Below are 72,089 nucleotides of genomic sequence, written 5' to 3' on the forward strand. Positions count from 1 at the left end.
TCGATAATACCTTGAAAGTTTTGGGAAGGGTGATTTTTAAAAGGATTAAAACTTGGGCGGAGGAGAGTAAGATTCTACATCCCAGCCAGCTTGGTTTTGGTAGTAATGTTGGCACGGTGGAACAATGTTTGAACTAGAGTTTGATTATGGCAAAATATAATACTGCTAAAAAATCTCCTTTATATTTTGGCTTTATGGACTTAAGTTCTGCTTTTGATTTTGTTAATCGTTCCCGTCTATGGTCCACCCTTCTTAATTATGGTTTGGATGATTATTTGGTGAACTTTTTAGCTTTTTTACATAGTGATCTAAGAGCTCGTGTGCGTATTAACCAATCTGGCGAAGTCTCTGACGACATCAGCATTGGTAGGGGGGTCAGACAGGGATGTGTGCTGGCCCCCCTCCTTTTTATTCTCTACATCAATAATTTGAGCTCCTCGTTGAGTACTTTAACAACAGATGTACCCTACGTGAATGGAGTCCCTATACCTACCCTCCTTTACGCTGATGATGCGGTCCTAATGGGCCGCACACCAAAGGCACTCCGTATTTTAATCTCAGGCTTTGTCCATTTTATGGCAGACCTAGGCTTGACCACTAATTTTAAAAAATCGTTAATTATGAGCTGTGGCCCTAAAAAACATAAAATTGCTGAGATTAAATCAGGGTCAAATGTTTTGAAAAGCACTTGCACTTTTCCCTATCTGGGGTTGCTATTTTCTAGCTCTGGTTCGTGGCAACCACATGTTTCTTATGCCAGGAACAAGTTGGGTAAAGCTATAAATTGTGTCACTTCTTTGCGACAACCTTCCCACGCTGATGTGATTACACCACTAGTAAAAATTTATCAAACCCAATGCATCCCAACTGGTACTTATGGCGCCGAGGTTTGGGGCTACAGAAATTGTATTCATCTCCAAACTGAAGAAAACAGGTTTTGTCGGAAGGTGCTGGGTGGGGTCATTTGTTCCCCTCATTATATATGTCATAATGAATTAAACATCTCATATATAGAAGACTTTGTAAGATCAAGACCAGCACTCTTCTGGCTAAAATTATGGATTAACCCGGCTGCCACTTTGACCCGTGATATAATCTTGGACTGCCTAAAATGTGACAGGGCACACTATATACCTTGGTTAAAAGCTGTAAAAGATTGTCTCGACAGCGTAGGTCATGGTCATTTGTTTACTTCACCCACTTTAATAAATCGTTCCCACAAGACTACTATTCATAGGGCACTGTATCATTTGTATAGAGAAGAGCGGGAAAGGAAAAATCTGTCAAAGTGTACTGTCATAAAATACATGGGCTATTCTGATTCGCAAATTAAACATCCAGGCCCTCCTCACAGATATCTATGTTTACACCTTGGCAGATGGAACAGAAGCTTGCTGTTTCGCTTTCGTGATGGGAGCATAGTAAATCTGTTAAATTTCCCTTTGGGTTACAATAAACATCTAGAAACCTTGTATTGTCCTTGTAACCCAAATATGAAACAGAGCCTTTTGCACTTTTTGTTTTTCTGCGGTTTTTATAACATTTATTCCGCTCATTATTTAATGTCTTACTGCAGAAAACAAAAGTTGACTTGCTTTAGAAAAGCACTAAGAACCTTTTTATTATTGGAATCTGATGAAGTAATATTCAGAGTGAGCTGTTTTCTCAAAGCCGCCGTTCGATCACGAGCCACTTTAGATATTGATGTATAACACCCGCACACTGTATTTTTCTATGCACTTTATAAATGCTCTCTTTGCACATTGGGTTTTATTCGCTTCCTTGCACATTACTGATGAGGACTAATTAAATGTTGTTGCTATTTCTTCATCCATCTTTTTATCTCTGTTTGTTAGAAAACAGTTTTAATTGTGTAAATTTTGTTTTTAAGAACAGGAGGGACACTGTGTGTGCTCATGTGAAATAGATTGATTGGTTTATGCCTTTTCTTTCCAGCTGTCATATCATTATTGTACTGCATTGTTTTAAAATCACATTTGTATGCACTTTTATGGATGTTTTTATTCCGAATAAAGATCCTTTGACTTGACTTGAGTCTTGATCACATGCATAAAATACAATGGCTTAGTTATGTCAAAAAGCAGCTTAAACTGGGGGAGTCGACTGTTTCCATAATCTGCTACTTAATGCAACTCTTTCAAAATCTTAGTTAAAGCATGATCTACTAACTGTGTTAAGGGAGCACAGAGAAAGTATGGAGTTGGGCAAGAAGTGAGTGGTTGAATATTTGCCTCTGGTTTTCACTGAATACTTGGAGACATACCTTTTGTTTCCTTTTTGTCATTACATAAGGTAGTATTTTATTAGATTTAGGTTCAGCATTGCTCATATTTTGCTCTCCTACCACAGTAAAGTATATTGTGACTCCTCCTTGATCCTTGTCCATGTGACTCTACTTCACACCAAAATATATGCATTTTCATTTTTTCTGTCAGTTATACTTTCAACCACAGAAGTAATTAATTATTCCAATATTAAGGGTTTTGAATATTAGAAAATGAAGGTCTTATCTGTATTACCTCCAGATTCTTAAAACAGAATATTTATTTTTAATGATATATATTTATTACTGATTACTCATAATATAGTGCACAACATTTTATGATAATAACTATTGAAAGCTTTTTAACATTGGACAAATGTAAGATGTATAGTATTTGGAAACATCCAATTCCAATTCCAATTCCAAAAATTCTTTATTTCGGCCACATGGGCCATAAAAGATGCAGTAAAAATACATATAGATAAAACACAATATATACAATAAAAACCAACTGGACCTGCAATGTTAGAAAATACAAGGTAATATGAATTAACCAGACATTTTCTTCCTTATTATCCATGCTGCCATTAAAAATTTGGAAACCGCAAACACAATGTGGCCCAGGGTATTAGTTTTCATAACCCTGTAGGCCTGTAAATAGTTCCTGAAGCCCAGGTTCCGACATAGAGGAGCTAACCAGCGCCTCCTCGGGCTCCGATAGGCATGGCAACAGAACAATATGTGCAAATCGTCTTCATCATTAGCTTTACAGCAAGAGCAGAGCTTGTCACCCCCTAACGACCATTTATAGGTAAAAACTTTAGTAGGGAGCGTGCCAAACCTCCATTGCAGGAACAATTTCCTCGCCAAAAGAGGATAGATAAAATCCATAAAAGGTTCAAAGACATAAGAATTTTTGGATACTATAAAACGTCCCGTCAAGGTGCCACTATCATAAGCATTGTCCATATCAGCAAGACTTTTGTTCTTGTAGAGCTGTGCGAGGGTTTTACGCGAAATCTTTCTACAGCCCTGAGCTGGATCATCCCATAGATCTGGCAATTTCAGGCTAGACAGTTCCGACTTGATAAATGCCAGCCAAGGGATCTTGCCATTAACATCCAGCCTCATGACGTGTATAAGGTCCTGCCTGTAGTGATACAGTTCCTCGGTGGTCCATATCCGGTGCCAGAACTTCACAGGTTTCGACCGTAGGTCCTCTGCAATTGACGGAAGGCCCAGGTCGAGTCTTAGAGGGAGGAGTGGTGTGCCTTGCGGGAGAGCAAGTAAGCGTCTGAGGAAACAATTTTCCACCCCTGCCATGACCTTCCCAGCTTTATGTCCCCACAGCTCACTGCCGTAGGAGGCAGCTGCCTTCGCCTGGGTCCTGTACGTTTCCAGGGCCGGACTAACAGGCTTGAAGGTGGACTTGTTGGACACCCTCAAGAGTGCGCCCGATAGCTGGGAAAGTTTCAACCTAGATCTTACTACCTGGGAGTCCCATGTCAGATTTTCTTGGAGTGATACCCCCAGATATATAAAGGTCGAGACCCTTTCAAGGCTAGTTTCCCCCAGTTTTGGATTGGGTCTGGTTTTGGTGGGGGGGTTGAAGATCATGAACTTGGTTTTTTCCGTGTTCACCTCCAGCCCATGTTGTTGACAGAAATGGCCAAAACCGTCCACAATCCTCTGGATCCCCATAGGGGATTTGGAAAGAAGGAGGGTATCATCGGCAAACATTATTGCCGGAACCCTCCTTCCTGCCAAAACCGGGGCGTCATTGTCCCCAACAGCGTCAAGATGTTGAATGACGCTGTTAATGTACAGACAGAACAGTGTCGGAGCCAAAACACAGCCCTGCCTGACCCCTCGGCGGACCGGGAATTTGCCCGAGGGCTTACCATCCCTCCCACACCTCACTTGCGCAAAGTTGTTCTCATGCAGCCTAATGATGTTTCTGAGGAGGTGGGGGGGAATTCCTAGCTTCTGCAGAACCTCCCATAACTTCCCCCTCGGGACCAGGTCAAAGGCTGACCTCAGGTCCACGAAGACCATGTACAATCGACCTCCCTCTAGCGTGACCGTCTTCCAATACAGGAGAAGGAGGCGAAAAATTTGGTCCATGGTCGACGTGTTCTTCCTGAAGCCAGCCTGGAGGGGGCTCATGATGTCATTGTCCTCGACCCAGTCTAGGAGGTGGTCCAAGATGAGGCGCGCAAAGAGCTTTTGGGGCACATCTATAAGGCTTATAGGCCTGTAATTGGAGGGGAGCAGAGTAGAACCCTTCTTATGGATGGGTACCATCTCTGCCCCCAACCACGACCCAGGGATCGCCATACCTCCAAGAATGGCATTGAAGAGAATGAGAAGGTATGGACCCCAGATGTCCGGGTGGTGCCTAAATAGATCCCCGGGTAACCTATCCAGGCCTGGTGCCTTCCCCACTGCTAAGCGTTCTAGGGCAAGTTCCACTTCCCCCAGGGATAGTTCCATTCCATACTCCTGAGTACCCAAGGGCAGTTGCAGCTCTGCGTCCGGGCAGGAACTAGAATCTTGGTAAAGAGCCCCAAAGTGGGCCTCCCAGACCGCGGGGGCTATATTGGGCTCGATCGCTTTACTGAATTCCCCTGTCCCATTGTTTACTAGGGCCCAGAATTTCCGGGAGTCCCTGACTTTTAGGGCATCATGAAGATCCTGCCAGTGATTCCAGTCCCACTCGGTCCTTGCAGTCGCCAGCACTGATTTATAGTGCTTCCTAAGGTCACGTACATTGGCCTTATCTGACCCCTCTTTTATTGCTGCAATGAGCTCAGATTTTGCTGCCCTGCAGTCTGAGGTGTACCAGGAGGGAACAAGGGTCCTTTTCTTTCGGATTGGGACCTCCGGATGGAATACCTCGGCCAAATCCCTCACTAAATCCTGGTGAATGTTTCCCAGTTTCTCATAGTAATCTGGGGTTCTTAGTTCATTCAGGAGAGCATCCACCTCCATGAAGCTGGGGAGTGCCAGCTCATATAATTTCTTGATGGACTCTTCCGAGCTCACCAACTTTCCCCACTTGACCCGGCGCCTGTTTGTGGTGAGGGACAAAACCCCCAGATCTTCCCCATGGCCAACTGGAGGTGGGTCCGTCATGGGCAGGGGGCACAGGATATTTAGGCAAAGGGCATTATGATCGCTGTCTGACCTCTTAATTACCCTGAAGTCAAGCACTTTAGGCCAGAGTGTAATGTCCACCATGATGTAATCTAGCCTCGACTCATGGCCCCTCCTGTTGAAAGTACACACTGCGGGGGTATCGGAAGGGGTACGACCATTACACGCCCTCAGTGCGCAGTTCAGGGTAAGGGACATGAGTTGTAACGCTAGAGGGGACCAGGCTTTAGGGTGAGGAGAAGATGAGGGTGGAACCCCCCAGTGGTCATCCTCGGCCGTAAGGACACCATCCAATAGACCTTCCAGAGGTTCAAAGTGGCAATTGAAGTCTCCTCCAAGCACCACCTTGAGGTCACCCGGAAGTTGGCCCAAGAAGGAGGCCAAATCATTTAGGGTTGGTGATTCGTTTGGCGAGGCCACTGGACGCGAGTAGACGTTAACAATGGCCCACGGAGTTTTACCAGGCCATGTGAGCCGCACACACTGGATGTCCTGCGAACACGTGTAAACCTGCTCCGCCTGGCACCCAGTGTGACTCGCAATCCAGATTGCCAAGCCACCTGATGGCCTCCCCCTCCCAGCCCATTTGGCAGGGATTTCGAATACTTCAAACCCTCTCCTGGACTGAGTGGCCCTCGCCCAAGTCTCCTGAAAGAGGAGTATATCACATCCACCTACCAGGCAATCCCATTCAGGAGAGCCTTCCTTGTTCGCGATTCCTGCCACATTCCAGGAGAGGATTCTCAAACCTGGATCAGGTGGCAGGGAGCCCTGGGCTCCAGTAGGAGGTTGCGGAGTGACCATGGGTGAACCAGCATCTAGGGAACCATTTCCGCTGACCGCGATGGCGGCAGGCCCGGCCCGCTCCGCTGCCCCTGTTTGCAGAATATGGGCAGACCCGATGTTAGGTGAGGGTCCCAGTTGGCACAGATTGTCGTCCGTGTCAGCCCCTCGCTCATTAGCGGTGTGCAGCCGGGTTAGTTCCAACATAGGGACTATACCCGGTCCCACACATCTTTGCACGTCAACCACCATCTTCCCAGGACCAGACAGGGTTGCCCTGGTTTGTGGTCAATCGACCTGATCCAAACAGGAAAACCTGTTGTGATGGATGAAGTTTGGCTGGGCAGTTAGTAGGGAGTGCCTTGGTCTGTAGCGGGAGCCATCTACAGCAAAGCCCACCCTAGTCCACCCCTTCTCACTCCCTCCCACCGTGTTACTACCACTAGGATAGAAATATGAGAGGGGTACAAGTTCTATTTTGGACTTATCAGGCCTTACAAGCCAGTTGCAGATATAGTTTGCAACGTGTGGGCTCTTGAAACTTAGGACGATACAATCCCCTGACCTGTTCTTTATAGTAGGGCCAATCCATGGAATCCTCCTTACCATCAGAACCTCACCCTTCAGGTTTGGAGGCAGCGGTCTATTAATGCTGAGCCAGCTTATAACCTTATTGCGTAGGGAGTCCTGAGACTCCCTAACACCACCAGTTAGCTCAGGAACTCCCACCATAATTGCCGTATATGGAACAGCTTCTGGGGGCAGGTTGACCACCCTGCGCCTATCAGGGGGGGGGGCAAGACCATCGCTCGGGGCATTTGTAGGACCCACTGTCGCCCTTGACTGCGGCGCGGATTGCGGCGCAGGGGGTAACTTGGATCTCCTGGGGGCCGGAACAGGGGGCATAGGTGCTAGAGGTGACAAAGTGCGCGTCTGAGAAGCAGACGCACCATTTGCACTCAGCAATACCCTACTGGAGACCTGGGGCAATGTGGAAGGAAGTGAACTATTCCCAGGTGGTTCCCCGGTAGCTATAGGAGCGTTCATAGCTATGCCAGGGCTTTTCCTAGTATGGTTATTTTCCCGGGACTGGAGTAGATTCTCTATAGCCTCTAGTCTAGCTGAGATGGGGGTTAACAGATTCTTAATTATAGCTGTAAGCGAATTAATTACTATATCTGTGCTATTGGAAGATACCCCACCAAAGATAAATGGACCCGCCGCCGCTGGTGATAACACAGGAGCTGACGAGGCCACAAGATCCGACCCAGACCCAGAAAGAATAAGCTCTGGGGAGACCGAAATATCTGTACTTTCATCGAGGGAAGATTCAGTTACATCAATTTTTGCCCTTTTTGCCCTCTTTATTTCCCCAGGCCTTTTCCTTGTTAAAGGCTGTACCACCCCACTATCTACAGGGTCTGTTAACAGCACCGCTTGACCCGCTTCAGGCGTATTTGATCCCATGTTGTCCAGAACAGCAGAATGGTCAAAAGTCCCCAATGGCCGTGAGGAATCTTGATCCCTCTGCGTTACAGGAGTTCTTAGCTGCCGAAGGACCGACTCAATAGTCTGGTCAATGCTATCCAGTAATGACATATGGGTAGCGTCCATAGTGATGGGTGTACTAACATCATTAGAGGCAGATTCCCCAAGGTCCAAGAACACACTTTCAGGACCCATCTCAAGGTGAGAGTCCATGGATGAATGACACTTACTAATTTGGGAGCTCGCCTTGGGGAAACATTTTTCCAAAGTACTTGCGCCTTGTTGTACAGACTTACTCCTTAAGGCTCTGGACGTCATGCTGGGGTGAAATAATGGGGCAGTTTAGCGGGAGCGTTAGAGAGGGGGCCCGGTCCGGTCTCTACCGGCCTGTAACAGCCCGCTCTTTGCCCGGTCTTCGCCCCGGTGACCGCACCGCGCGCGTCCCGCTGCGCGCGTGAGGAGGTTCTCCTAAGTATGACAATGGGGCGTGTCACTGGGAGGGGGCGCGAGGCGCGGCGGGAAGAGGAACCAGCTGGCGATGACAAATGGACTGCTGGTCCTCGCAGTCCCGCTCGCCTGCGCCTCTCACCTCCGCTGCGGCCGGTCTAGGAATTAATAATCCCCCAGCTGGGCGTAGGCTCCCAACCACTTCTGTGGCGAGCAAAGCAGGCAAACAGTACAAACTCCTCACTCGAGCGGCTCCCGCGGAGCGGGGGCCGCGAGGAGTAAAGAGCACTTCCAGGCAGGGGGGCGTGGCACTGGGAGGGGGCGCGAGGCGCGGCGGGAAGAGGAACCAGCTGGCGATGACAAATGGACTGCTGGTCCTCGCAGTCCCGCTCGCCTGCGCCTCTCACCTCCGCTGCGGCCGGTCTAGGAATTAATAATCCCCCAGCTGGGCGTAGGCTCCCAACCACTCCTGTGGCGAGCAAAGCAGGCAAACAGTACAAACTCCTCACTCGAGCGGCACCCGCGGAGCGGGGGCCGCGAGGAGTAAAGAGCACTTCCAGGCAGGGGGGCGTGGCACTGGGAGGGGGCGCGAGGCGCGGCGGGAAGAGGAACCAGCTGGCGATGACAAATGGACTGCTGGTCCTCGCAGTCCCGCTCGCCTGCGCCTCTCACCTCCGCTGCGGCCGGTCTAGGAATTAATAATCCCCCAGCTGGGCGTAGGCTCCCAACCACTCCTGTGGCGAGCAAAGCAGGCAAACAGTACAAACTCCTCACTCGAGCGGCTCCCGCGGAGCGGGGGCCGCGAGGAGTAAAGAGCACTTCCAGGCAGGGGGGCGTGGCACTGGGAGGGGGCGCGAGGCGCGGCGGGAAGAGGAACCAGCTGGCGATGACAAATGGACTGCTGGTCCTCGCAGTCCCGCTCGCCTGCGCCTCTCACCTCCGCTGCGGCCGGTCTAGGAATTAATAATCCCCCAGCTGGGCGTAGGCTCCCAACCACTCCTGTGGCGAGCAAAGCAGGCAAACAGTACAAACTCCTCACTCGAGCGGCTCCCGCGGAGCGGGGGCCGCGAGGAGTAAAGAGCACTTCCAGGCAGGGGGGCGTGGCACTGGGAGGGGGCGCGAGGCGCGGCGGGAAGAGGAACCAGCTGGCGATGACAAATGGACTGCTGGTCCTCGCAGTCCCGCTCGCCTGCGCCTCTCACCTCCGCTGCGGCCGGTCTAGGAATTAATAATCCCCCAGCTGGGCGTAGGCTCCCAACCACTCCTGTGGCGAGCAAAGCAGGCAAACAGTACAAACTCCTCACTCGAGCGGCACCCCAACATCCAATTGTGTGAGGTTTTTACTAAGATTGCACTTTCAGGTTGCACATTAGCACTTTAATTTTAACTTCTAATAATTTTAATGTTATTTGCTCTACATATATGGGCTACCTTAGTCAGCTCTTACTGGTTATTTTATGTAGTTTTAATGTAATTTACAACTTGTATAAATTGATTGAGACGTATAACCTGATGCTGTTATGACCATCTTGTCCATCTTGACTGCCTAAAATTATTTTTCAGATTGTTTTATATGGCCAGTATATAGCTAGTGCTAAACACGCAATGACCTTTTATACCTGTTTGATTTTATTTCATGTGTCTGTATATAACTTTTCTGGTTGCATAAACCGAACAAAGAATATTTGACTTTGACTGACTATGAATGATCAGAGACGTTGTGGGTTGAAACTGGGTATTGCCTTTCTGTTAATGGCTTCTACGGTCTTGACATGTTGTACATATGTACTGTTTCCAGCTGCCCAGCACAGTTAGGGAAGCCACACTTTGGCCCACGATGAAACTTTCAAATTTGCACTCAAAGCCATTTCGTTCTTTAAAGAAGTTGTGTTAATATCTGCAAGGGAGACATTTAATCTTCAAGTTGCAAGGTCTTCTTCTGAGATACAGTCGCTACTCCATATTAATTTCCCACACCATATTCGGGAGCTGCTGCATCAAATGTTTAATATGTCTAGAACTGTGGGAGTAGTGCACTTCTTAAAGGCAATTAGCTTCGGGTTGGTTACCACCTTCTAGACATTCTTTGGAGTTATTCCATCATTCTTACACTTGTTCATGGGTGTCATGACCATGGATTTATTGTTTCTGCTCTGCAATGGGTGTCCCATCACAAGGCCAAATGGGAATGGCACTACCACACATGCTGTTGTGTTGGGAACAAATGACAGTCCTTTGGCTCACCCTTATGTATGGAACTGAATGACCATTGGTTCTTGTCCTTTTGCCCTGTCTGGTTACACCCTGTGTACCCTGTTGTATGCTGTATGTTGAGCACTTTCAAGTGTGCCCATGGCATATGCATAGGAACCCAACTGGTTCAATCTCTGGACATTGAACTGCTGGTGGGTCCACTAAAGGCTCACTTGTACCTTACAGCCTGATTCATCAACGGGACATTTTGCGTGGCCCTAATAGCGATTAATAGCGACTCGCTATCAAGGACACGCAAAACGATATTCATGATTAATTTAGAGAAAGAAAAGCGAATCGCACGCGGCCGCTAATACCGGTTGCGATTATCGAAAATCGCATAAAATACGCAATTACCGGCTACATCCGTGTCGGAATTGCGAATTCTCTAATAGCGAGTTCGTCAATAGCGGGACAGCAAATAGCGCGAGATCGGGAAAACGGGAAGTCGCATGTCGAGCACAGTCGCATGTCGAGCACAGCATCACAACCAGGAAGCAGCCAGGGCCCACCCCCATTCACCACAGTGAGGCAGACCTCGAGTCAGCAACTGGGAGAGCTCCTGCAATTCTGTTTGGATACAACTCAAAAAGTACAGTGCAGCAATGTCTGAGGATGCAGTTCCTGGGCCCAGCAACACCACAGGGCGGAAGAGAAAGTTAAAATTCTCCGAGCAGGAGCTGGAGCATTTAATAGAAGGGGTGGTGGCCAACCACTCAAAACTGTTTGGGAAGGACTCTAGGAGGGTGGCGGAACAGGAAAAACGCAGGATCTGGCAGGGTATAGCGTCCACGGTGAACTCCGTGGGTGTGGCTGATAGGTCGCTGGACGAACTCAAAAAACGCTGGTACGACCTCCGAGGTCGTGCCAAAGAGAGGGTGGCTGAGCGCCTTGGAGAGTCATCGGGCACTGGAGGGGGAGGACCTACAGTCCCTCCAAACACCCCCATGGAGGACCAAGTAGAGAACACCCTGGAGACAGAGGCGGTCATCGGAGTGACTCATCTGGACTCATCCCGCCCCACCCAAGACAACCAAGGTAAGTGGCATGCGACTGCGACCCTGTCCCCTATGAATGTCCATGACCAATTAGCCTTCCATATTGTTCCATAGTCATGCCATCGTTCCACATCAGGTAATGCCCTGAAGCATTGTGGGACATGTAGTGTGGGCACAATGTAGATGTACCACAATGCAGCCAGACAGGTTCCAAAGTACGCAAAGCCATAGCCAGTCAGGGAATGTCACCCAGCATGCATGTAGCAACTGCACGTGTGACAGATACATGCAACTAATGAACGTCCACTTCCCCTCACAGGTGGTGCAGACAGCAGCGACAGCGAGAGGCTGCAAATAGATGAGGAGGCACAGGATGAGGAGGAGGTGCCGCCACATACACAGCCACCAGCCCCTGCCCCAGCAACTACTCCCGCAGCCAAGTCCACCACCAGTGTGCCTCCTGCGTCTGGCGCAGCAACTACTCCCGCAGCCAGGTCCACCACCAGTGTGCCTCCTGCGTCTGGCACAGCAACTACTCCCGCAGCCAGGTCCACCACCAGTGTGCCTCCTGCGTCTGGCGCAGCAACTACTCCCGCAGCCAGGTCCACTACCAGGGTGCCTCCAGCCCCTGCCGCACCAACAACGCCTGCCGTGACACCACCAGCAGCTGGTGCTTCAACATCAGGGCCTGCGACAGCGGCAACACAGCGGCCACCCACTGTGTCAGGCCAGCAGAGCATGCATGGCAGGCCTCGCCTGCAGACCAATGCACCTATCAGCAGGAGGGGGAATGGACAGGAGCTTGTGAGAGTGAGCGTGGAAAGACGCATGCTCCGTATACATCAGCTGCAAGCACGCCAGCAAGGTGCCATACAGCTACAGCTGTACAACATTGGGCGCAATGTTGCCGGGGTGGGGGACCGGATGGACTGCATGACGGCAGCCATGGAAGGTGTGGGGGAGGGAATGGCCAGCATGACTGCAGCCATGGCAGGTGTGGGGGAGGGTATGGCCCGCATGACTGCAGCCATGGAGGCCAGCACTGCTGCAAATACATCGCAGCGCAACGCAGCACGCCGCCGCCACCGTCAGCTATTGACCCGGCTGACCGCCTACACCAGGTCCAATTATATCATAGGCAATGCCACATCACAGTTGTCGCGGCGGTCCCTTGCGCAGCAGCAGCAGCTCATCCAGTGCTGCGAGGATGTGGCCAGGGTCCTTGAGCACCTGACCAGTGCCGTGATAGCACTACACCCTCCTGCTCTACCTGCCACTGTTGGGGGTGATGATGCCAGTGAGGGGACATCGAGTGTGAGCAGCCAGGCGCATCACCAGGCCCACAGCAGCTGCACGTGCCTTGGATGAGGATGAGCCACAGAGGCGCTTGGGTGGTACTCGCAGGAGGCGCACATGACTTCATATGACTCTTACAGGCACAGGCTGAGTATAAGCCTGCCCTGTCCTGTCACACAGCAGTATGCTGAAATACTGTTAGCAATGACAACATTTAAAGTGGTACCATTATTGTGAATGAAACAATAATATTTGTTTTAGCAGCACACATTGGCGTTGTGTCATTATTACTTTTTGCATGCATTTGTGATTTGTGGGGTGAGGGAAGAGGGTGCATTAGAAACTGTTCAGTGTGATGTGGTTGCGACGTCTGTGGCCTTCAGCTGGATTCTCCCCGCGTGCATGGCGCGCATGTGCAGGTGGCCGGTCGTCCCCTTCAGATTCACTGCCAGAGATGTCGACAGGTATCCGGCGCTTGGTTGCAATGGTATGTAGTATTGCGCAGACAGCCACAATGCGGCAGCACACTGCAGGACTGTAATACATGGCCCTACCGGTCTTGTGCAGTATGCGGAACCTGCTCTTGAGCAGCCCAAATGTCCTTTCTATGCAATTCCTTGTCCGAATGTGTGCAACATTGTAGCGCCGTTGCTGGGGTGTAGCAGGGTTGAGGTATAGGGTGAGGAGGTAATCACGGAGTGCGTAGCCACTGTCACCTGAATGAGAGGAGCAGAGGGTGAGTGCCTGTGCTGCGCTGCTACTTCATAGCAATGTGACATTGTCGACAAAGTGTACTTACCAAGTAGGTGTCCTTCCCCAAAGTCTCCCCTGGCCAGTCGTGTGTGGAGGCCGCTGTGCCGGAATATGTAGGAGTCATGGATACTCCCTGGGTACTGGGCCACAATGTCAGTGATGTATGTCTTGGCATTGCAGACCATCTGTATGTTGAGGGAGTGGTAGGACTTGCGATTGCGGAACATATACTCCGTGGCAGCTGGTGGGCAGATGGCGATGTGGGTACAGTCTATGCATCCAAGTACATGTGGAAAATGGGCTACATTGTAGAATTGTAGCTTGGTCAAGTCCAAATCCTGTTGGCTGGTGGGAAAATTGATGTGTCGGTGTAGCTGGGTAAGCATAGCGTCAACAAAAGTCTTGAGGCAGCGTGACATGGTGGGCTGGGATATCCCCCCAGCAACCGCTACTATCCCCTGGAAGCTCCCGGAGGCAAGGAGGTGCAGGCTACACAATACCTGCACATGTGTAGGCACCGCATTGGTACGCCTTGTTGGGTGCTGCATCAGGGGGTCAAGGTCATGTATCAGCTGGATTATTTCCCCATTCAGCCTGTATTTAGCATATATCTGCTCTCTGGTTTGGCCCAGCAAGGTGACCCGCTGGCGGAATATCCTGTCCTGGATCTGGCCTCTCCTCCGTGCTGCTCGCTGTAGCCTTCGCCGCCTGACCACCATGTACATTCCTGGCATTGTGGAACTCCTAATGCTGCTGCTGATTGTCCTTATGTGTGATTGGTCAGGCCTGAACCTGTTACTGATTGGCCAACAGTTTTTTGAAAAATATTTTTGAATGGCTTTTATGGTTACCACCTGCTTTGAGTTGTCCTTAATTTGCGCCGCGCAAACTGCGATTTTTGGGTTTTTCGCTATTTGAGATTTTTGATGAATACCGATTGCGATTGTATAGCGAATTCGCAATTTATTTAGCAGGATCCGTGGTTTTTCGCTTTTTCCGATTCGCTAATGCTCTCCTACTGGGATTCTGCAAATATTATTGCGAATTCGCTATTATGTGTTTGCGACTTCATGTTGAATGCCGATTACGGACATTGCGGCCGCAATTGCATTTTCGCAGCGATTGCGGGCGCTATTTTGCTTCATGAATCAGGCTGTTAGTCCTTTGCGTTTGCCATAGCTTCTAAACACTTTTATTGAGCCTTCCTGGGATACTTTGGCCCCTGGTGATCTGGAACTTAGCTCTTCCTCTGTGGATTCTGCACCAGCTGTCCCTCCCTTGGGGGATGTTGAAAAGGATGGACTAGTACATATTTGCTCTATGGATCTGATGCATTGGGTGCCTCTGGGAACATTGTCTGCGGCTGCTGAGAACAACAATGTTTTGTCTACTGCTCGGAATACATAAGCAATTCAGCAGTTTTCGAGTTCTGAGATTTTTAATTCTGCCATGTTTTTATCATTCTATATTGTTACTAAATTGTAGCATTTTTATATGCTTTTAAATTGATTTTAATGTGATCTGGCTTTCCACTTGCTTTTAGTCTCAAGGAGCTAAGTGCTTTTTTTGCTTTTAGACCTATATACCTTCTCCAGCAGTGTTTTAGGAAGCTTTCTTAGTTAACCCATTTACAAGGAGTGGGAATCATGTTCTAACATCAGGCCCACATGGGAACACTACCATTTTACATGCTCACATATTAAGTTGCCTTCTTTTCTTAAACATGTGACATTTGACACACATTTCACTGTGTCCCTGTGCAGGATGATATTATCTGAAACAGCATTGCTTACATTTCCACTTCATAGGCATATTACCACAATATCTTGAACATTCTGTACAAGGGCTAAGTTCACTATACAAAATATTTTTGTTATTATTGTCTGTTTGGTGACAGAGCTAGCACATTAGATTCAACAATATCGGCCTACTTAGAACTTTGGCATGTTGACATGGGTGATGTTTATTATTATATGAACAGCATCACTTCCTTGTTTAATTGGAGGAGCATTTAAATGGCACAAAGAGGTTGCTACATGCTGGAATTCCAGCCCAGCTGATTCCAGTCTACCTCATTCGAGGGATGCTGCCCAGCTCTCCACCAGGATGGGTATCCTCATGACACTTGCATACGGGTAATAGGGAGGTTGATTTCCCTACAAGGATCTTGTCACATTTACCCACTCTAGTCATACCAGGGTAGGTCATGCTAGGTAGGAGCACAATATATTACAATATAGTACAATATGCTGTTACAGCAAGATGGTTGAACTGTTTATCTTTTATACCATTCTCATAATGCTGATTGTGTTATTCTGTTTCCTTATACTGATCATTGTAGCACACATATTTTACTTAAGAATCACAGTGCTTCAGTAAATATTGAAACTGCAGACTGTGTATTTCTTGTGTATCTCTTTTGGTATGCATTAGTAGCTAAACAGAAATGTTCTAAATCTGTTACAATAATTTGTTTGTGGAGTCAGCATTGTCATGTTCTAAGGCTGCACATTCCATTTGTTATCTTGTCAGGTTAGGAGTAAAGATGGTGCACTGTGAGCTAGTAGGACATAGGCCAATGTATCCTGAGGGTGTGCTCAAAGCAGAATCCTGACCTTTATGTTGTCCAATAAACACAAAGATTTACTTGAGAAAGTATAGGCCATACCACACCATGGTGCCAGACAGACTTAAAAAAAAAAAAAACAGACAGACGAGATTTAGAAACATCAGGTAAACCTTACCCTATCGCAACTTAATGAATTTACTGTGAGTACATGCAAACACAGGGATTGATCAACTTTGTAGCCAGTATGAATGCCCACCTGAACGCTAAATAAATATTTTTTCCCGGACCAATAGTTCCATCATTCAATATAACATTTTCCTAAAGATTTGTGATTTGTGATCAGATAAATAGGATGATGATTACTGGCACCTTCATTGATTCACCTAAGAGTCCTTTTAAAAAATGCTGTTATGGAGCCTCACTGAGATAGTGCATTTGCAAAACCATAATATTAGGGTCCCCAAACTCTGTCACAGTATAAAATATATATCTGAGAGACATATCCAATGATGTTGCCCCTTGTTAGAAAAAGAACAGCATTGTCTGTTCATATGATCTTAAGTGGGCAAACAGTAGTAGTGAGCTCATTCACGCAGGATTGTGTATACATATCAGTACTCTGCTCTTGAGAAAGATAGTCACTAGAATGGATAAACCAAATTTTGTTCAAGGTATGGACTCAGTAGTGTTTACATTAAAGCTATTTAAATTTATGACTAGCATTTGGAATGATCAAGTGCATTCAAGGCAGCAGCAGACTGAAATTAGTGCCAAATATGCTACTCAAATGCATCATTCACATACCTATAAATACAGTGCAATACACAAATTGTATATTTATCATTGCCAAAAGGCATTCAAAAGAAATGTGAATGTATAGCATCAAGTCTGCCTGTTAAGGAGCTTAATTTGCCTAACCACACACTTAGAAACTTGAGCCATAATCTTGACAGTTAATTCTTAATGAGTGGCAATCAAAGTGTTTTGGTCACCCCCTGCATCAAAGGGACTGTTCATTAAATTACCCATGTGAACAACAAACACGTCTATCTAGTATACTCCCCAATATCTGGCCTGCCACAATTTTCCCCCACAGTAGAGATGCCGTTCCTACACCCTGATCCCGTCATAAGGACCAAATCACAGCCAGAAGAAGGAATGCTATTGCAATCAAATCCTTGCACTTTAGGTCATGTTATTCCCGCCTAAGCCCAAAAAAGAAGTGCAAGCTGCCATCAGGACGACTAGGAATGGAAGGCAGCCCTAGCAAAAATGTTCAAACAACCCTTCTCCTTTCCTCCTTCCTCTCTTCTTTATCAATTTTCTCTCTCCTTCGCTCTCCTCCTCTGTGGCTGCTATATTACTTAAAGAAGTTGGAAAAAGAGCCAGAGGTGACAGTAGTGGTGTCTGCCCTAACAATGTCCTCCAAAGGCTGTAACCCACAGGGGAAATATCTGGGGTACAAACAGGCAGTCCAGTTCTGCTGACATCCCCTTGTGTCCATGTCATAAAGCATGTGAAGGGTGGCACTAATGAACTCATTAGACATAATATTGATGGCACCCTTTACATCAGTGAAGCTATTCATTCCACCTCGACCCCAATGAGACAAAATGCACTTCTTAATTTGTCCCCTCTCGGCTCCAATCCCCATCCAGTAGACCTAAAAAAACACTGGAACCACAAAAGATTCTGGGAATCCAAATAATAAACAGCCACAGCATAGGCATCAAATTATGGCAATCAACATACCTAATGGTCTCCTGGTCATTCAACTCACCAAATACTGTATCCCAACTTCTGGTCAGTGTGGTTGGGTTAGAGTGTTTGAGTACAAAGACCCATGTGCTCTGACGTTCTGTCTACTAGCTCCTCCTAATAGCCCACTCAGAATTGTGTACTGCAGCCCCAGAACTGCTGAACCACCACTCAAGGCCATTACAGATCACCCACACCTTCAAAAAGACCCTGCACAACTGAAACCATCTGATCTACAGAACTGAACAAAGCTAACTCGTAAGGTAGGTAGACTGCAAATATGCCAAAAGAGGTTTAACCAGGAGCAATATCTTCATTATTTCCTCTTTCTATGTATGCTGCATTACCAGCACACATAGAAAGAGAAACATTTCTTTAAGAATTGTTTGGTTCAGTAAGGTGTTCCTTCTTGCACAAAAAACAATCCTGTCTATCATGGAGGCACCCTTGAGCCAACGTAGTGTGCCAGTGCAAGGAGAGAGTAGAAGAAATGCATCATATCTTAGTCAATATGGTGCATTCACACTTCTTCCCTGTCATGAAGCCCAGAGCAGCAAGTTGTCTTGCAGCGTTTTCTGACATTATGATGAATCTGCCCTGTGGTTTTCTACGGCAGGAACAATCCCATGTTTGAGTGTGTGTGAAATGCATGGCCATCCTGCCCAGCAGTAGGTGGAAATAATGCAAGAAAATAGAAACAAGATAATTTTCCTAAATGTACTCTAAATTAGCGGTGGGTGGAATTTGTGCAATTCACTTTCGCAAACTATTGCGAAAATGTCTAAAATCTCTGCGAACACGCGGAAATATCGCGAAGACGTGGACTTTTTTTTCCCGCCTGTTCGCGATATTTTCTGCGTGATCGAGTTGAAAATGTCTTGCCAACTTGCCCATGCAGTCGCCTAAGGGCGCGGCCATCTTGTTTTCACTTGTCCAGCCCGCTTGCAATGCTTGTTTCCTGTTCCTGGTCACGCAATGCATGCTCGAGCCCATTCGCCATACGTATTTCCTGTTTGGGAATGTTTTTACGTGTTCGCGACGCTTTTTGTGTGCTTGGGAAGAGAATATTGCGCGAACTTGCCCAGGCGTTCGCAATGGGTGCGGCCATCTTGTTTTTCACTCTATTGCATGGTTCTGGGGCCTGCTTTTGAATCCTCCCTCTATCTTTTCAATCCTTTGTTTTTAGACACTTTTTTTGATCTATTTTATTAATTATCTCTCCGACTATTTTCCTGCTTCTATATTTTTGGTTTTTGTCTAATTTTTGAATGTTTTTAACTACTTTTGTACTCTTTTTCTATTACCTGCTCTTTCGGTTTCTTTTACTTACTTTTTTAATTTTTACCTTTTCTATTCCGCCCCCCATCTAACCCAGAACCATAGCAAAGGGCCACAGGGTTCATCGCAGCCAGAGCCACGACTGCCTTCCTTGCGGAAGGCGGCACCCACAAGGGGTGCAGGCACGGTCCTTATTTGGGAGGTGGAGTTGGCTGCACTTGTTTTCTTTGTGCAGCGCCACCTCCCCTTAACCCTGGCAGCAGGTGGCAGGCCTGGGTCCGGCTACGGGCTCCGGGAGCGTCCGCAGCGGTGGGGGAAGGTGTGCCGGGCAGTGTTTCGCTGCTCTGGGGACCGGCGCACCCAGAACCAACTGACACACCGGTGGTCCGATATCCTGGACCGGGGACAGGACCTGCTGAACATGCACAGAGTGGAGGTCCCAGGTCTTCGTGAGTAACTAATTATTACTACTTTGTGTCTGTTCTTCTTCTCTGTGTTATATATTGCAAATATCTTTTTTTTCCCAACCAGCTAGAATGCTGCTGCTTACATTACAGGTAAATTACGTTTAAATGTCTTCTGTGATTGTTATGATGACACAGGTGCTTTTCTGCGCAACTAATCTTACTTGTTTGCAACTTTGCGTTTGCGCTCGCTTAGCGTGATTATGTAAGAGTTTATTTTAGAGAAATTAAGTTACGTAATGCTATAGTGACTCTAATCCTTACTTTGTCCTGTCACAAAGAGATAGGGGCAGATTGATACTTAGGATTAGTTACTTTGTAAGAGTTTGTAATTTTTTAGTGGTATGTGTGATGCCCCCTCTATTATGTCACGTGCTGCTAGTACCCCAGTCTTTAGTAGAACCTTTTCTAGTTTGTGCAATGAGTGGTAATAGGCTTAGCACTAGCAGAACATTATTGAGCATCAATTAATCAACCAATATTTGGTGTATGCAAACATGTAGTCGTGTGTTCTCCAATTGACCATATGCATTGTTGAGGAGTAAAATAAGTGGAAATGAATACTTAATGTACAATTGGCACACATGGAAGAGGTGGGCTAGGTCAGGTGGTACGTCGAACTTATGCTTAGCTAGTATTCTGGAATCAGAATGGAAGATTGGATTAGTGTTGATAAATAGTAAGTAGTTGATCCGTGAATCCCCCGATACTACTTGTTGACCAGATGAGATCGGTCAATTTAGTTAGTGCAATTGTTGTTTACATAATTGTTTTTTTGACTGTTCTTTGAAAATATTTTATTTGGTTCACACCAATCATCCATGTTTGTCTCTTTCTTATATCTTACCTGTTCAGCACCCAGGGGCAGGCAGACAGGGTCGCAGTCGACGGGAGGAGCACAACACCAGCAACAGGAGGACACCAACGAGGGTTCTTCTGCTGGCCCTAGTAAGTCTTCTTGTTTTTAATATTAATAATTCTTATTCCATAACTTTTACAGCACCATATTTTTTCCGAACTATTATTTCCGTTTCCTAATGCTATTTTTTACCAACAATTATCCTTCGATCTGTACTATCTGTTTCGAAATTCTTGTTATCCCCACCTCTGCTATATGACTCTCTGTACTGCTACTATTAGTCTGTCTGTAGTAGCTAAGCTTGCCCAGTTGCCCACTCTTTATGTAAAATGTTTTAAATAAAACTCAGATTCACCAGTAGCTCTAGCCATTGAGCCCAGTCCTTTGGGTTGTCCTCTTGTACTACTTCAAGTCCTATTGATCTTGAGTCTTTGTTAATCTTGAGGCTTTTCGATAAATTCCCACCAACAAATGCCCAACCACATTTATTACTATTTTGATAGGATAGGACATACTACTACTGTGTAAGGATTTTGCACATACAGAACTTTGCACAGGAAAATAGGATGTTACTATTGGGAGGTTGGACCTTTCTCACACCTCAATTACAAGTTCAGAACCCACCACAATCCCCTGCCCGACTAGTTATAGTCGTGTCTCGTCATACCTATTAGCTCCCTGAACCCTCCCCAAGATAACCAACAAGTAGACAACCCAGAACATAATACACCCGACCTCTCAGTCGTGGAAGCAATGCATATGCACACCCTACCTTTCACTCGCTCACTCGTGTAAGTTCACACCACATACCACAGAGTCTATATAAGTTCAAAAGTTTTATTTTGAATTGACAAGCTATCTACGTTGTTCTATAATGCAGCACCAACATGAAAATGCATAACATTAAAACAATAAACATTGTTACACTTACAGTTCAACAACTAGACGTCCTTAGGGAAAAAAGGGAAATCATGATAACTGAACAGTGGTGGAAGCACCACCACCCCCTTGTTAGGAATATATCTTATATAACATTTTAAATGAAGATCTCTGAGCAAATTCTGGGGACCCCTCACCTTCGAAGAACCTAGTACTGGTAGTTGTTACATCATAAGCTCTGCAAAGCTTTGGTTCGTAGAAGGGAATCTCCTGTCTGTAATGAGAAAAATGGTGTGTGTTAGTATAGTACAAGTATTTCTCTGCCGTGCCAAAAAGTGTAGCATTTTTATGGATAAGCAACATGGACTAGCACCACAACTTTATAACAAAAAAAGGGCTTGTTAATGTTTTGGTTGACCTTGCACCCAGCGCTTAGACAGTAGCAGTATGAGGTCATGTGGGCTCAAAGGTGTCTTATACAACAAGCTGCGAAGTAATGCCACGAGAGCAAAAATAAAAGACACAAAGGTAAAATGGTTGCATGGCTCGGGCTAACTAAGCAAAGACTAGAATGACCCTAGGGACCATATAAATACTAGTGTCTTCTCTAGTACTACCTGATATGTACTAGTGATGTATTGTATACTATTAACTCATTTTCAATCTTGCTACTGACCAATGGGAGGAGGTGTATATGACACCTAAAAAATGTGTAATGTTTTTTCTAGGTGCACTTCCCTCCACCATTGCCGGGGCCATAGCGGGATAGCTGGTGAGGACGCGGCAGGTACGGATGGAGCTTCAGGGGGCAAGCCAGCACCAGTGGTGGGCGGTGGTAAGTTAGAGTCATAATCCTTAACTATTGACATTACACTCACTGCAGGGGTGTACTGTATGTATACTGTACTGCTGAGACTTAGGGCCCCATTAGGATGGCGGGGGTATTGCCCCCGCGGGGCCGGCGGTAGTCTCCACCGGCCCCGCAGCAGCACACCGCCCGCCATCCCTGTAGAAAAGACCCCCTGCCATATTACAAGGGCTGGAGGGGTCCACGGCGAATGGAAAGACCATCCACCTCTTTTCCGCATGGTTGACAGGTCGACTGGGCGGAAAAGGGTTCAATATGGTGGCGGTGTCTGAAAGCCACCGCCAGCCATATTAGAATGTGCATTTTGGGATGCCTTTCCGTGGCGGCATTGCTGCCACGGAAAGGCATGCGGAGTATGCTTGGGGGGCCCATTGTAGGCCCCCATGGACTCCGGGGGGTAGGGGTTCACATGGGGTTGCCTATGGTACCCCCCTACCTATCAAAGCACAGCGTGGTAGGCACAGCGCAGTGCCTGTCACGTTGTGCTTTGAAAAGCACATGTATTTTTAGCATTGTGACGGGCGGTGCTTTCAGCACCTCCCGCCGCAATGTTAAAAATATGGGATGCACCGGCCACTGTGGTGGGCGCATCCTAATTGCCCCCATGGGACCCCTGCCCTTATGGCAGGCGGTCCCTTTTAGCATCCCTTTTGTCCGCCCGCCATCCTAATGGTGCCCTAAGAAAGTAAAAGTTGTTGTGAATGTTTGAAGAGTCAAGACACCCTTTCATTGGCATTAGTAAAGGCATTAGGGGCAGGAGTATTGAGTAACCAATGGCCTCTTCTATCTGATTTCAACTCAGCTTTGAAAATTTTATGGAGAAGACTAAAAGTCAGATCAGATCACCTGGTGTTGAACTAAAAGGGAAAGACGGGTGGAAGGAAGAAGGACGGGCAAGATTTAATATTTATGACTGACAGAGACAAAGATACGTGTGATGCAAGCATGCAAATTGCAAAGGTGGCTGATAGGAATCTGATGCATGGTTGGTTGAATGCCTCAAAAAATCCCGCAAATGTTAAAGACCAAGCAAGTGGGAGGATAAATGCATACCACAAATGTTATGTACTGTGCTTTATAGTGCTACCATGCCATTATGTATATAATTACCTTGTCTTACTGTTTTTCTAAGAGTATATTTTACAATAGTCTTGTTTTTTCTTTTTGATATACAGCTACTCCTTCCAAACCAGATCGGAAGGAGTTGGCCGCCAAGGCACGGCACCGGAATCTGGAGGCGATACAAGTGGAATATCAACGGCTGGTGGTACTGGAAGAGGAGGGGGCAGCAGCAGCTGAACACTCCTCCAATGCCCCGGGAACAACTGTCTGGCGGGCACCCGCCGCCGCCGCCCTTCTATCACTGGTGCCCGCCACTGTGGCTGCAACTGCTGTGCTCTAAATCGCCGTGTCGCCCTACTTGAGGAGGCAGCGCCTCTCCAAAGATAATCCCGTCGAACCTAGGAGACCTTGTTTATTGCCCCTTTTTTATTCATTGTTTTGCTGGGTGGGAATGGGCGTTGGGGTTTTGGACATTTGGTTGGACTTCTTTATGGACATTGGTTGGGGTTGGGGAGAGGGGTGGGTCAGGTTTTGTGGGTTTTTTCATCGTTTATTTATGTTAGGGTTATTATTAAATCAATATTTCTAATTTACATACAATGTTGCTAATGTTTTGTGGATGGGGTTACTGTTTTATATCACACTGTTTCCTTGCTGGTGCAGGGCCGCCTATAGCCAGTGTTTGATTTAAATAATTGGCTGACTTTGTAAGACACAAAAAGATAGATGCGGCACCCCTCATTGACTGAGTTGTCCTACTAGTACTGCCAGTCTCTCTCTTCTAGTCTATGCATTTTTTAACTGGACTCAAAGGGGTGTGTGAATTGATTGAAAACATGTCCATTATTAATTATGCCTCCCCAAACTTCTCTTACCTTTGCTTGATGTTTAACTTAGGCACAGATATGGCTGCATGGTGATGATGATTTCCTTTCCTAACATGCCATGGTTGTGGTGGTGGTAGTAGTAGTAGACACTGGCAGGGCAGCAGCATTTGCAAAAAAAGTCACCTGAGAGAGACTGTTCGAGGAGTAGTAGAATGAAGTACAGTACAGAACTTACCGCGAAACAATAATATGCAAAAATATTTTACAACAAAACATAACGGTGGTGGGGATAGCCTACTAAACACAGTTACAAACTATAGTTGTGTTGAGTAGAAAACAATATCCTATGCACACACAAGATTAATTAAAAAACAGGGTAATGTTGGTCTTAATGCATTGGAAAGGTGAGTAAGTGATAAGATCACGACGACATCTGACACGTATGAGTTAAAGTTATGCAAATCACGTTTTAATCCTGCATGTAATAGATTTCAAACACTGAATCGCTTAGAATCAAACATGCCCGAGTTTACAGTATTCTGGCGTGCAGAAATATTGTGCTCCACAGGTGAAAAAACTGACATAGGTGTGAAACTTTTAACCGTTCGCGATAGAGAAAAAAGAAAAGACCCTGTACCTTAATTTTGATTGTCCGATACTGGGAGATGTCTTGCCAAAAGCACATAAAGACATACCTGTCTTCTGTTAGTGGCGTGTGTTGTAATTCCTATTTGAAAATTGATATGTATGAGTAACATCTCTAATATGTATCTCGTTGTGTCTAACTTCTATAAATGGTGATTACCAACTCCTTAATGGAACTTACCGCTTGACCGGTGATAATTCCAACCCGATAAGGGTATCTCTTATAGTTTCCATATATGTAGGTCTTCACTTTTGTCTTCAGCGGTGTCGCATATGACCCGAAGCGGTATATAAAATAAAAGTGAAATAGGGCCCAGTAAGTACATATTATTTCCCAAGTTTATGTTGCAAGTACTCTAAAAACTGTAAGCCTTAGAACCCTAAATTTCTCGACAAGCATTTGTACCGCAGAATTGCGACCGATGTCTACCCACTATTTAAACAATAAGATCTCAAGTTACTGTTAGACTTAACCTGAATCATCACTAAAAAACCACACACCGGTGGCTTTTTTTCCCCTCTCTACTCATTATTCATCTAGTGACTCTATACTCACTCTGGTATAGTTCCGATTCACTCGTAAATACAAAGTCTGCTGCCCAATTGCATGCCAGAATCCATTCTACCCATGTCCTAATCAGTCGCTGTGTCAGAGATACTGTAACGTTTTAAGCAATCGATTATGTTATACTTCCCACTTTAAAAATTGCACCATTATCTTACTCGCTATCTGATTAACTGTTAGTTAGAGGTTCTCACCTGTAATAGATAAATGTTAAGTTCAATGCGCCGTAATAGTGCGCTACACTCGGACCACCAAACCTCCTTGCGTTTCGCTTGATCTGTTCCTAAAGAAACGTTTGACATTATTTTGTGCTTAGAAGTAAGTCTAACAGTCATTAATATTGCGGAAAAATGCCCCTCGGGGCTGCTATGCTTACAAATATGCTTGCTCCAGTCTCCGCCTGAAAAGTTTCACGATACGTTAGATTTACGTAGTTATTAGGTCACACATCCGACTTTGTATGGACCTAAAATTGCCCAAAATACAAGATAGGAACCTCAATCTACTCACTAAGTTTCCAAATCTTTTCATGTGATCAAAAACCCTAATTATAAATACCTCTTGTTCCGAGCGGCCGGGAATCCGGCGTCTCTCACGATGTTGTTTCTCGAATGCGGAAGGGAGTGCATCGCGTGAATATTAAAGGGGCACTCCCCCTAGTAGGTTTCAAAGACTAGAACGTAGCAGGTCACTTCCATTTAGATGTAAACCTCACCACGGCAGTGTACCTGAGGAGAATCCTCGGTGCCATCTTATGTGCATGAAACGCCGCGATCTAAGCAGAAAAAACTGTGTGTCTAGTATTGATACCATTAGAAAGGTGGAAATGCAAGGTATACACTCCGGAAAAACCAGTAAGAAGCTGTACAGCATAACATTTGGTTTCTAAGAAGACCGGATTCTGATGTAAAACGTTTTATATATGTGGGGATAAGCTGATGTGAAAAATAGAATTAAACTGAGTACACTACGCTGAAACATGAATAAAAAAGAAGAACTTGTTATATTTAATTCAAAACCCCGCTCCAAATAAATAAAAATTTTTTAGGGGATATCATCTTCTATGGATGATTTTTGCCCTTGTTTTTGTCTCCTCAAATGTTCCTATCACCCAGTTGTGTGTTCTCAGTGACAGCTTGAGTGACATGTATTGCATGTTCATACATTTTTTATATATATGCGCATTTATATATCACTTAAGTGTCATCATAGTTGTCATGTGATGCATATTTCGGTCAAAATTACACACTACGATTGCATAGACCAGTACATTATCCATCATAGCCATGTAATCATCCCAAGAAAAATTGCATTTCAGAATCACAATTAAGGCCTCGTTTCACTGATTCCAAACGCATTATCCATAGTGCCTCCGCTCTGCGAAGTCTAAGTTCCCTGTTGCCACCTCTCGGGTTTTGTTGTACTACTTCAATCCCAAAGAATGATATCTCTTTATGGGTGTTTTGGGCAGGGCACAGTGAAGCATGGATCGCTGCGGAATATCTAGCATCCCCATTTTTTAAAGCTCTTAAGTGTTCTGTGATTCGTTCTTTTAAGGGTCTGATAGTGCTCCCTACATATTGTTTGTTGCATTTACATACCAGTATGTAAACCACATATCTAGTAGTACAGTTGATATTTTGTCTGATTTTATAGCATTGGTTGTTGGGACCTTTGAAAGTTTTAACTTTGTGTTGGGCCTATTTACATACACTGCAAAACCCACATTTGTAGAAACCTTCCGTGTGTGATGTTAGCCATATGTTACTCTGTGGTGTTCTTGGCAGTGACGGACTGACCCTGGTGCGTAACGTCCTCCCTTTCCTGAATGTAATCAAAGGTCGAGATGGTATTTCGTGTGACAAAATATTATCCCGTTTTAGGATCCCCCAATGTTTGTTGAGAGTTTTTCTTAGTGTTTGGTTCATACCATTGTACTCCGTAATCAAGCGTACTCTGTTGTTTTCTGGTTTGTTTGTTGTACTACTTCTTAGTGTTTCAGTTCTTGTGACTTGTGTTATTTTCTTGGCTGCTCTTGACAATGTGGTGTTGTCATACCCTCGGTTCCTGAATCTTTGTTCCATATCTTTGAAACAATTTTTGTAGTCTTGGTCATCACTACAAGTGCGTCTGGCTCTTAGGTATTCCCCATACAGTATTGATCTTATTTGGTGTCTAGGATGGCTACTGGATGCGTGCAGTATGGAATTACACGAAGTGTCTTTTCTGTAGAGTCTACTGTTCAGTTTGTTGTTTTCCACATATAGTTCTATATCTAGGAAATGTATTCTCTCAGCACTTTGTTCCATTGTAAACTGCATACCATACTTATTCTTGTTCAGATATTCCTTAAACTCGTTTAATTCATTGGTCGAGCCCGACCAAATGAGTAAACAATCATCAATGTAACGCCCCCAGTAGACAATTTGATCAATCCATCTAGCACCTTCGTTACCCCATATGTATTCAGTCTCGAGGCAGCCCATGTAGGTTGGCAAATGAGGGTGAACATTTTGATCCCATTGCCACCCCTTTGTTTTGTTTGTACCATTTATTGTCAAACAAGAAGAAATTATTCTTCAGGATTAGTTCCATCATTTCAATAAGCATTTCATTATGCAACCACTGTGTCGCCGGTCTGTTGCTAAGAAGGCGAGTGATTGCTGCCAAGCCCTTGTCTATCTCTATACTAGTGTACAGAGACACTACATCTAAAGTTGCCAGAATTAAATTGGATTGCCATTGTAAATCCTCCAATAAGCTCAATATATGTTTTGAATCTTGGATGAAGCTTGCCAAGGTGCGTACAATTGGGCCCAAAAATAGGTCTACATATTCTGAAAGCCTTTCAGTTGGCCCATCTATTCCCGCAACTATAGGTCTGCCTGGTGGAAAAGGCTTTTGTTTGTGGATTTTAGGGAGTGTGTAGAGGATAGGGTATGTGGGTCGTGTGGTTTTAAGATATGATAGCTCGTCCTCATCTAGAATCCCTTGCACGTGCCATTTGGCCAATTCCTTATTGATTTTTATGCAGAGTTGTCCCATTGGGTTGTGTCCTATTTCTTGGTAACACGTACTGTCGTTAAGTTGGGACAGAATCTCTGTATTGTAATCAATTAAATCCATCACCACTACATTCCCTCCCTTGTCCGCCTCTCTGATAATGATCGTGTGGTCATTGGTTAGCTCTGTGAGGGCTCTTCTTTCCCCTGCACTCAAATTAAAATGTGTGTATCTATTGTTGCTTGATCTATTCTGTGTGATGTGTTCCAGGTCTTCTAATACTCTTTTGTGGAAATCATCTATAGCATTGCCCCCAGGTAATGTTGGCGTCCACTTCGATTTATTTCTGAAACCACTTGATGGTGTTAGATCAATGTCAATATCCAGCTCCCCTAATAACTGGGACATAGTATGAGGTGATTCTTCTCTTTCTGTGATGGACAGTAGTAGCCTAGTGGCTTGCACATCTTGGATAGATGGTACATCACACACAGCACCCAGATTCTTGTTGCACACTTTTTTATTTTTCATTGGATTGCATGGGAAATGCTTTTTTAGCTTTAAAGTACGGATAAATTTATATAAGTCAATTTTCATATTGAACAAGTCACCCTCCTCAGTTGGATTGAAACTCAACCCCTGCTCAGAAGACTAATCATGTCTCCAGTTAACATCTTAGATGACAAGTTTACTACTTGTACCTCATCTACTCTGATTACTGCTTCATCATCCCTTTGCCCGATCTCATTCTCTCTCTGTAATTTTCGTTTACCGCTCCTGTTGCTCCTCCTTGTTTTGTACCTCCTGAAGGGTTTGTGCCCATACGCCGGTTCCCTCTCCTGGCCGTCTTGACCTCCTGAAAAAAACTCGATCTTTCTAGGTTGGTGCCCACTGAGCCTTCATTCTCACTTTCACTTAAGGTAGGTGCATTCAGAGACGAGGTGCTAGATGAAATAGAAGCGGACTCGCTTCTTGCAGTTTCTTTGGTTTTGGGGTTGACTACTCTCACTGCATCATATTTTCTAGCATATGTGAACACTCTGCCTGTGTTATAGTCTACCTCATCCCTCTTTAGTTGTCTGAGTTTTCTCTCTTTTATTTATTTTTGGTGGGCGGTAAGAATATCTTTTAGGATAACATAGTTCTTGTCTGTGGCCTCTTTCAAGTTTAGATCTTTAATTTCAGTTTCAACAATATCTATTTCAGATTGTAGCTTGATGACCTTTCTCTCAGAGGATTCTATTAAGATGTCCATCAATGTGAACGAGTTTATGTATAAAGAGTCCTCCCATTTAGTTAGTAAATCATCGTCCAGCTCATCGTATGTTGGTAGAATCTGAGCTCTTAAGCCTCTGGGAAATCTTTTAAGTCTCAGATATTGTTTGAGTGTGGTGGCATCCCACCATCGGGCATTCTCTGTCTTTTTTAATCTCTCTAATTTTAGAAATGTATCCCTCAAACTTTCCTTATTGTTCTTTTTGCCACTTGTAGACGTTTGGTTCGTGCTCGACCCAGTGGTGATGTTGCCAAATAACTAATCCGCTTCCTTGTCTCTATCCATATTTGTTGTGCACTAAGGTAAAGATTTGTCACAACTCGCTCCACTTATTTACTATTTGTGTTGAGTCACTTGACTAGGCCTACAGTACACTCGACACAAGCATAACAGTTACTGCTGTGTATGAGGATGACAACAAATCCTATCAATGCCGGCAGTTAATGTGGATGTATAGGTTCCTTTGGTAAATAAAAATCACCTCTAACAAATACTGCTCATGGGTGGCCAAGCAGAAGAAGATCCTCGATCTGCCTTGAAATTGAAGTACTGTTGCTGTCACCACATCCGCCCCAGAAAGCGTGTGATAAATTATTGGTGTACATTTAGTTTAGTCACACCTCAATAAGTCACAAAGCCCGGGGGAAGAGGGTTAGGGTTTGATGAATGGATGGGAAGGGGGGTTTGGGGAAAGGTTTGAAAATGAAAAACAGTATGTATGGACAAACAACAAAACACAATCTCTGTAGACTACCATGTCCATATCAATATTTTAAGGGAGAAAAAGGAAATGCATGCAAGATGATGATTGATAAGGAGACCCGGTTTGTATACAGTTCTTGTTCAGTTGTTCCGGGCTTACTTTTACAGATAGCAAATAAACATTTTAAATATTGGTAGGGATACATCATAAACAGAGAGCAAACCTAATGATAATAATAACAACAAGAAGAACACACTGTTGTAAAGATCGTAGACAAAAAAATTATTCAAATTATTTAAAAGATGTGTTATCCTGGTGAAAAATGTGGATTTGCATCTCGGCTTTCCTCTTGGTCCTCCCGTCCATCAATCTTGGGTGTCGCCAGTCGCCACTGCCTGCCTGGCAAATGTAGATTTATTGGTAAGGTGCATTGTAATGTTTTCCCAAGTATAGCGCAATGCCTGACCTGTAATTGTAGATGGAAAAACAAAAGGGATATTGAGAAACAAAGTTGAAAAAAATGCACAAGTTATGGTGTGGTGCAACAAGAACACTTTCCGGCATGTATGCATCATCTCTACTCTAGTCTGTTTCCAGCATTGACCTTCAACAACAGGACAGAGCAGGCCCACAGTGATGGCATGTCGCTTAGCACATCCTCCGTTTAGAATACATTTTTTAAAAGAGTTGGACAAAGCACATATCCAGCAACATAGCATTTTACAATTTAAGTGACTAAATCAATGCACCGCATTCATCCCCCTGCTACACTCGACACAACTTCTATACAGACATTTAGGTCTGCTGTGGTTATTGTTGACTTGTTTACCTTTTATGCCACTCATGAAACGTCCTCCTGACTTGTTATTATTCCATCAATCATCTCTAATACTTGTACTGACTAACTGTGAAGATCGGCCTGCAGTAGAAGTACAATTTTGTTACTACACAACAAGAATAGAAATATTATTGACCTGAGTCACTCTTCAGTGTGTACAGTAAGACTACTAGTAAATTTTGACTTCACTTCATGCACAACAAACAACAAAAACACAAACACCAATCACTCAGAGTCAGCAGTCCAATGCCTGCCATTCATTTTCATTAACATTTACCTGTTCCTTCTCATCTTAAGTTAATGGGCCGTCCTTTTCGCCATCATCATCATGGACGGTGCTGTCATACTCAGTGTGCAGTGCACAGATTGAGTCCCCTTCGTGTATTCAATACAAAGCAATGTATCAAGCTGCAGTAGAAGTACAAATTTCTTATTAAAAATAGTTGCAAGAAGGGGAAAATTGCCTGGAGTTACGTTTAGTGTGTGGAATGATGATTAGTGCACAATGAAATAACTTCATGCACAACAAACAATAAAAAAATCATTCAGTCTGCGTCCAATGCATGGCATCATTCATTACCTGTTCCATCTCATTTTCACTTTTCAGGTTATAGGCAGTCTCTCTCGGCTCAGAAAGGAGGATAGCTATAGTAGTCATCATGTTCCACTTCTTTGGCGGGACTAGGAAAGATTTTATTTTTTCTTCTAGTTAGCATCATCCAATCATCAACTGTCTTGAGGGCAATGGATTTAGGGAGATTCAGGAGGATGGAGCGGAGGAGCTGGATTCGGAGGACTGTACTGTCTGTGAAACACAGACAGCTGAAACTGGTACATTGAAATAAGAAGAGTAGAAGACGGTGGTGATGGACTTGTTATGATTCAACGTTTGTAACCCGAAAGACAGATACACAAATAAAGGAAAATAAGGGAGGAAGACAGTAAGTGCAAGCCTAATTGTCAGGGAAGTATAGCTCATCCTCAAACTCTGGGGGTTCAGCCAGTAGTAGGTAATCATGTAACACACTACTTCTGTCACCTGAGCCACTGTCCTCATCTTCTTCCCTTGATTCATGTATTGTGTAATTCGGTGGTATGAAGTGCTGATTAATTTTGATCATTGTTAACCTCTCCACATTTTGGGTGGGCAAGCTTTGCACTCTGCTGCAAAGCTTGTCCAACCAATTCCAGCACTTCATGTTGTAGTGCCGGAACAGCAATTCTTGCGAAATGGGACCGGATGGGAACCTTCCATTTAGGGCAGATGGCTGACACAAATTCAAGGAAACCCACCGCTTCCACAAATGAAAAAGGGAGAAGGTCCAATGCTAACATTTTAGCCAGCTTCGCATTGTACAACCATGCCGTTGGGTGGTTGCATTGGAACTGCCCCTCCAACCTAAGCATGCTCTCAATGGTAGGCTGGATTACTTTCCTTTGTGGTGCTGTTGTTTTCATTAACCCACTTAGGCACAATGACGCAGTTTGTCTCATTGCAGGTCTCAGTCACCTGAGTCTGAGTATAGCTCTTACTCCCGTGCCACTTAGATGTTGCTGAGGAGGATGTGGGCGGTACCACTACACTACTGGGGACAGGGCTAGAAATGCCTCCCGCTTCTTGACCTTGTACCGCAATATTATCGTCCCCTGAGTCTTCATGCCCAACTTCAATGGGTTGAGTTTTTTTACTTTGTTTTAAGTGAAGTAGGTGATTCTCCCTCACAATAGTGTGGTGTATTCTGAGATGACTTGCTTTGCCTCCGGTACCATAGTTTGTACCAAGCTTACCCCGTCGAACACCTTGTCGACAAATTGAGCATATAGCAACGGTCTCCTCCTTGGTGCTAACAGAAAAGAAGTCCCAAACTGGGGAGGAAAACTTTCTAGCACTGCTGGATGTGCCACTTTCAATACCAGATGAACTGGAGGGTGTTCTTGGAATGTGACTTTGTGCAGCTACACTGTGACTTTTACTACCACTACCTACTGAGATGGTTAAGCTGGATGTAGGTCCCTGCCGGGCCTTTGAAAATAAGGCAGCTGGCGGTAATGGTGGTGTAACCTGTGTTGGTGGTATCCGTGCTACCTCCTGCTCAGTAGCAGCCTTTCTGGATAGGGTGAGAATGTTGGTCTCCATCCCCTGTGGGGCGGGAGTGATGTGCGTGATGACTGGCTCATCTTCATCAACATCATCCCCCTCTTGTACATCTACCTCCATAACGCTAAGTTTTTCTGGAACCTTCCTTTTCAGAAGCATTGTCTTGTGGCGTGGGTCACTCTCAGACTGAGCTGGTGGCTGCCAAGTGGCATCACGATCATCAGAAGCGGGGCTTGAAGAAGAAGATGATGGACTAAGCCTCCTTTTACTTGCCAGTGGTCTGGAAGACAATAGACCTTCCGAAACAGTGGTTTTCTCCACTTTGTCTGCAGGAAGCTCGATTTCCTGAAAAGCCCCTCCTTCAGGAGCAATAACTACTATTGTGGGCTGTTCTTGCGGCTGCTGCTGTTCTTGCAGCTGCTGCTGTTCTTGCGGCTGATGCTGTTCTTGCGGCTGATGCTGTTGCGGCTGCTGCTGCTGTTCTTGCGGCTGCTGCTGCACACTTATCTGCTGAGTTTCCACATGCGTTTATTGTGTACTACTTTGCGATAATGACATTTCAACATCGCTGCTCGTTAGTAGACTGGCTACCTCTGCGACACTCAAGGGCTTGGGCCTAGGATGGGGGAGTTTGGACCGCTGGTGCGGAGGTGCTGCATCCAGCTTGGTTCCCGGACAACGCTGCTGCAGGCGTAATTTTTTTAGTCCCAAAAAACATATTGGCCGGCACATCAGTCGTGGTTAGTGGCACTTCCTTTTTCTGTTTCTTCTTATCACCGGCAACTTTCTTGGTACTGGACCTGGTACCTTTCTTTAGGGCCATCTTCAGATGTCAGGCAGGACGCAGGTGCACAAGTTGTGGTCACATGTGGACGTGATGCGCAGCAGGACTTCTGTCTGGCTGGCAGTACAACGGGTGATGATGATGACACCTCCTCCTCTGGTTTTTTGTGCACCTAAAAACAAATAAGCCAGGAGAAGAACATCAGTGAAATGTTGCATTTGTTGTTGTGGTTCAGTTACTACTGTACTAGTAGAAACAAAGAAACAAAAGAAGATATAGTCTAGCCATTTCTGAGACTTTGTCAACACGGGCTATGTTATACTACTGTGTACACACACTACACTCTCAGGAAGGATAGGAAAGAGAATAAGAACCACCAAAATGCTAATGTAATGGAAGTGGGGTGGACCCTATTTGGCATTAAATTATTTGAGTATCACATCATTCATGGAGCTGCTGATGGCAAAGGGGATGGGTGGATGCAAGCAGTAAGCCAATAGGAAAACCATGCAGGCCTATATGGAAAAAGCAGGACACTAATAACTCCCACCACAAACAAAGGCCACCAGCCACATGGACACTCATAAATCACAAGCAGGAAGCCTGGGAAACACCATGAACTGACAAAAGGCCTATACAAGCCAGGCAAAGGATGCATGCTAAAGGACACTTCTTTGCCTTTTTAATGCAATAAAATGCAAAAACGAAAATACACAGGCCCAGAAAAGGTCTGCAAGGTGCATGCATTGCACAGCAACACACACCAGACACACAAAACAAAGGCATGTCTGTAAGACACCCAACATCAGAAAGCCCACCCCAAAAAATAACACATTTCCCAACTCAATCCAATGCCATCCATGCCTTAATTGATGACTAAATTCAACAGACCACACAGAAACACTTGTTTAATGCAGCTATGGCTACCTGCTCTGAGCCTACCGGATGAAAGCAGGCCTGTTGGCAGACAAGGCCAGACAAGCTTGCAGGCCTAGGCTTCAAAATGGCCATCAGCCACATGGCCAGGCACAACAACAGAAATCCCAGCCCAAAAAAAACACATTTCCCAACTCAATCCAATGCCATCCATGCCCTAAATGATGTCTAAATTCAACAGACCACACAGGAACACTTGTTTAATGCAGCTGTGGCTACCTGCTCTAAGCCTACCAGATAAAGTTAGTATTTTATTGGTCATTGTTGCTTTTAACTTCTGTATTATGCCGACCTATTCTTCAGCTGAGCTTCTCGCTCTACGTCTCCCTCGAGGGAAATGCTCCTATCTCTTTCCTGGTGGTAGGAAACTAAGGAAAGGTTGCCCGTCATGTGCATGGTGTTTCCCGGCACCAGCCGATAACGGGCCCGACAGTACTTCGGTACCCTTTCAATGTCTCCTCCTCAATACTAGGTCCGTGAACTGTCACTCTAGCGACATTTGGAATTTGCTGTATAATTCAAGCATTAAGTGTTTGTTTCTGACCGAGACCTGGCTGGGCGATTTCTCCGCGCCAGACCTGGCAAATGCCATCCCTCCGAATTATACCATCTTCAGGAGGGATAGAACATCGGGCAGAGGTGGGGGAGTTGCTCTTATTGTGGAAAAGAGTACTCCCTGCTCTACCTTTCTGGTGGAGAATATACAGGGATGTGAAGCACTTGGTTTCACCCTACATCTTTCCTCCCTCCAGGCCTGTACTGGGATACTTATATATAGGTCCCCTGGATCAATAGGGCCTTTCTTTGATGAATTGCAAGAAGCATTAGCAGTCTCTTGTCTCAGGTCAGACCACTGTATTCTCTTGGGAGACTTCAATGTCCATATGGACAATAGTTGCGACCCGGACACTATAAAACTCAATGATATTACGGCTTTGTTAGGGTTATTCCCCTTTGTGAAAGGTCCTACACACAATAAAGGCCATACCTTAGATCAGGTATTTTCAACAAGACCCGTTTCGGTCTGTGCCACACAGCCAGTACTCTGGTCGGATCACTTTTTAATCTCTTTTTCTTTGCTGGTTACTGCCTCTGTTCGGGAGAGAGAAATTGCGGCTACGAGAACTTCACGCCCGTTTCATCTGCTCTCTGGGGACATGCTGTCTGAGGCTCTCATCTCCTCACCTTGCCCCCTTGTTGGAAATTTGGAGGAAAATCTTGTTCTCTTGCATAAATGGCTTTTGGAAAGATTTGAGACTTTAATCCCCATTAAAAGATCTAAACTAGGAGAGCGTAGGGCGTCTGCCCCATGGTTCTCTCCTCAGTTGAGGACCCAACGTCAGGAGTGTAAGAGGGCTGAGAGGGCCTGGAGGCGGACTTACGACCCAACGGAGAAAATGAAATTTCGGGCAGCCATTAAAGCCTATCATCATTCTATTTGGGATGCTAAAAAGGCCTATTTTGAGCATCGTATTGATGAGGCTGATAATGTCTGCAAAGAAATTTTCAAAGTGGTCCAGGATTTTATCTCTCCTGCTGTCTGTACCCCTAACCACATTCATACGGACGCGTGGATACAACAACTTGCCACCTTCTTTGTCAGTAAGATTACAGCCATCCAGGCTTCTCTCTCTAGTGCGCAATCGGTTGTGAGCTATCCACCGCCACCTCGTTCTGTGGAAGACCACGGCCCTTTCCTCTTTGCATTTCCCCCTATGGATCTTAGTACATCTTTGGAGTTGTTGTCCGGCCTGAAATCCGGCTCTCCTTTAGACCCATGTCCGGCTAAATGCTTGGGAAAAGTGGCTCCCGCCATTAACATCTTGGTGAACCCCCTGCTGAATACATCTCTGTCGACAGGGGAGGTGCCTCTGGCCTGGAAGCGAGCCATGATTTTACCACTGCTCAAAAAACCCACCTTGGACCCCTTGATACATGCCAACTACAGGCCAATCTCCCTTCTCCCTGCTCTGGCAAAAGTGGCCGAGCGGTATGTGCATAGGACAATTTCCAGTTTCATCGAAGGAAACGACCTATTGCACTCCTCGCAGTCCGGCTTCCGAGCTAATTTTAGCACGGAGTTGGCTCTGCTGGAGGTCACTGATGCTATCAGGGAAGTACTCGACTCGGGGGGAAAGGCCGTGTTAGTCATGCTTGACTTGTCGGCGGCTTTCGACACCGTTCCTCACGATGCCCTCCTTGTAAGACTCTGGGAGTGTGGCCTTCGAGGAACGGTGTGGAATTGGCTAAAATCATTTCTGGCCGACCGCCGGCAAACGATCTGGGCGCCTCCTTTTTCCGCTGATATGGCTCCGCTAGAGGTGGGAGTCCCGCAGGGCTCCATTCTCAGCCCTATGCTGTTTAATATCTTTATGGCCCCTCTGGCGGAAGTCGCGGAATCTTTTGGCGCCCGGATCGTGTCTTACGCTGATGACACCCAACTCCTGTTCACATGTGACAGGGAGGGGTCATTTGATGGCATAAAGATCAGGGATTGCCTTGGTGCGGTGTTTGAGTGGTTCAGAGGTCATGGCTTAAAATGCAACTCTGACAAGTCAGAGTTGCTTTTTTTCGGTTGCGCTCCGGAACATGACTGGAAATCCTGGTGGCCTCAGGATATGTTTCCTCCTGACAAGGTTGCTGCGAAGGCGAAGAATTTGGGAGTGATAGTGGACTGCGAGTTATCCTTTGGACCCCACATCTTGTCCATTGTTGGGAAGTGCTTCGGCATCCTACGGATGTTGAGGAAATTTCTCCCTCTACTGTCACTCAATCACAGGAAAACAGTCGTACAGGCATTAATCGGGTCGCGTCTGGACTACGCAAACGCTCTCTTTCTGGGTCTACCAAAATATCTCATGACCCGTTTGCAAGTAGTCCAGAATTCGGCAGCCCGTGCCATTTTTGGACTCCCAAGGAGAGCTGGCGCCACTGCCTTATTGAACACTCTTCATTGGCTACCTATCTCCAAGCGGGTCCTTTTTAAATGCCTGACTGTGGCCTTCAAGGCCCTTAATGGTATTGGCCCCAAATATATTGGGAAACGCGTTTTCCGGTATGTGCCAAGCAGGAATCTCAGGTCATCGGGTCTGTCTTTGCTTAAAGTTCCTGTAATTCGTCGTGCACGATTGGGAGGTCGTTCTTTCCGCTATCTGACACCCAAGGCATGGAACGAATTACCAGTGTCCCTGAGATCGGCTCCCTGTCTTCTGACTTTTAGAAAGGATCTGAAGACATGGCTTTTTAGGAAATAGTCTTTCTTTCTGTTCTTTTGTTGTGTGGTTGCTTTCTATGCTGTCTTTCTTTGCCAAAGCGCCGGGATGCTCCTTTGGAGTTGCCGTGCGCTATAAAAGAAATAAAGTAACATAACATAACATAACATAAAAGCAGGCCTGCTGGCAGACAAGGCCAGGCAAGCTTGCAGGCCTAGGCTTCAAAATGGCCATCAGCCACATGGCCAGGCCCAACAACAGAAAGACCACCCCAAAAAAAACACATTTCCCAACTCAATCCAATGCCATCCATGCCATAAATATTGTCTAAATTCAACAGACCACACAGAAACACTTGTTTAATGCAGCTGTGGCAACCTGCTCTGAGCCTACAAGTTGAAAGCACGCCTGTTGGCAGACAATGCCAGACAAGCTTGCAGGCCTAGGCTTCAAAATGGCCACCAGCCACATGGCCAGGCCAAACAACAGAAAGCCCACCCCAAAAAAACCACATTTCCTAACTCAATCCAATGCCATCCATGCCCTAATTGATGTCTAGATTCAACAGACCACACAGAAACACTTGTTTAATGCAGCTGTGGCTACCTGCTCTGAGTCTACCGAATAAAAGCAGGTCTGTTGGCAGACACGGTCAGGCCAGCAGGCCAGCTTGCAGGCCTAGGCTTCAACATGGCCACCAGCCACATGGCCGGGCCCAACAACAGAAAGCCCACCCCAAAAACACATTTCCTAACTCAATCCAATGCCATCCATGCCCTAATTGATGTCTAAATTCAACAGACCACACAGAAACACTTGTTTAATGCAGCTGTGGCTATCTGCTCTGAGCCTACTGGATGAAAGCAGGCCTGTTGGCAGACAAGGTCAGACAAGCTTGCAGGCCTAGGCTTCTAAATGGCCTCCAGCCACATGGCTAGGCCCAACAACAGAAAGTCCACCCCAAAAAAGCACATTTCACAACTCAGTCCAATGCCATCCATGCCCTAAATGATACTTGAAAATGAAATACATTCAAAAAACACCAAAGGAACAGTTGCTTCATCATGCACCCACCCATGACTAGCTCTGGGCCTACTGACTACTACTACCCACAACATTTTAAAAAAAAGGAATGATAGTTACCAAAATTAAATTTTAGTTGCAACAACTGCAATGCCCCCAATCACACAGACACAACAACCACTTTAATTGTAGAATATCCAATTCAAAAATCCTCAAATCCAATGACAATGATGCCGCAGACAAAAAGAGTGATCTTTCCAGCTCAAAATCCAAAGGCAGAATGAGCAGATGGACAAAGCACTGGGAGGAGCCTGCTGGACAGGAACAGGAAGTTGGAGATTCTGTGGCATTTCCACCCTCTCCCCCCATTTTAAAAAAGGGTTCCTTGCACAAAAAAGGACAGCCAAATGTCAATCTGAGGAGTTTTTTTCATCCAAATCATCATTTGCAGAAGATTTCATGCTGCTAGAGCTGATATTCTTCTCCAGATGGAAAATGTTACATGTTCGAGTTCTCGAGCTTCACCTTACTTCCGCCGGATGTCGATGGTGCGTCCGAAATGACGTGTACTCGTTCTCTCACTCCCTGTCGCATTGGATATGACGTGTTCGCGTCCTCACGCTCTCGCTTGCAGTGGAGAATGACGTGTTCGAGATCTCATACTCTCGCGGTGCAAGATCGAAAGACGAATGACGTGATCGCGGGCGCGAACTCGTGCGAGATAGTGCAAACGGCTAGCAACATCTCGTGGAGCACGCGACTGGATCGGGATAACTTGTCGGCGAACGCCGGGATCCAGGTAAGGCTATCGAGCACGCAAGAATGTATTTTTAAAGCGTGAGCATGAAAACGGAACGCGAAAATATCAAATTGTCGCAATTTCCACGAGTGGAATGGAATTTGACGCCCACCCCTGCTCTAAATCTACTTCAGGGCTTCAATGTGTGGGCCTCTGAATGTTTATTTGACAGATAATTTCTCTTTACTCAGATGGTTGACTAACATAACTAATCAAGCTTATTAAAACTTAGAACAACCTTCAACCACGTGGAATGCAGTTGTATTCCACCAGAGGCTAAGAAAGCTACTATTTCCCCGCCAATGGAAAGGACACTATTATGTTTTCAGAGGAAAGGAGAGCTTGCAAGATTCTCTCACTTCTTCTCTAATGAATTATGCGTTTATAGGCAATAGGAGTACGACAAAAGCTGTCAGAGAATGTCTTAGTTGCAAGGGCCACACAAAGCCCCAACTGTACCCGAAAATCAATGCACAGTAGTTGGGATTTTACAATGCAATGTTATTAATTTTGTGGTTTTTATCTATCAATCATCTGCATTAGAATGAATGAAAATATTATGGACAACTCCACACTGTTATACACATTTGACGAAAGGTTATATACGCCCCAATCATATTTCATCACACATCCCTAATCAATGAATTTAATATTGTTTACATGACCTGTTGTATTTTAACTTCCCTATGTTATAACATATATTTTTACATCCCTGCTGTACCTATGTAGTGTGCACCTTAGGCCCTTTCATTGGTGGGTCAATTATTATACATGAAGATCTTTGTCAATAGTTATTAAACCAGATGTGTACACTGTTTTGTTTTATTTGATGCACTTTAATGGCCCCAGAGGCCGAAATAAACTATTAATGGTTAGTAACTAAAATAAAGTATATTTAAGTAATAACTAGCTTTCAAACAGCATAGTTGCATTAGTTAAAGTCAGAAGTCTGTGTTTCAGCATCCCTCCGATATTTGTTACCTGATTAAATACATATTATTATATATGGAGCTCTATGGAGCGAGAGTGGATCAGGTCAGGCTCTGTTCCTGTTGTGCTACACAGGACAGTGAATAATAAATACTTCTTGTTCATAATATAGACAGTGCATGGAAGCTTGCTGCTACCTTCCATCCTCTTTCCTAAAAGGCAGAACTTGCATCTCTCCTTATAGGTGCAGTGCTGTGTTTATGAAAGATCATCAGCGAATGGAAATGTTAGTTCTCCAGCCTGTTAACTCAAGAAGGAGAAAAGAAGGCAATGAAAACACAGTTATATTAGCTGCAGAATTTTACCAGCTCTTTGTTGGCAAACTAGAAGGGTTGCTTACCAGCCTTATATTTGCACACCATAATACAATATAGTTAATGCATAACGTATTAATATTAGCCTACAACAAGGAATATATTGTATGTAACATTAAACGTGCATCCTGCCACACACTCAGATCTAAATGAAGAAACTGAGGTATAATTATTGACAACACACAGAAAAGGGATTTGCTTTTTGAAAACATCCCTTTAAACAAGTAGTTTACTCTCGTGTAAGGTTCTTTAGACGAATTACAAAGCTTTCCTGTTAGTTTTACTCCAGTAACCTGAAATTTGAATTGCTCCTTCAGTTGCAGACCAGACTCACAAAGCATTTTCGGTGAAAAGCTGTGCCTTTGTTCAAACTTAGGTGTGAGTTACTCATGCATTGCCAGCAGAAAAGAAGACAGGAAAAGAAATATTGCCACATGCAGCATAACAAGAAAAGGTCAACATCCAAAACGATCAGCATTGTGCAACCTCATCTAATATGCTCTGGAAAGAGTTTGGCTGAAAATATGCAGCCTTTTCTAAAAAACACGCTGACAACAACTCCATTGTTTTTCCATCCACTGACTACATTTTCACATTATTAAAATGTCAATAAGATTTGGAAATAATGTTACCCATTCAGAATGCCGTCATACCCGTTTGGATTCAAGTCAAGATTGCTCCCGAAATGCTCAATTTTATTTTTCTAAGCTTATTCAGCTGAGATGTTAAAGGGCAAACACATGCAGAGTTAGTGACAAGTGTTTTGACGTGCCAGACAGACAGTCTGGGAAAGCTGTTAACAGTTTCAAGTATTACCTCTCAGAGCTGAAAGATGTTTGTTTATGGCTTCCCAAAAGACTGCGTGAGCCATAAACTAGCAATAAGATAAAGAAAAGCAGATACAAAAGTAAATGCTTAATTTGTTCCACATGCCTACATTTGCTATGCATAAAATAATCGCCGCTTGTCACCACATGCCTAAATTTGCTATGCATAGAATAATCGCCGCTTGTCAATCATTAAATTATAGGCCGTCGAAAATGCAGGTTACGTTTTAAACATTTAAGATTTGAAATATGATATGTGCCGACTGTTTTAAGAATTTGTAAAGTCAGATGGAATGTACATTAATAAAAAGTTGTTATACCTGACATTATTGACGTGGTATTTCCACAAACGTGTGGCCTTCATTCCTCCTGTTTTGCCGAATGCATTCATGTTGGCTTTATGACTGAGCATTTTACTACGGCTAACCAGTGCTAAAGCGCTTGTGCTTACTCCTTACAATAGGGTAAAATTGGCCTATACATAATTAGCACAATAATGTACTTGCAAGTCCCTAGCAACTGGTACTATCTCTACATAGGGCCTGTACATTAAATGCTACTAGTGGGCCTGCAGTATTCATTGAGCCACCCATTAAATGTGCTCTGTCTCAGGCCTGATATGGCATCCTATAGTTCAGTTTTAAACTGACATTTTGACCTGGCAAAATAAACCTTTTTTAACATGTGCAAACCTTTTCAATGATTATAAGAAATGCCTAACATAGGCCCTAGCCCCCCAGAGAGCAGGGTGCATGGTATTTAAAAATGTAGGCCATGTAGGTTTAAGTTTTACATGTCCTGACCATAAAAATTCCTAAAGTTGTTTATCACTTGTGTAAGGCATATCTCTCCCATTGGCTAACAATGTTTTAACTTATTACATTTAATGAGTGCTAACTTTTGCTTGGGAGAAGATAGAGATATTCCTGCTGAGACTCAAATGAACAGTAGTGTAATATCAGTCAGATTGTAAATTACATTCTGAAAATGTCACTTTTAGAAAACTGGCATTTTCTTGTCCCATTTGTGCCTTGGTCTGCTGCTCTATGTGATTTTGTCAACTTCACTTGTTCTCTCTGAATGATTTCCAGTGGTAATTTGCTTCTGAGCCTCACAGTTTCTTTATGTTGATGACTGGCTGTCTGTAATCCTAGAACTAGATTTACTATAATCTCTTTTTGACTTTCAAATTCCAAGCATTTGATTGAGCAATTCAATTGTAATGTTTACCCCTAGTTTCTAGGGGGAAAATTGCAGTATTAGTAGTTCATAGCATAATTGCTTCGTTTTGTGTTAGTATTTAATATCTCTGTGTTGCTGCTTCTGTATGCTAAAAGTTGCAGGTATTTTTAATTGGTCTATTTGTGGGACAAGTGTTAAAAACTGGAAAAAGAAAGCATTGGGGGTAAAGGCTTTGCAGAAGAAAGAGGGAAGAGTCACAAGGGTCAGAGTCATGAAGAGCTCAGTCTTGGCAGTCAACTTGAAACCTTTTTGAAAACTGTGCTCTAAGGAAACTAGCAACAAGGACACATGCAATGGGAAATCTGTTCAGGTTTCATGTATTTAATTGATCACTAGTAACCTGCGCATTGTGTTGAGGCACCTGCTGTAGAGATGTGTGAATCCCAAAAGTTCTAAGTTATAATATCTGTTGGTTATTGGGTTACTGGGTGAGAGGGGTGAACCCCTTCTCAGGCTGCAACAACAATTCCTGTCAGGGTGAAATCTCAAGCAATCCCAAATGAACGTGTGATAAACCCCCTGGTAGTCTGGCACAAAAGCAGTAAGGCTTAACTGAGAGGTAAAGTGTATTTATGAAGCACTTCAAACAGTAATAAAGTGAAAACATTATACATTACAAATCCCACTTGAGTAAAATCCAATAAATGTAAAAAAATTATTTGAGACCAAAACGACAAAAATCCAACCTGTAGAACCAAAGGTATGTCATATTAAAGATTTCCAGTAAGTAAAGTATCTGAACGCACAAAATGCCACACACAGGTGTCAGGTCGTTCGAGACCAGGTGAAAGTCACAAGTTCAGGCTGACCACAATGGAGCGCAGGCCAGATACAGGTACCAGGTTAGTCTCATTAAAATACTTACTGATGGAGCAAGGTTTCATACATACAGGAGCTTGCTTGGACTCAGTCCTATCGAAATAACCTATAATTAATTAATCAGCATGTTTTGTTGACTAATATTTGCATTACACAACATATGTGCTTTTATTAACAATAACCTGAGTGTCCTAAAATGGCCACCGGAAACACGGGAACTCTTTTGCGCATGTGTCTGCCACATCTACGTGGTGTGACGTATCTGTGCTTTTGGTGGGAACTTCTTGCTTCTGAGCACTAGTGCCAAGATGGCCGCTTCATGCTTACTCATACTAACGCATATGCTGCTGCTTGTACTAAACTTTGTTCGTTCTGCTTAACTATTAATGCTATAGTATAAATAAAGTAATGGGGTTAGAGTAGAGATAAGTGGTATACAGTGCAATAATTTATTTTTGTATTCTAATGTGTCGCTATTTGACTTTGTTACTAGCTTGTATTTGGGCCTGAGGGTGACAGGAACAGCCATTTTGAAAATCCGCTCTGCGCATGTGTTCAGAACTCTGAGAGACCTGGAGCGGTGGCATTGAACTAGTACCAGTGACTGTCTTTCCGCTGATGTGCCTGGGAAAACCTCAATCCTAACCTGGGAAAGGAAGAAGAGTTGCAACTTTATTACACACTGTATATTAAAATGAAATAATATAGGCGGGCGTAATAAAGAAATGGGAAAATAAATTGTGGGCAGAAACTTTGATCAACTATATTGAACTGAAATGATCTCATCTTAGTATGATGTGATGACCTCTCCTCGGCTTTCTGACCAATCACTAAAGGGCAACACGTAGATTTGCAACATTTAGGGGTGGTACATTGCCCTGGAAATGGTCCAACTAAGGTAGGCTTAGTTAGAAAAATTGTCCGACTTGTCTGAGTAGCTGACCTGTCACTGACCCAGCACATGCTATAGGAGATCGAGAGCAGAGGTGCTGGTGGAGCACTCTGTCAGAAAAATCGAGATTTAGCTGAGGGAGAGTTATCGATTACCCAATCAGGGTATTTGAATTGGCTTAAGCGAGAGGGGTGCGACGCTGGAGTTGCACTTAGATGAGGTCACCTGTCCTGATCTGCATCTGTCCTGTCCCGTGGGCACCAGATTAGTCAGGAGCCCCTGTCTTTGCCCCTGTCCGTTGCCAGAATTGGTCCTCGCACCAGTCTAGGCAAATATAATCCATGTGAAATGTCATTGCGCTATTTCCCTTTCTCGCCCTTCCCATGTACCAATGTCTAAAGGTGTTACTGTGATTTCTTACAAACTTTATATTCTCATGATCATATTCTTGCTAGTGAAATTTGTGATCACTGTATTTTGGACAGAGACTCACAAAAACTTGCATAGATAAAGTGTTTAAAACTTCTCCCGAGTCTGTGGTTATTTCAGGAAAGGGTAAATTATTAGACTCACTACTCATTGTTCTAACACTCTTTTCGATCCCTAGTACTTATAGCATAAGTGAGAAGGATTGATAAGTCAATGGTTTACAGGTATAAGTCCTAAAAGGACTCAAAGTACTGATTGGCTGTAAGTAGAAAGCGGAACTACTAGTTCAAAGTGTGAATGTTTATGAGCCCAGGTGAGTATGATAAACTGAGCTGGTAGTCCCGAGTGCCATCGGTATACTTTTCTGTTAGCAGTATGATGGTTAGGATTTAGTTAAAGATAGGTAGTTAGTTGTGTATTGATTATTGATTAATTGATTTTATGTACTAACCAATATCCGCTTGTATTGTTACATGTTGTCTGGAATATCCCGGGATACTGAAAGCAGTTGGTAAATAGAAGCCACACTCCTGTGAGGTTTCTTGCCTCGATGGAACAGGTGCAGAAAGGTAGGTAAAACTTGAAGCACTAGTTAGGGATTATATTCTGGTATAAAAGTGAGAGGTATTGTTAGCAAAGAAGTTCGCGGGTAAAACTTTGGTCTTATATCACCTAGAAAGGGTAAGTCTGGAAAAGTAACAGGTTCTTTTTGCTTGAATGAAAAGTATGCGGAAAGTTGTTTTACTCGCAGTGTATGAAGGATAGACGGAAGTAGGTTTACTAGTTGTGAAAGAAATTATCTCCTTCTTTGAATCTAGTAAATCAGGCACAGTAGCGAATGTTTCTATGTTGTTTAATAATATCATGTGCATTTAACATGAAAAAGAATTGAAGTGTCGTATTACCTTGCAAAGGAGGCAGTCAGTCGCGGTTGCTGCACTGACGTCATAGAGAGCCACGCTGGGATTGGTAGAAACAGCGGGTGTGTAGCCGTGAAAAAATTGTAAAGGAGGGGTGAGTGCAGAGAGTGAGACTCACATCACAGGAAAGCCACACAATCATTGGTTAATGCTGTTTGTAAGTCAAAACCCCATTGGTCATTGAAACAAAAAAATGCGCTAGTATTTGAGAAATCTTTCTGCAAAAAGTAAATAAATAAAATTAAATGAATTAACTAAAGTTTTGTAGAAACCAAAACAGCGGTATATGTGGCATTTAGATCCAGCAATTATAGGAAATCGATCAGATAGAAGATATTTAGGTTTTGCCCGAGAACAAAGTATTAGAGGAAGACCATATAACATGTACGGAGAAAAAAGAAAAATGACTTTTATGCAGAAAATAAAGAATTACTTTAAAAACGACAAACCAGTAAAAACAAGAGATGGAATTATTATTCCACCACCAAAAACGCCCGCCTCATACATGATGGTAGAAAGAGGCTACCACACTTGTGTGTGGTTAGAAAATTGGATAGAATATACCAACGACAATGGCATATTAGCTTTTCCTGAACATGGTACATTTAATGGCAGAGTATTGCATAATTTGTAAACTCGCATGATTGAATTAGACACCAGACCAAGATTAATGCAATATGAAGCCATAGAAGAATGGGAGACAGAGGCTTTTGAGCGAGATAGATCTCGAGGTGACAGAAATTTTAGCAGGTTTTATCCCAGATTCCCAAAAAATACTCGAGATAAGCAAATGAAACAATGGAGACAGTTTATGCTAGTGGAAGGATTATATCCTGTCTTTACCACAGAAGAACCAACTGGAAGTAAAAGTACTGAGAAAACAAAACAAAACATTTAATGACTGGTGGTAGTGACTCAGATGATTGTCATTTAGAGGATTTATGACCGAAAAATCCACCACCTTATCAGGAAGAAACAAAAAGAGCTATCCCTAGTGCTCCATGTTTACAACCACCCTTAGTTCCGCAGGGTATACATGAAACCTTATTGGAAAAGGTACTACGAGAAAGAGAAAAAGAAGCATTAAACAAACAGCGTAGTGAGTTAATACAGAAAATCACCCAATTAAATACGAGTCTTGAAGCCTTAACAATATCAATAACTATAGGTCCCTTAGTTCCTCTATATGGAGATAAACAATTCAGTCCTAAAACTCCCGTTCTAACTACACCCATAGTACAGCCTAGGAAAGACACCTTAATAGTTGATGACCAAGCAAGTGAGTGCGAGTCAGTGATATCCTTAATGGATTTACCTATACGAGAACCTGTGAGCGACTCAATCAGGAAAAATACTCCCCCGATGCTCAAAGGAAGTACAGATTGAAACATCTACAGGAACAAAAATTGCAACTGTAGTAAGCCCAGACGAATTAGAAAGATGGACCCGAGACATAGAGAAGCCAAAATCACAGCCAAAAGTATTTGACATATTCAAATTAAGGGTAGAATTAGAAGAAATGTTAGCTGGAAATGTAGGATTTGAAAGGTTAAATTCATTTAACAAGGATGAATTATTGTTTATTTGCAGAAGTATTACTCGAAATACAGAAATATACCATGAAAAGGTAATGAATCTGGCTTCCGAGATGCGAATTGACATTGGCAAATCAAAGGTATTACAGAAACTGTATAAAGCTGAATTTTCCGACAAAGATTTGGAAAACATGAATGTGTCAGGACGAAAATTGCAGATAAAGGAATTGTTTTCGCTGCAAAAAAGGCGTAAATCTAGACAAATGGAAAGCTAGATGGACAACGAAAAAGGAAGAGGCACATGCAAATAAAACTACATCTGAGTATTTGTTAAAAGACCCAGAAAAGGCTGAAAGGTTGTGTCCGATGAGAGAAGTGCCAGGAGGAGGTTATGTACATGTCCCATGGTCCTGACAAGATATTTTATCATTTACTAATGACTGGTAACGCCAAGTTGAAAGGTTTGTGAAAGTGCCAAAGGTACTGTTAAAAGATTTGGATGGATTATTTGGCATTGTTGTTCCAGCTGATTTGTGGACTGAATGTAAAATTACAGTAGATTGGCCAAATGATGTATACCCTAGAGATCCTAAAACAGGAGCCCCATCAGAAGAGGTAATGAAAAAGTATAATCAGGTAATAACCTATTTAAAGGAAAAGATTCCCCCAAAAGAAACAGACTGGACTAACATTGACGGAACCACACAAAAAAAAGATGAATCTGTACATGCATATTATGAACGCCTATTGCAAATATTTAAACAGTACAGTGGTTTGGAAAATATTGACAATAAGGATATGACACATTTTATTTATCATTTAGTGTCCGGATTAAGACCAGAAATCTCTCAAACGATTAAAGAACATAAACTGTGTTGGCAAGCAAAGCCTGTCGACGAGATTCACAAGTATGCAAAATACTGTGAAGATGAAATTGACAATAAGCGGAAGAAATTAGAAGAAAAGGTAATGTGGGCTCAAGTGAAGATGGCAGAACAGCAGGAACTCCAGTTAAGTCAGCAAACAAATAATCAGAAAAAAGGGAAAGGCCAAGGTGAAAATAGCGGGGGCAAACCCAGAGGAAAAATTATTAAAGAAGAGGCAAAAAAAAAGTTTCCCTGTCATGGGTGTGGAAAATTAGGGCATTGGAGAAACTAATGTAAATTAATGCAGAATAATAATGTCCAAAATCAAAATTTTAACCACAGATGCAGAATGAGGTGTCAATGAGACAGCCGCAACAGGTAATAAAGAATCAGTTACCTCCAACCTCTATGACAGATTTTGTGAGTCAAGCCAAATACAGTGTGGACACCGTATTTCGGGAGGGAAGTGGTAAGAAAGATACGATAACACCAATGTTTCTTTTGCAGGGCACATTCTTTGAATCGGAAGATTACTGACGGTGCCTGAGGGGGGGGGACGAGGAATGCGTACTTGGCGCATCCTTACCGGTAGATCAGTCAGGTCCTTACATTGAGGAAAAAGTGGAGGGAAATGATGTTACCTTTTTGTTGGCCACTGGTGCTACCAGTTCTACTGTGAGAACAGCAGACATCCCAAAACTACCCCTCTCGGGAGAAGTGATCTAAGCAGTGGACATTTCTAATAAACAAATTAGGACCCCTGTCACAGAACCAATGGAAATCTGCATCGGTAATTTTAGAGAAATGCACACGTTTGTAGTGTGCAACTCTAGTCCTGTAAACTTGCTAGGAAGAGATCTACTGTACAAGATGAATTGCACAATCTGTTGCACACCGAATGGTGTTGAAATTCAGACTCCAGATGAGGACGGAGTGAATAAAATTATGCTACCCATACAAGAAACAGAAGTTAAAAAGATATGTGCCTAGAAGATTTACCAGGAGAACTAAAAACCTTTGTAAACCCTGATGTGTGGGATTTTTCTGGAAAAGAAATAGGGTTGATGGCAGATCCCATGGAAAGTAACAGTGAAAGAAGGTGCAGTTTATTCAAATATTTGACAGTATAAAATGAGTCCCGAAGTTAAAGCAAGTTTTTTTAAAGGAAATAGGACAATTGGTTGAACAAGGCATTCTAGAAGAAATAATGAGCAGCCCTGTAATTCACTCAAAATTGGCATAAAGAAACCAAACAGAAAGTACAGGGTGGTCCAAGACCTCCGTAAAATGAATAACATTGTCGTCCCATGTTACCCTGTAGTACAGAAACCAGCAGTGATTCTGTATCAAATACCATGGGGGGCAATGTGGTTCACTTTAATTGTTTTATGCCATGCCTTCTTTTCCATTCCATTACATTCAGACAGCAAGTTTTTATTTTCGTTCAAATTTGACGAGCATGTTTATGTCTGGAATCGTGTTCCACAAAGGTACACGGAAAGCCCATCCATTTTTAATCAGATTTTGAAAAAGTGTCTCAAATCACTGGTGCTGTCCGGGCAATCTGTCCTGGTGCAGTATATCGATGACCTATTACTAGCATTGAGAACCAGAAATGATTGATTCCATTGCATTATTGAATCATTTAGCAAAAGGCGGACATAAAGAGTCCCCAGAGAAATTGCAATGTTGTACAACCTCAGTTAAGTATCTGGGACACCAGATAGAAAGAGGGGTCAGTAGAGTGACATCTGAAAGAATCTAAATAATTCAAAACATGAAACTACCCCAAATGCAGAAAAAAATCACAGTGTTTCTTGGAGTTGTAGGTTACTGCATGTAGTGGAATGTGGGATTTGCAGTGCTAGCTAAACCATTGATTTAGCTGACAAAGAAACGGGCAAAAGATAAAGTCGAGTGGGACGATGTAAGCATGACTGCTTTCTTAAAACTGCGTTACAGTCTGTGTGAAACTCCAGCATTAGGGATGCCTGACTCAAAAGAATTTTCACTTTTTTGTAACACAAGAGCCAATTGTGCTCTCTCAGTTCTAACCCAAACCCTTGGATTAATGCAACGTCCTGTGGCATATTTTTCTGCCACATTGGACCCAGTGGCATCAGTAATGCCAGGTTGTCTGAAAGCGGTAGCTGCAACTTGCATGAGTCTTGAACAAAGTGAATCCATTGTCATGGGACACCCTGTAACAGTTTACGTCCCACATTCAGTTGTGATTCTGTTAACCAGAACACGTACACAGTATTTAACACCTAGTCGGATGACTAAATATGAAAGGTTAATTGTTGGTTCAGAGAACTTGACAATAGTCAGGTGTACTATTTTAAATCCAGCAACCCTGTTACCTAATTCGCACTTTGACGAAGTAGGAGAAGTCAAACATGCTTGAATCAACCTCACCAAATTCAGTACTAAACTTCGCACAGACATACAAGAAGAACCTTTAAAAGACCCAGAACATGAGCTATTTGTAGATGGCTCATGTAGGCACCATGAGGAAGGAGGATTAAGTGCTGCTTATGCTGTGTATCCTTTGGTAAACAGTCAAAATATCGAGTAAAAAATATTGAATGGACATAATATCGAGTTTAAAATATAGAATGGACAAAATATCGAATGGACAGAATATAGACATCAAAAATATCGTTTTTAAGGTAAGTAATGTAATATCGAATATTAAAAATATAGAAAGTTAAAATATCGAAGTATATAATATAGGTTATTAAAATTATCGAATTTGTAATAATATAGAATTTTTTATAGTGTTTTTTATGTTATTATATGTGTGAAAAGTGTGTATGTATGTTATATTTTATTTTAATTAATGAATTTTGTTTTTTTAATTTTTGCGTAATTTAATTCTGTAGCGGGTTGTGGGTTTATAGGGGAATAGGGTGTGAAGTAATTTAATTATAATTAATCAAATATGTAAATGTATTTATTGGTATTCATTTTTAATTAATTGTTAATTAATTTATATTTGGTAATTAATTAAATTGTAATTGGCAATTAATTTTAATTAATTGATTAATTGCTAATTATGTTAATTTTACTAATTTATTTTCTGTAGCGGGTTGTGGGTTTATAGGGGAATTGGGTGGGAAGTAATTTATTTATAATTAATTAAATATGTAAAATTATTTATTGTTATTTATTTCGAAATAATTGTTAATTAATTTTTTATGGATAAAAATTACATTTCAATTGCCAATTAATTTTATTTAGTTGATTAATTGCTAATTATGTTAATTTTACTAATTTATTTTCTGTAGCGGGTTGTGGGTTTATAGGGGAATATGGTGGGAAGTCATTTATTTATAATTAATTAAATATTTCAATTTATTTAATTGTATTTAATTTGAATTAATTGTTAATTAATTTTTAATTGTTAATTACTTAATTGGTAATTTGTAATTAATTTGTATTAATAAGTAACTAATTCTGATAATTAATTTTAATTTGTAATTTTAATTGATTAATTATTTTATTATACTAAATTGGTAATTACTTTTAATTCTTTTTTTATAGACATTAATTTATATTTTTTTAAATAATATATGAAGTATTTACTTTCCCTACTGTTGCACTCTCTCGAGAGGGAATAGTATTTTTTACCCCTACGCTATCCAACGCTTTCCCTACTGTTGCAAACTTTGGAGTGGGAATAGTAATTTTAACCCCTACGCTATCCAATGCTTTCCCTACTGTTGCACTCTTTGGAGTGGGAATAGTAATTTTAACCCCTACGCTATCCAACGCTTTCCCTACTGTTGCACTCTTTGGAGTGGGAATAGTAATTTTTACCCCTACGCTATCCAACACTTTCCCTACTGATGCACTCACTGAGAGTGGGAATAGTAATGTTTACCCCTACGCTAGCCAACGCTTTCCCTACTGTTGCACCCGCTGGAGTGGGAATAGTAATTTTTACCTCTACGCTATCCAACGCTTTCCCTACTGCTGCACTCACTGGAGTGGGAATAGTCATTTTTACCCCTACGCTATCCAACGCTTTCCCTACTGTTGCACCCACTGGAGTGGGAATATTAATTTTTACCCCTACGCTATCCAACGCTTTCCCTACTGTTGCACTCTTTGGAGTGGGAATAGTATTTTAACCCCTACACTATCCAACGCTTTCCCTACTGTTGCACTCTTTGAAGTGGGAATAGTACTTTTTACCCCTACGCTATCCAACGCTTTCCCTACTGTTGCACTCACTGTAGTGGGAATAGTAATTTTTACCCCTACGCTATCCAATGCTTTCCTTACTGTTGCACCCACTGGAGTGGGAATAGTAATTTTTACCTCTACGCTATCCAACGCTTTCCCTACTGTTGCACTCACTCGAGTGGGAATAGTAATTTTTACACCTACGCTATCCAACGCTTTCCCTACTGTTGCACCCACTGGACTGGGAATAGTAATTTTTACCCCTACGCTATCCAACACTTTCCCTACTGTTGCACTCTTTGGGCGTGGGAATAGTAATTGTTACCGCTACGCTATCCAACGCTTTCCCTACTGTTGCACTCATTGGAGTGGGAATAGTAATTCTAACACTCTTGCTATGCTACGGTAATAATATTGTATATTTTTTAATAATATTATGTTAATATATATATATATGTTTTAACAAATATTTTTTTTTTCTTTATAACTTAAATTAATTATTTAGTAAATGTAAGGTTATTTAAGTATTTTTAGGTATATTTTAGGTATTTATTTTTTATATATTTTTTAATTATACATTAATTTTAATAAATTCTATATTTTTACAAAGTACATATTTTTAAACTATATTTTTGGTTCGATATTTTTGTACTTACCTGTTTGTAGATCGGACTTCGATATTTTTGTAATCGATATTTTGGAGTTGATATTTTAAATGCCTATATTTTTGTAGTCGATATTATGTCAGTGATCCGTATCCATTATCTGGTATAGTCGAAGCATCCTATTTACCAGGAGGCATGTCTGCACAAGTAGCCAAATTGATTGCTTGAATAAAAGCGTGCAAAATTGGAGAGTAACCATGTACACTGATAGCCAGTATGGTTACGGGGTTGCGTATGACTGTGGCCAGCTATAGATGCAAAGAGAATTCATGACTTCTTCAGGAACCCATATTAAAAATTGACAATTTATAAAAGAATTACTTGAAGCAATTCAATTGCCTAAAGAATTGGCCGTGGTCAAGTGTGCTGCTCACCAATCTGGAAATGAGAAAGTGACAGCTGGTAATCAATATGCTGACCAAGTGGCCCAACATTGTGCCAGACATAAAATGGCAGTAGAGAAGAAAATCAAAGCATGTGGAATCAGCTGCCAACTTATTCTGTGGAGAGGAGTGAATACATGGGAGGCAGTGAAAGATTTGCAAGGTGAAGCGGAGCCCAAAGAAAAGGAAGACCTAGATGGGAGACCAGTATTACCTGACTGTATGCTTGCACCAATGACTAGAATGTACCATGGGGATTCACACATAGGCAGAGATTCCATGATTAGATTGTTCAGGCAGGATTGGTTTAATGCGAAGTTCAGGAACATAGCAGAGCGTCTTTGCCAGAGATGCTTGATCTTGTAAGAAAACTGTGGTTTGTCCTGGGAAAATTGGGAAGGCAGAAGGCCCATTTATCAGACTACAAATTGACTTAATTTAATTACCAGCATGTTGAAAATTAAAACATGTTTTAGTCATTGCATGCTTATTTTCCAAATGGGTAGAAGCATACCCTACCCTGAGGAACGACAGCCTAATTGTCTTTTTAAGAGAGCTTATTCCTCGGTTCGATTTTCCAGTAACGATTGAATTAGACCAAGGGAACATTTTAAATAATTAAGTAACTGGACTGATTTGTGAAGCATTCAAAATTGAGCAAATACCGCACTGTGCATACCGCCCAGAGGCTTCTGGAGAGGTAGAACTACTGATTGGCTCTATTAAAGCAAGATTGGGAAAGATGTGTGAACCTACCCAATTGAAATGGCCTGATGCTTTATCTCTTGTCCTGATGGGACTCAGAAGCAATCCAGACAAGAAAACAGGCTTGAGTTCCCATGAAATACTCATGGGAAGGGCAATGAGGCAAGCATGTGTGCCAGGACACCAGCTTTTAACTGTATCTGATGATTTAGTGTTGGAGTACTGCAAAGAGTTGGCTGACCAAGTGTGTTCTATCTCTCACCAGGTTGGGGAAGACACTGAAGCCAGACATTCATTTCTAGCACATGATTTGAGTCCTGGAGATTGGGTAGTGAGAAAAAAATCACACCCGAAAACCTTGCCTAGCACCAAGGTGGAGAAAGCCACATCAAGTGATACTGGTTACCACCAAAGCTGTAAAGTACCAGGGAATTCCATACTGGATCCACGCCAGCCATACCAAGAGCGTAACAGAACCTGACGAAGTTGAGGCTGGCGGTTGCGCAGATGATGGGTCTCAAGAAGATGATCCTGAAGTAGTTGGCAAAGAACAACTGAGCACTAGTCAGGATGAATGGATTCCAGTAGTTGACATACCTGAAATGAGAATAAGAACAAGAAGCCAAACTGTCTACTACGATAGTCAGACTGATAGTGAGGATGAGACAGGAATAGAAGAATGTACTCAGATTACATAAATAGATCAAAGCTAATGGTAATCGTGAGGAAAACCAGATAGGGAAAGAGCGATATACTCAGACCAAAGAAACACCCATCAGAACACCTCTGTCTGAGGAGGGACAGATAGGTACTAGACAAAACGCACAGGCAGAAGTCAATCAAGAAACTGCAAGACAACAAAGCAATATCCTGGACCAGGTCAGACTAGTCTAGAAGAATTCATCCAGGCAGAAACGTCAACGATAATAAGCCCTGGACAAGGTCAGGTAGAGACGATACCTGAAGTTGTCAAAAATCAAATTGTGCCACAACTCAAAGAAAACAAAAGAACATCTGAAGAAACTGAAAGCACAGTGCCCGCTAAAAGTGATAAATGGCCTGGTTTTGTTAAGAGACTGAAATATCACCCAGTCACAATAAATGAAGAGCCGGAAAAAGTAAAAGAAGTGACAAGTCCAACTGAACCGTCAACCAGCACTCAAAGAAGGAGAAGTCCACAATTGAAAGGACTGAACAATAAATTTAAAGGTCCTGAATGGACTTATGTCATCCTTGAGGATTTTGAGAATTTGGAAATCAGTGATGAAAGTGATGAAGAATTGATTATTGATCAGCCTTTCGAAGAAGTGAGACCAACTTGAGATAAATTCACAGTTATATTCTGTGTAAAGTTTACAAAGAGGGGATAAATCTCCTGATCAAAATGGCTGATGCTAGAGTTACTGGAAACTCCAAAAGAGATTGTATGAAGACATGCTGTAGAACATGCATATATAGTGTACTGATAGTATGGCTAGGACTGACAATAGCAATACCTTATTTGATGGCTGCTAAACAGAATGACACTACTATACACGGAAAGGTAGCGTACCACAAACAAGTTAGAGTAGCCTTAGAAGCACCAGTTGAGATGGAATTACATCACAGTAGAAATAAAATAGAAACAGAAATTAATGTGTTTGCTAGCCTATTTGTACATTATGTAGAGACAATGCAAATTAGTGATTGCTATGTCTGCATGAAATTACAGTCATCAGTAGCTGAAGGCGTTACTTACCACCATTTACTATTGACTTATTGTCTTTCTTGTAGTATATTAACTAGTTTGTTTTATAGAACTGGAAGATTACAGTATTATTATTCTAACATAGATGTCATTGTTTCTTAAATCCCTATACATAGAAAAATGAATCCAGTCCTTAGCAGTAGAACTGCACAGTTTATGGGTAAATGTTTTCTAACAATGAAAACAACAGATAAAGCTGAAACACACAAAGACAATTTAACATGTAAATTATATGAAGTAGAGAAAAGGAGACAGGATTTCCATAGAAAGGCCACTGAACCGAAACCCCAGATACCCAAATGGGCTGAAAGGGAAGAATTTATGGCAACTGGCAGGACTCATGCTGCTATGTCTCTGGATTTTGAAAAGAAAGGGAAAATCTGTCTCCATAGAGAGAAAACTAAGTATAACAATGTATTCATTGGTTCCAGTGAATGTGAACACAATTCCCTCATAATTGGGGATTGGGGACTAGAGGGGGGAACTGATCCAGTATTTCCTGGAGTCTATTATATTTGTGGGAATAAAGCAATTGTTTAAGCTGCCTGATCATTGGTATGGGAGTTGCTATTTCAGAATAGTATTCTCAAAGGTATTCCATGTAAAAGGAATCACTGGAAGCAATGAACACGAGAATGAACTAGCTTGATATGAAAGAGCTGGTTTTGCAGAAATTGTAGGTGATATATTTAGTGCATTAATACCTTCAGTGGGAGTAATTCTGAATACACAAAGAATTTGTAAATTGTCTATAGTAGTGGATCGCTTATCGACTGACACTGCTGGAGGATTCTCATTGATCAATACCGAATTGGTTGCGATCAGATCAATGGTTTTACAAACTCAACTTGCTCTTGATATATTATTGGCAAAAGAGAGCGGAGTCTAACATTTTGAAGGCCCAACATTGTTGCACTTACATACCTGATAAAAGTGTTGAAATTGGAAGGTATGTCTGAAATATTACTCATTTCGAGGAAGAATTTAAGCCACTGGAGGTTGATAGTGCATGGAAGAGACTAACTGATGTTCTCTCCTCAGTAGATAGTTGGCTTTCTAATATTGGTAGAAGCATTGTAGGTAAAGTACTGATGCCAAAATTGGGAATTTCCCTAATATTATTGCTGATAATGATTTGGTGCAAATGCTGCAGAAACAGAAAAAGTTATACGGTGAATGAGAAAAAGAAGAAACGAAAGATAGATGAAATTGAAATGGAAGAGTTAAAGTGGGATATATACAAGAGAATAAAAGTTTTCCAGAATAAGAGTGAACAAAGAACTCCCAAAGTAATTGAAGAAATTGAACTGGGAGAGTGCTAAAGTTGGCATCTGTTTTCATAATTAGTGATGATATAAAATATCATCAAAGAGGGGATTGATGGAGCAAGGTTTCATACGTACAGGAACTTGCTTGGACTCAGTCCTCTTGAAATAACCTATAATTAATTAATCAACATGTTTTGTTGACTAATATTTGCATTACACAACATTTTTTGTATCTAGGGGAAGCTCAGATATGTGCTTTTACTAACATTAACATTTTTCAGAAGAGGAATTTGGTGATCATAACAGATTTGTCTAGTCCTCTGACCTATTCAAACTAGGCTGTTGATGTGAAGAATCCATTTCAACTCTTCTTTATTCAGGAGCGAATTGATGTCAGCACCTCTTTAATGGAGATTTAGTCAACTTAATTACTTGCCAGTGCAAGTCATACGCTGTGTGGACTTTAAGTTGAAAATGATCCACCAATCGAGAGCCATTCACTTTGCAGCAGATGCGACTTCTGTATTTACAGATGCGTATGTGTACTTTTTGAGTTGTCTGTTCAATATAGATCAATTGACAAGGACATGTAATGGCTTCTATAACGTTTGGAGTGTTTCAGTTTAGAATTGGTTCGACACAATGTTAATACGGATGTAAGTAAAGCTTTTTGTGTCAGAAGTGTAGGCCAGACACTGCAATTGCAGCATTTGAAATGCCCCAACCGGGGCAATAGCCCCCAAATTTCAGGTAAAGTTTCTGATGGCTTGATTGAGGGGAGGCTGGCTCTTATTAGATGATCTTTAATGCTGTTGTTTTTGCAAAATGCAAAAAGTGTTTTTTTGATTTGTAATTTGCCTGAGTTAACAACTGGTCAATGTTTGAGTAGGCATTGCTTGACTTGATTGGATGATAGTGTGAAGGTATTAACGCAAACCATCCAACTGTTGTTAGCTTCTTTTACAGGTTTTGGAGTCAATATTGTTTCTTGTGGACAGTACCAAGCTCGTTTACTTGACCATTTAACCAATTTTGTAGGGTAACCCCTGCAGTACACAGAATTCTGGCTTCAGTAAAGTTGTCATGTTTGTGAGTAGAGTTCCTTCTAAACCTGAGAAATTGGTAGAATGGTAGAGAGTCACATACGGCACGAGGGTGAAGACTTGTGTATGCTAGGAGAGTATTTCTTTCTGTGGGTTTATGGAAGATTGATGTGAAGAGACCATCCGGGGAAGATCAAATCATTAAATCAAGAAAAGGGATTTCCGTCCTACTGTGTGATCATGAGTATTTGAGTCCACTGCAGTGGGTGTTTAGCCAATAGACAAAGTTAGAAAGGGTTGATTCACACCCATGCCAGATCATGAAAGTATTGTCACTATAGTGTCCTCAATGACTAATGAGGTGGTAGAATGGGTTGGTGTGGGATAGGATGACTTTAGTTTCTAAGCGGTTCATAAAAAGTATTTCAACATTTGGTGCAAAAACTGCTCCCCTCCAAGCACCTTTTGTTTGTTGAAAAAGTTCACAGATGAATTCTAAAAATTTCTTAGTTTGTCAGAGTTCTAGTAATGCAAAACACACAACAGAGCAGACCAGGTCTAGGAATGGTGTGTAGCTATACTAGTGACTGTGAAACAGTTGGATGCATGTGTGAGCAAATGCTATTGAGTCACAAAAGCTAGAACAAATCCCATCAGCCCACCCTTCTGGTGGAGTTTACGTCATGTGTTAATTGATGATCATTCAATACCACGCCCGACCATATAGTGCCGGTGCGGGAATGGATGTCAATACTCTAGCCATGATGTTCATCAAAAAATAGTATTAATAAAGTGCAGTGCTCAAGTGATCGTGATAAATAAAATTGACTACTAAGACTCAGGAAACGTTCAGATAGAAGTCTAGGTGTCAAAAATTAAAAACACGCCAAGTAGTTAGACTACCCTATGGCGCTGTGCAGGACGGTTGACATGTTTCAGCCTCTTGGGGAATTACCCCGGCTTTCTTCAGGACCTCAGATATGGAATAGCTACTGCAACTACAAGTGATGTGTTGAATGAGGGATAACATAAAATGTACTTAGGAAAAGTTACATATCTACCAGGAACGTTACGCTCAAATGTCCACTGGAGGGAGAGAAGCATATCTTTTTCCTATCAAGAAACAAAGATATTTTCAACAACACTAGGTTACACACATACAACCGCATGAATACACAGAAACCGCATAGATAAACACACCTGCGTGAATAATTTACATTCCGCATTACAGAAGAAGCATAATAGCTTAATCACACAGAGGCATTTCCTCACAGTGATACTCACCCAGCTTTGTGTGGGTGAAGACCTCACCTCACCCGGCAACCGCTTGGGAGTATGAGGCCCCGCTCTACAGTGTAGAAAAAGGACACAGTTAGCACACAACTCTACTGTGCCCAACCAAATTACTCTACACATATAACCCAACAAACGTGTGATAGGAACCCAACTGTCAGACCAAGATCTGAACCAGACTAAGACTGACATTGGACACTCAAAAATTGCACATACTGCGATATTTCACATGTCCCAGGACGCAGTGTAGGCACTAATAGGCGCCTCTAAATAGCTTCCTTTATCACCCATTAGAAAAACATTAAATTATGAGGAATGAGTATATACAGAAACCTGACTATAGACCACAGTCTTTTAGAATTAATGGAAGATACTGATAAGCACCCATAGATAGCTTCCTTGGCCACCAAATGTGAGAAACTTATTGAGTACCAAGCAATGTAAACGGACGGAGTCCTAAATTAAAAACAGAGTCTCTGTAATTTAAGGACCGTCCAGGCTCCTTCCAGTCATGTCCCCTCAGTGAAAAATAAGTGAAAACAGAAAGGACATCAGGAGTCTCACCTGTCCGTCGGTACCCCTAGTTCTGAGCCAAGCGGAAGTGGAGGTACTTGTAGTACCGCCCTCCTCCCTTTTATATCGGACGATAATTGGATAATGAGCTATATGCGGCATTCAGTGAAGGGAAATGTGGATGCAGGCGCGTAATGAAAGCCGCTGTTCTTTCACGCATGCGTAGTTAAAATAGGAACCGCAATGCAATAACCGTTGTTTCTGCATACATCGCCCCCAGCTTACAAAGAATTGCTTAGTAAACTACCCTGCTCGGTTGTTAAAAGGGGGTGCAAAGAAACGCTACTATTAGGGGAGTCCAAGTCAATAATGGAAAGCGCATATGGAACATTACGTTCTTCTAGGTCTAGTATTCACCATAGCCTGGCACACATGACCGAGCAGGAAACACTGTTCACTGGGCATGCGCACGAGGAACGACACTAAACCATGCATAACTGTCCGTGAAAGGCTCCATATCCACAGACAAGGGAGTGTGCGGACATCCAGAGCACGCATCTCCCGATTTTGAAGCCAAAATGTACCATAAAATGTATAGGACATTTATGACTTTTTCATGAAGCATAAAATGTAAAAAGGCCTTTAAGTCGTTCTCATTGTAAAAACGTCCATAATGTATGCAAAGGGATGTTCATACTGACCGTTCTCATAAAACTTATATGCAATGGGATGTTCATTCTAACGTCCCTCCACATTGAAAGACAGCAGGCAAACTGCTTGTAGGGAGGAAGTCAGGAGGTCTAGTTATGACTATACTCCGGGAAAAATAAATTCTTATTTAGAAAAACATATACACCAGAAAGAGTCACTATATGGTGGAACGTGACTCGACCCCATGGTGGATTGTTTACTGTTTGCAAAGATCCATCAATCATTGTGAGTCCATGTGCGGTGAACCGAAACTGGCTGAGTGATGTTCACAATTGCTGCCATAAAGTCCTCCAAATATTGACATAAAATAAATTTAATGTTATTATCATCAAGTGTCCAAGAAGGAGGAGGGGTTCAGACGAGGTCGACAGAAAGGGCAACACACACAATTAAGTTGGGTGAGCTATAAGGGTGCAAACAATGATGCGTTTGCATCCATAACGTACAGACCCGCAACTGAAAGTTGCTCTAAATACTAATCAAAAACATATGTGTGGAGGGTCAAGGGGAATATTTTACGACCTGTCTGCTCGCTCCCCTACTGTCAAGATGCAAAACACACAACAGAGCAGACCAGGTCTAGGAATGGTGTGTAGCTATACTAGTGACTGTGAAACAGTTGGATGCATGTGTGAGCAAATGCTATTGAGTGACAAAAGCTAGAACAAATCCCATCAGCCCACCCTTCTGGTGGAGTTTACGTCATGTGGGAATTGATGATCATTCAATACCACGCCCGACCATATAGTGCCGGTGCGGGAATGGATGTCAATACTCTAGCCATGATGTTCATCAAAAAATAGTATTAATAAAGTGCAGTGCTCAAGTGATCGTGATAAATAAAATTGACTACTAAGACTCAGGAAACGTTCAGATAGAAGTCTAAGTGTCAAAAATTAAAAACACGCCAAGTAGTTAGACTACCCTATGGTGCTGTGCAGGACGGTCAACATGTTTCAGCCTCTTGGGGAATTACCCCGGCTTTCTTCAGGACCTCAGATATGGAATAGCTACTGCAACTACAAGTGATGTGTTGAATGAGGGATAACATAAAATGTACTTAGGAAAAGTTACATATCTACCAGGAACTTTACGCTCAAATGTCCACTGGAGGGAGAGAAGCATATCTTCTTCCTATCAAGAAACAAAGATATTTTCAACAACACTAGGTTACACACATACAACCGCATGAATACACAGAAACCGCATAGATAAACACACCTGCGTGAATAATTTACATTCCGCATTACAGAAGAAGCATAATAGCTTAATCACACAGAGGCATTTCCTCACAGTGATACTCACCCAGCTTTGTGTGGGTGAAGACCTCACCTCACCTGGCAACCGCTCGGGAGTATGAGGCCCCGCTCTACAGTGTAGAAAAAGGACACAGTTAGCACACAACTCTACTGTGCACAACCAAATTACTCTACACATATAACCCAACAAACGTGTGATAGGAACCCAACTGTCAGACCAAGATCTGAACCAGACTAAGACTGACATTGGACACTCAAAAATTGCACATACTGCGATATTTCACATGTCCCAGGACGCAGTGTAGGCACTAATAGGCGCCTCTAAATAGCTTCCTTTATCACCCATTAGAAAAACATTAAATTACGAGGAATGAGTATAGACGGAAACCTGACTATAGACCACAGTCTTTTAGAATTAATGGAAGATACTGATAAGCGCCCATAAATAGCTTCCTTGGCCACCAAATGTGGGAAACTCATTGAGTACCAAGGAATGTAAACGGACGGAGTCCTAAATTAAAAACAGAGTCTCTGGAATTTAAGGACCGTCCAGGCTCCTTCCAGTCATGTCCCCTCAGTGAAAAATAAGTGAAAACAGAAAGTCATCAGGAGTCTCACCTGTCCGTCGGTACCCCTAGTTCTGAGCCAAGCGGAAGTGGAGGTACTTGTATTACCGCCCTCCTCCCTTTTATATCTGACGATAATTGGATAATGAGCTATATGCGGCATTCAGTGAAGGGAAATGCGGATGCAGGAGCGTAAAGAAAGCCAAGTTCTAGTAATGCCATGATAAAATCTGTTGGGACTGCATGTGGTCGTATCCTAGAGTCAATAATTGTGGCTATCTTCTCCATCCCCTCATTTCTAAGACTAATAATGTACAAAGACTCAACGTCTAGTGTACATAAGATACTAGATTCAGGGTCAAAGAGTACTTATTCAATTTTGTTAATCATGTCCATAGGGTCCTTTATGTAATAAGGTATAGTGGCCACAAAATCTTGAATGAAGTGATCAACATATTTTCCAAGAGGTTCCAGTATAAAACCACAGGCAGAAACAATTGGGCAACCTGGAGGAGTGTTCATATCCTGGGGAGCGTATATTTGACAGGTGCCCTAGGGAATCTCTGGTTCAGGAATATACATTTGTTTGCCGTCAGGAAACCTGCTTTTCCTGTTTCTGTGAGGCTAAAGATACTCCCTGGTTTATATTTCATAGTATCTGCAGTTAACCTGAGGTAGTGGCCAGTATTAGCGAGTTGCCTACATATCTCTTCTTCATAGGTGGTAATGTCCTGTATAACCACACTGCCACCTTTATCTGCTTGTTTGATAATCATTGAGTTATTTTGTTTAAGACCGGTCAGTGCATGTTTGTCTAAAATGGGAAGATTGCACAGGACAAAGTTGTGTTTGTGTTCCAATTCTGTACTTTCCTTTAGAATCAGTCTCTCAAATGTATGTGTCTCTGGTGGTACACAACTGTATGGTGGAATGAAAGTGGATGGTGTGCTGTAATGAGTGTTAGAAGAACTGGGGAGGTATGTGTAATTCATGAAATAAGCATGTATGCGGATCTTACGAAAGATACTTAGCATTTCCGTTTGGCGTTCAAGAAATTTGTAGTGGAGACAAATGATAACCTTTTGCTGAATAAGTTAGTCTGTTCTCTAGACAGTAGATGGCTTGATACATTGAAAATGGGTACTGTCTGGGCAATGTGAGGTGGTGTGATGACAGTCATGGTATCAGTCAATGTATTATCAGGGGTAGTGCATGTCACCATCTGTAATATTTCTGTGGGTTTGTCGTTCTCCTAGGGTACTGTACCAACGCTGTGTTTTCGGCCCTGCCCCGGTGGTCTGTCTTGGCATCACTATAAATAATTGTGATGGGCGTTTGAGCTGGTGCCTTATCCCAAATCAGAGTTTTCTGATGATTCACAAGAGGTGTCTAAAAAGGTGACCAGGGTATTATTGTTATTATTTCTGCCCCAAGGGCAGCCGTAGTGTTGTCGTGTGTATGTCCGGTTGTTAAAGAATTTCTCAAAAAGGTATGGATAGGTCCTCTCTGTCTTGTAATTCTTAATGCCCCTCTTTACTTTAGTTGTTTTTTTGTCTTGTTCTATCCTGCAGAACACTTTTGAAGCTTTCTCATATTTTTCAAGTAAGTTTTTGGTGTCTGGGATCGTCAATGTCTTCACAGAGTTTTCTATTATGTTCAACAGCGGTGACAATCCTAAGTACCATCCAATGAGGAGAGCAGGTGGTACCTATACAGCTGAAACCATTTAAATATTTTTTGTCCTTGGTGAAAATACCTGGGATATTCCTAACTTGCAGGCCTAATGGGATAGTGTCTGCTTTTAGATATTCTGTTTGCAAACGAATCATCAGCTGTAGTCTAGAAGTAGCTGTTTTAGTCGAATTTAAGTTATCTGTGAAAAGTGAGGGGCCTTCTAATTTGTTCTTGATGTAGTCATCTGAATATAGAGGTGTGTGGTCTATCATAATCAGGGTAAGAATATCGAGAGTGAAAAAGGAGGAAGAAAAAAGGAGGGAGAATAACGAAACGGAGAACCCACTAATCATTTAGCAGGTATCAAATCAAGTCAAATCAAAAGCATCTATATAGCGCGCTACTCACCCGGAGGGTCTCAAGGCGCTTGGGGAGGGGGGGTCCGCTACTGCTTGAACAGCCAGGTCTTGAGCTGCTTCCTGAAGGCGAGGTGGTCTTGGGTCAGGCGGAGGTGGATCGGGAGGGAGTTCCAAGTCTTGGCGGCCAGGTAGGAGAAGGACCTTCCTCCTGCTGTGGCTCTTCGGATGCGGGGGACGGCGGCGAGGGCGTGGCTGGTCGATCGAAGCTGGCGGGTAGGAGTGTAGAAGTTGAGGCGGCTGTTGAGGTATCCTGGGCCTTGGTTTTGTAGGGCTTTGTGTGCGTGGGTGAGGAAGCGGAAGGTGATTCTCTTGTTGACCGGGAGCCAGTGCAGATCTCTCAGGTGTCTGGAGATGCGGCTGTGTTGGGGGATGTCGAGGATGAGTCTTGCTGAGGCGTTCTGGATCCGCTGAAGTCTCTTCTGGAGCTTGGCGGTTGTTCCGGCATAGAGGGCGTTGCCGTAGTCCAGTCTGCTGGTGACGAGGGCCTGGGGGACCGTCTTCCTGGTCTCGGTGGGGATCCACCGGAAGATCTTACGTAGCATGCGCAGGGTATTGAAGCAGGACGAGGAGACGGCGTTGACTTGTCTGGTCATGGAGAGGGAGGAGTCCAGGATGAAGCCCAGGTTGTGTGCGTGGTCTGTCGGTTTGGGTGCACTGCCCAGGGCGGGGGGCCACCAGGAGTCGTCCCAAGCGGAGGGCGAGGAGCCCAGTATGAGAACTTCTGTCTTGTCTGAGTTCAGTTTCAGGCGGCTGGTCATCATCCACTCGGCTACGTCTGTCATCCCTTTGTGTAGGTTGGCTCTGTCGGTGGCTGGGTCGTTGGTGAGGGAGAGGATCAGCTGAGTGTCGTCGGCGTAGGAGATGATGTTGAGGTTGTGTTGGCGTGCGATGGCTGCGAGGGGGCTCATGTAGACGTTGAAGAGGGTGGGGCTGAGCGATGATCCCTGTGGAACGCCGAAGATGATTTCGGTGGCTTCTGATCTGAACGGTGGAAGGCGGACTCTCTGAGTCTTTCCGGCGAGGAAGGAGATGATCCACTCCAGTGCCTTCTCCTGGATTCCGACGTTGCTGAGGCGTTGCACTAGGGTGCGGTGGCAGACAGTGTCGAAAGCCGCGGAGAGGTTCAGGAGGATGAGGGCCGCTGTTTCTCCGTTGTCGAGCAGGGCTCGGATGTCATCGGTGGCTGTGATCAGGGTGGTCTCGGTGCTGTGGTTGGCCCGGAAGCCAGGCTGCGAGAGGTCGAGGGATCCATTCGTCTCGAGGAAGGCGGCCAGCTGCTTGTTGACGGTCTTCTCGATGACTTTGGCCGGAAACGGGAGGAGCGAGATGGGGCGGTAGTTTTTGAGTTCGGTGGGGTCCGCTGATGGTGTCTTCAGTAGAGCGCTGAGTTTGGCATGCTTCCAGCTCTCCGGGAAGGTGGCGGTGTCGAAGGAGGTGTTGATGATGTCCCGCAGGTGGGGTGCGATGACAGCGTCGGCCTTGTTGAAGACGTGGTGAGGGCAGGGGTCGGTTGGAGATCTGGAGTGGATGGAGTTCATCGTACGGATGGTGTCTTCGGTGGTGATCGGGGTCCAGACGAGGATGGAGGTGGTGGGGGGCGTTGGTGCGGTCGTGGGGAGCGTTGGTTGCGTGCTAAAGCTGTTGTGTATGTCCGCAATCTTGTTGAGGAAGTAGGAGGCGAGGGAGTTGCAGAGGTCTTGCGATGGGGTGATGTTGTTGTTTCCGGCGTTGGGGTTGGAGAGCTCTTTAACGGTGTTGAAGAGTTCCTTGCTGCTGTGTGCATTGTTGTCCAGTCGTTCCTTGAATGTAGTTTTCTTGGTGGCGTGGATCAGTTGATGGTGTTTTCGAGTGGCGAGCTTGAGGGTGGTCATGTTGTCTGGTGTTGGGTCTCTGCGCCAGGCTCTTTCGAGGGCACGGCAGTTCTTTTTGGAGCTCTTGAGCTCGTCGGTGAACCATGGTGCTTTCTTACTGCCGGGTCTGTTAGGCGGGGTCCTCAGTGGGGCGAGGTCGTCTGCGCAGGTGCTGATCCACTTCGTGAGGTTATCGGCGGCCTGGCTGGGGTTCGCTGAGCTGGTGGAGGGTGCTGGCTCAGGGATGCGGCTAGCTGGTCGGCAGTGATCTTGTTCCAGCTCCTGCGTGCAACCTGTTGCTGGTGATGGTGGATCGTGGTTCTTCTGAAGCTGAAGTGGATGCAGCTGTGGTCCGTCCAGTGGAGTCCGGTGGCGTGGCTGAAGACGATGTCCTTGCTGGATGAGAAGACGGGGTCGAGTGTGTGTCCGGCGTAGTGGGTGGGGGTGGTCACTAGCTGCTTGAGACCGAGGTTGGCGAGGTTGTCCAGCAGGGTGGTGGTGTTGCGGTCGTTGTTGTTCTCCAGGTGGAATTTGAGGTCCCCGAGGAGGATGTAGTCAGCGGAGGGGAGGGTGTGCGGGCAGATGAAGTCAGCGATGTCTTCGCTGAATTGTGTGCGTGGTCCCGGGGGTCTGTAGATGAGGGTGCCTCTGAGGGTGGTCTTGGGGTCGGTGTGGATCTGGAAGTGCAGGTGTTCGGCGGTTGTGAGGGTGTCGTCGGTGTTGGTCGTGATGCGGATGGTGTTCCTGTGGACGATGGCGATGCCTCCTCCGGTCTGATTGCCGCGGTCCCTCCGGGTGATCTTGTATCCGTCCGGGATGGCGATGGCGATGTCAGGCGCTGAGGAGGCGTTCATCCAGGTTTCCGTGAGGAAGGCGACGTCTGGGGATGTGGTGTCGAGGAGGTTCCAGAGTTCGATGGCGTGTCTGTGGACGGAGCGAGTGTTGAGCAGGATGCATTTCAGGTGGTTGCTGCTGGTGCTCGGACTGGTGGGTGAGCGTGTGGTGCAGGTCCAGTTGCAGGTGAACTTGCAGGAGTGGCAGCTGAAGGGTCCGTGGGAGCGGCTCAGGGTGGCTTGGTAGCAGCCCGGGATCCGGCCAGTGTTGAGTGCATTGAGTTCGGTAGAATCGTAGGAAAGCCGGGTCGTCTTCCATCGGTGGGGGCCAGGGGTCCTGGCCCTGGGCGCGGTCCTGGCACGGACGGGCGCAGACGGGCTTACCTTTGGTGTGCCTTCGGCGCACAATCGGCGCGTCCGCTGTGCGTCAACGCTGCGCGTGCGCACGGTCGCCATTTATGGCGAAGTGCGAGGGAGGGAGGAGCAGCTGGGAGGCGGGAGCGGGGAGGGCACAGAAGTCAAAGGTGGCGTGTCCTTAGACACGGCAGCGGGAAGCGGGGAGCGGGGCGGGAGGGCAGCGGGGAAAACGGCAAGGGAAAATGGCACAAGGGGGCACAGAAATCCGAAAAAGGGGGCAAAAGCCTAAAGAAGGCTACAAGGCAGCACAAATACCTAAACAAACACAGTAGCGCAGGAGGCCACCCCGAGCGACGGCGGGGGGCGTGGTCAGCAGGCAGGTTGGCTCAGCGAGGCTGAGAGGCAGCGGCAGGTGGGGGAGCACACGCTACAGCTGGTGGCCGTGCGGCGCGGGTGTGTCCTACGAGTAGGTCACACTCACCTGTGCCGCACGGTCGCCATTTATGGCCAAGTGCGAGGGAGGGAGGAGCAGCTGTAAGGCGGGAGCGGGGAGGGCACAGAAGTCAAAGGGGGCGTGTCCTTAGACATGGCAGCGGGAAGCGGGGAGGTGGGCGGGAGGGCAGCGGGGAAAACGGCAAGGGAAAACGGCACAAGGGGGCACAGAAATCCAAAAAAGGGGGCAAAAGCCTAAAGAAGGCTACAAGGCAGCACAAATACCTAAACAAACACAGTAGCGCAGGAGGCCACCCCGAGCGACGGCGGGTGGCATGGTCAGCAGGCAGGTTGGCTCAGCGAGGCTGAGAGGCAGCGGCAGGCGGGGGAGCACACGCTACAGCTGGTGGCCGTGCGGCGCGGTGGTGTCCTACGAGTAGGTAGATTCAAAAAAACCTAATAAATTGCTTCTCATTCATACAAAAGTGAAACGATGCATGACCCTTAACTACTTGATTCAGTGACTCTTTTTACTCTATTGTGAAGAGCCAAAAAGAAACTGAAAAAACTCTCAAAAGAACAACACTTAATAAAAAGGAAACTGCCAATAACAGGGCTACACACCACGGTAATCATATCTGAGACAGGGAATATAAAGGAAATACAATCTTTCCTTTTGTCAGCCACTAAAATCCAAGAACTAGCAAAACCAAGTTCATCACTGACCAACACCTCAAATGCAAGGGGCACAACCTGGTCTACCTCAGAAAATGAATCAACGCTAACAACCAGCTCGGTGACCCCTGTAAGTAAATAATGGATATTAGGGAAGTGGCACTTTGGACCAGAGTGCACCAGCCATCTCAGTATACATTTCTCCTTTCAACACAAAAGGGACAGTGCAACAAACTGTAGATCATCCTATGGAGGACATTCAGGTTTCTGCCCAGTGTCATACAATCAAATAGCCACTCATTCATTAATTTACCAGGATAAGACCAAAGTCCGAGGGGATCCAAGCGTCCAGGCCCTTGACAATTTGAATCTTGAAACTTGTGAATTCACAAGTATCAACTAAAAGGGCGCAATCACTGAGTACGAGACAGTAAAGAATAAAGCCCCTAAGTGCCATCTCCTGACAGGGGCAAAGGACACTGGAGGGAATTTTAGAAGACCTTTCCAAGAAACCCCCCCCCCCTCAAGGATAATCGCAGTCAATCTCAGACATCCAGCAAGCCCAGGAATGCTCAGTCAAACGGCTTGTTATGAAAGCATAGCAACATACCGTCCTTCCCGCATTCACGGGAGCTAGGCAAAATCAGCACAACAGGTGCAGCTTAAACAGGTGTAGACAATGTCGACGCAGGCCTAGCATTCATCCCTCATTTTATCTCTAATGACTCTTTGGATAAATTAACGCGAGGGAATCTGAAATTATTATTACAACATATTACACCACTGACAAATCTGAGATCGGCCGAGCCCGCCTCAGTAAAATTCACCCAAACCCCAGGAAAAGGGACATCAGAGACCACAATTACTAATTGGGGTTCCACTGTACTCAGGGACGCCATCCTGAGAAAAGCCTGTACCTTTGAGAAATGGGGCATTGAGCATAAAAAGATACATCCACCAAAATGCTTGCATGTAATACTTCTGTAGAATGTATCTGATCAGTGTGGAAGTGTTCTGAAGGCCGCATGGGGTGCAGCCCACGACTGGCTACCAAGTTCTACAAAAGCATCTAATTCCTTGGTAGTAAACTGTGGAAACAATCAAAGAAACTTTAGATGCCAGTCAACTGCCCAGAATTTCCAGGGTAAGAATCAGCTGCCCAATTCTCAGAGCAGCACTCAACATTCCTCTTCCTAGAACAATGCAAAATCGCCTTCCGTGTCCCTTAAACCTTCTTTTTTTTTAAGTTTGATTTTATTTAAGAGAAAGAGAAATCAGGAGGGGAGGGGAGGGAGGAGGGATGAAGAAACAGGAAATGGGATATGAGATCAGAATACATCATAAGGGGAAAAACAATTGCAATTACAAAGGAAAAATGCATAATAAAGAAAAATCGCTGAATTGAGTTACAAAAACAGAAAATCAAGGAGAATTTTTACAGCAAGCATAATAATGTCAAGTGAAGAAAAATAAACAAGCTTATCATGTACAATAATATAATAAGAGAAAAATACGTATGATGGGCTAAAAAGGCAAAGGGGAAGTCAAGGTGGCTTGCGTACTTCAACTGAAGCAGGGTCCGGGGAGGCAGTAGTGGGAACAGATGAGGATAGATAATTTACTAGGGGAAGCCAAAGCAAATCTCGTTTAATTGCTAGGGAGATGGGAGAGACGTAATTGTTGTCCAAGCGGTGGTTAAAACAAACCGCGTTCCACCAGGAGCAGTATGAGACATTGGCAGCCTGTTAGAGGTAATGGTATGAAAAGCAACAGCTATCAGAAGGTCCATAAGGAGATACTGACTGGAAGGGGGGGGGGGAGATCAGGAGATAGTGAGCCCAGAAAAATGCATGCGGGAGTAAAGGAAGTCTGAAAGTGGAAAATACGTTGTATTTGAGTCCAAACTGAGTTCCAAAACTGGGAAATAGGAGGGCATTCAAATAGCATGTGTTTTAAATCAGCAGAAGGGCAGGGGCAGGACCAGCAAGTAGGGGGGGTCTCATGCAAGAAAGAAGACAGAACAAGCGGAGTGAATAAAACCCTGTGATATATGAAATAAAGGGTTTGGGTAGTGTGAGCAGCTCTAGATGCCCTATGAAGTTTAGTCCAAATTCTGTCCCAAAGAGGAACAGGCCAACTTTGAGACAAATCGGATTCCCAGGCTAGTTCAGTTTTGGTTTTTGATCTATCAGTAGTGACGCGGAGAGAATCATAAAGGGAAGATGCAGAAGGAGAAGAGGTTATTAGTGAGGAGGTAGATCTGAAGTTAACAGGAATGTCAAAAGAGGGAGGTAATGATTGAAGATAAAGAGCAAGAACAGGAAGCAATGAATTATATTGCGACCGAGCGCTGGAGGGTAAAAAGAATTGAGATTGGAGATCTGAAAAGGGGATGGGAGAGCCTTGGGAGAGAAGTTGGGAAATCCAACATAAACCACGAGAGTGCCAGCTTTTCCAGCAAATAGTACGATTGCGGATTTTAAGCTTTATGTTATTCCAAATGGGTTGTTCCTGTAGTGAAAGACGAGATGGGTAAGACGAGGACAGGAAAGGAAGAAGAAGTTTATGAGAAAAAGAGATGATAGGATTGCGAAGAAGAAGCAATTTAGAAGTGAAGGACAAAAGCTCGTGAAAAGTGAAAGGAGAAACAAAGGAGGACTCCATAAGCAACCAGATGGGGGGGAAAAAAGATGGATCAGGTGAAAGCCAGCGGGCTGATTGCTTTAGAGAAAAAGCACGATGGTAAGCTCGAAAGTCAGGAAAACGA

This window comes from Lissotriton helveticus, chromosome 6 (genome assembly GCF_964261635.1).
Source record: "Lissotriton helveticus chromosome 6, aLisHel1.1, whole genome shotgun sequence".
NCBI lineage: Eukaryota > Metazoa > Chordata > Amphibia > Caudata > Salamandridae > Lissotriton > Lissotriton helveticus.